Here is a 72,089-nt window from a genome sequence, read left to right as displayed (position 1 = left end):
TTATGCTCTCTCTTTCTATCTCATTGTTCTCATTTTCTGTGTTTCAAAATTCTTTTACCTCACTATCCCTTTCCATTCTTCCCTCCTTATCGATTTCTGTCTTCTGTCATCCTTTCTTACCCTGTTTCTCTCTTCTTTCTTTTTGTTTTTCTTTCTATCTCTTTGTTCTTTGTTTCTCTGTATATTTCTTATCATCTTTCAATCTCTTTCCTTCTTTCTTGCACCATACTTTTTCTGTTCCATTTCTTGTACTCGCTCCTTCTCTCTCTCTAATCTATCTCTTTCTTAGTTTCTTTAATCTCTTTCTTAACCTGTGCTCTTTCTCTCTGTACTTCATTTTCTCGCCATTTCTCTCTCTCTCTCTCTTCCTTTCTGTATCTATTTATTCTTGCTTTCTCTTTCTTTCCTACACTGTTCCCCTATCCACTTCTTCTCTCTCTTGCATTACCATTCTATTCTTTCTTTCTTCCTTTGATCAACTATGTCTTTCGTCTACCTTCGACCTCTCTATTTCTTTTTGTCTCTTTTTCTTATTTCTTTCTCTCTTCCTTATACTGTTTCTCTATCCATTTCATCTTCTTGCTCTTTCGTTCTTTCTAGCTTTCTTTTTATCTTTCTCTTTATTCTTCCTATCTTCTCTTTCGTCTGTTCTTTCATCCTCTTCCTTACTTTATCTTCCTCTTCTCACATTCTACTTCTCTCTCTCTCTCTCCTTTATCCTTTCTTTCTCTTTCTATTTATCCCCTGCGTCCATGATTCTAGTTCTGCTATTTTGAAAATTTATCATGGGTAAGGTATAGAGCAGTGGTTTCCAACTTCAAAAGGTCCGAGGGCCAAAATTCTATCCAGCAGTTGATTGGGGGCGCATTTTTTGGGGGGTTGGGATTAAAAATTACAAAAATTGTAAGTACTGAACTGAAAATGTAGTACTTTCGCATGATCTAAATTTCTAAAATGAGGCAATAAAAACAATTGAATCACAAATCAAAATTGTATAATTACAATTTATTTCACAAAACACCAATACTTATGGATGAATTGAAAGAAATGAAAAACACATCATACAAATTAGAATCCTTCATATAGTAAGTGTTCAATGTGAAAATTGAGGCCGATATGTTTCTTTTATTAAAGTTGTATTTGAAAGTCTCAGAAGGTGAAGCAGTGAAGAATCTGCCAGTCGGCTTCTGTAACGGTTCTTGATGAACTTCATCGAAGAAAGAACACTTTCACACGTTCACGGGCGAGTCCATTCCGCATAGCGAAGGAATTGAATGCATGGTGTGAAGAGAAAGTTACGTCACTTTAGATTCTTCTGTTGATCATTATTGACTGCAAAATAAATTCTACCTGTGATATTGTCTTTCTTCACAGAGCTTCCATTCCTTCAGTAAAAATACAACGTATTTTAATAAAAACACAAAATTAATGTATTTTGCAAACTGGCTTCGCGGGCCGCCAGTTGGAAACCCCTGGTCTAGAGGAATGCTACGATAATTTACGGCGAGCCTTCTCCCTGGTGGGAACGCCCCTTACTTTAGTAGCCTACATTATTTTCCATTTTTATAATAAATAGAATAGGGTTTCAGGTTTCAAGGAACCCAAGATGTTACAGGTAACAAGTACATCTCGTCCTACGGGCCATTGCGCCACTAGCCACTGCGCATACGTGGTGATCTAGAAAGGGGCTGCAGCCCTCGCCCCTCTCTAACATCGCCACTGCACCGCATATGCTCATTTCCCCATCTCTTTCATTTCTTAAGGCTTCATAGAGAACCAATTTGTCTTTATACCTCTTTTTAGGAGCTCTTGTCCCCCTCCCCCCCACGTACAATCAGTTATGTCGGGAGGGACAATGCAATGTTCGTCGTTAAATCTTTATTTGTTTGCATTGCGCGGCCGTTTTCCTCTCTTCAATTTGGAGTTTGCAGCCCGTTCCTACCTCTTTCATTACGGCCCCGTTGTGAAGACGCATTTGTTCGGGGTCTCGCTTATCGCACACGACTCTAGCAACCTTCGTGTTCTGTCAGCACGAGTGCCTTCATCGTTAGGTTAGGTTTTGTCCTTTTTAGCATAAATACAGTTCAAGATGTATTGTTTATGCTAAGAAAACTAAACGCAACAAGCCTAACCTAACACCGAAGGTATATAGCCTAACAAAGCATTCCGCGATGACGTCAGAAGACGTGGTTGCCAGAGGCTTGTGGGACAAGCGAGACCCATTTCTCCCTTTTCATTCGTTGGCTTTTACTAGCCGTTGATGCGTGTCTCTCTCTCGCTCGAACAATCCCAGGCGTTTGGTGATCTCTCTTCGTTAATAACAAGAGTTGCCTATCGTTACATCTCCCCCCCCCCCCTCCCCGAAGGTATCGCTACTCCATTACTTACACCTTAGCAACGCTCTTGCCGTTAAACAGTTCCGTCGCTCTGTCGATAGGTGCTGCCATCTTGTGAGGCGACGCTTCACTACTCCTGGTTCCCGCACATATTCTTTCATTCAAGGTTCAACACTTCTCTCTCATTGCATGTATCGTATCTTTAGCCTCGTATGTTAATGTATCAACACGTTTTACCACTAAGGGGTAATCTGTGAGGCTTCGATCACAGTGAGTGCTTGAGTAAACCCAGAGGGTTCCGGGTTCAATTCCTGGCGTGTCGAACTTCGTGGCGGAGAGGTTAGCACAAGCAGATAAAACGCCAAGGGTCCCTGGTTCGAATCTTTGTGAGGGTCCCTTCATTGATTTCATTATACACTCATCCTCATCTTCGCGATTAGACAAAAGTGGTAGAAATGCGAAGTAAAATAAGCTAAATGAATCAATCAACTCATCCTCGTCGTCGCGATTAACCCACGGAGGCAATAAAGCGACATAAAATAAGGAAAATACAAATGCAAGAATTTTCAGTGAACCTAAGATTCCGCTATCATGTTATGATCAAGAGGTTCGGAGTTCGAATTACTGAAGAGTCATATTTCACAATTTCGATTTCAATTTCGGTTGTTTTACGTCGCTTTTCTCGCTCATACGTTAATCGTGCCGATAAGGATGAATGGTAAATTTTATATTTTTACGTTACTTTTCTGCCACTTTTGGCTAATTGCGAAGATATGGATGAGTGATGATATGGAATAGGCAAACTGACAAAGGACATACAAGTTCAGGCCGGAATTGGAATCCCCTGGCGTCGTGCTAGCTACTCTGGCACTGAAGTTGGCTCTTCATCCTCGTGATTAACCTAAAGAGTTCGAAAATAGACGTGAACATGCATACAAATAGAAAAAAAAATACCATGTTTGGGTGAATAATATTTTTCCTTGTGGGCCGACAGTACAACACAGCTCTCGGTGAATACCACTTCTCGCCAGAGATGAGCTGACAATGTTATGGCGTTCCTTACAGGTTAATGCTCGACATTCCGAAGCGACGCATCTGTTTGTCAAGTGGTGTGAATAATTTATTAACATTAATGAAACGTTTGAGCAAATCTTGTAGTGTATTCAAAATCCACATAAGACGAACTTCAATCAGCTCTCCTGCAGAGTCAGTGCAGATGGACATACGACAAAATATGCAAAGTGAGCGCAGATGGACATATGACAAAATAACATTCAACATAAAAAAGAAAATTATCTTCAGAACATACCGAATGGTCTGATATTAAAATTACCCCAACGCTGAGAAATGGCTCGATTCTTTCATCGTTTCAGTCCTTTGGAGCTCGTGAAACAAGCGCAATTTACCAATAAATCGCCCTGTATATGAGACTTCAAATGGACCCATCTAACTCTTCCAGCCTGACCACTTATTACGGAAATATACAGCGGGAGCCTCAGAGAGAGTCTATCCTTGACGACAGAGCCATCTAGCGAGCATCCTGGCCACGCACTATATTGTGAGTTTATTGCGTCATTTATTTGTGTCGAGATGCCCAACGTTGCAAGACTGCTCGCGCCATTTTTATTCAGGTTTAGGGCCTTGTTCAGATCGTAAAAGCGACTAAGATCCGATGGAAGTTGGCGATGAAGCGTAGAGTGCGCTGTGCAGAAGTGGCGGAAGGATATTTACTGCACGATTAGGGGGGAGAAAACACTTAACGATCGTACTTGAAGAGAGGGGAAAGGAATACGCGTGTGCTACAAAGGCTCGGAATTATTGAAACACCTTTCAAATGTAGTCCTTGTAATGTTGGGAAGATAAACGAACTGGAGCTGAATTATTTCGTGGAACGGACCTGTAAAAAGACTGGTCAGCACTTGGCAGGCGAATCGACGAAGGGGGCGAGGTAACACTTTACTATAGGGGTGACGGATTTTTTACTTTTTACAGAAGAAAGTACTTACGAAAATCATTTTCTGTAGCGTTGTGGAAGTTCGTGAATGTAGTTTTGGTCCATTTTAATGCGAATGCATGTTGTTTTCTGTGAAAATCTCTGTCCGACACGCTGTTTCTGCTGCCGCCATTTGCTTTCTGCACGAGAGCACAATGTTCCGTGTGTTAGATGACGTAAACCCCGTAGTCAGTGTTTCAAACTCGCCGTGTTTTCACTATAACATGACGTGTCGAGTATTTTTTTTAACTATGCTTGTCTAACCTAACCTAACCTAACCTTACGGAAAATGGTTTGTGGGGCTAACGTCAATGGTTTGTGGAGCTAACGTGAATTTTTTGTGGGACGAACGTCAATGGTTTGAGAGGCTAACGTCAATGGTCTGCGAGGTATTAGAATAATTTCAAATCCGGGCACGAAAGTAGGTATTTTCCGGTGAACAAGGTTGCAACACTGCATAAATCGACAAAACACTCTCTCAACGCGCGATGAACCAGTACGCTATCGCCATAATGTGTGTTACAGAATCTAAATAACGAGTAACAGTAAGTACTCGTAAATGTAGGAAATATACTTTTTTTCGTTAGAAATTCATTATTTCACCTAAAGAAATGTTCCGGCAATGCAGAATAGTACGCTAGCAATGTAAGAAAGTGCGAAATAAATGATTTATAGGTGTCACTCCTATAGTAAAGTAGTACCGGGGGCGATTAGGCAACCGCCCCTCCCAACCACCAAGGTTGTGGATATATATTATTATGCCTGATAGTTTCTTGTAGATTCAAATGTTCTGTCTTTTATCACCGAGGTAACAAGATCGAGAATACTCTCTAAGGTATGATTGATTTGGTTTATTTTACTTCGCTTTTACACTTTGGGCTGATCGCGGAGATTAGAATGAGTGATAATATGATGCAATTACAGACATTCACAAGGAACACCCATGCTCAAGCCGGGATTCTAACCTCTGGCGTCGTAGCGTGGTGTGCTAACCACTCTCCACGGAGGCTGGCTTTAAAGTTTGATTTATGTCCACTCATAATACGCTAATTGATGTGGCACTGCAGTTTAAATTTGATTACGAACCATTGTGTATATATATATATATATATATATATATATGATAATTCCGTTTACTTTATAGCAAATGGGAGATATTATGATAATGATTTAGTAAATAAAACTTACCGTACGTAACGAAAGTCCATAGAAATTTTGTTCCAATGTGTCACGTGTAAGGTGGATTAAATGTTTACAATTTTATGTTTATTCGTAGTTCAAAATTGGAGGATTTGTATTGTGAAAAATCAAAATTTTACCACCATCTAAACAGAGTCATCTATTGGGGAAATAATGGAACTACACATTTTATTGTGAAATTTAGGCAGTTAATATTGCTGTTTTCTGAAAAAGAAAAAAGGAGACGTGATGGGTAAATTATTTAAGACGACAGTCATTTGCGAGACAGCCAAACCCACGTCGACCAGTGTTATCAGACATTTGTAACATATTTATGCAATTTTCAACCTTATAAAACATCTCGGGATGCTATCTCACAACCGTAACAACCCGTATAAGGTCCGTGGGCCGCGTGTTGAAGACCACCATCTCGGAGCATCCCTTTCTCCGTCTTCGGATAAGGTCCACTTTGCAGCATCATCTGGTTCTCCCCCTTGTTAGTTCCGGCTGATCGATGAAGATCGGACTCTGGACCTCAGGAAAGAGGCTGCTTAGGAAAGGGTTTAAGGAAGAGGAGGGGGAAGGGGAGATATACATAAACTGCAGCGCCTTCCCTCGGGCAGAGGAAGGTCTGACTGGAAATCCAGGTTTCCGCAATTGATGCTGGTAACCGCGGCAGGAATTCCACTCAAACTGCTGGAATTCCGCTTCGTGTATTCAAAGGGTGAAACTGGGCCTAGGATGAGAGCAGAGAGGAGATTAATGGCATTAGGATCATCAGCAGACGTCATGTCAAGGGCTCTTTGTGTTGCAACGGTAAAAAAGACATTTTTAGAGAAATTCTAGGTGTGATTTCATAGGTTGTCGATAGATGTCACCTTTTACGATCATATTAGCTAAACGTTGCTGAAGTTTAAAGTGATTTCCGAATCACAATTTTTCAATGACCATTAATCGAACCTTGTACCCTATAATTGCAAGCCTACACCTTTAGTCACTAGGTGCTTTTTTATAAATTGCCAGTCTTACATGAAGGGATTTGTCCAATACAAATAACGAACCTGGAACCTTACTTTTTGATCGACCCTCGTATATGTATAATTATTACAGGATTAACGATATTTATAATCATGAGATTCAGAGTTCCATACCTCGACTCAAATCCCTCTTTTTAGTCCTTTAGTATATTGAGTTTTATAGTTCTTACTTTGAGTTTGTGCACAGATAAGCTAACCGCTACTGGATCTACAATTTAAAGTGGAAACCGATTCACTATGTGCCTCGACCGGGTGCCGAACTCGGGACCCCTCGATTATAAAGCGACAACGTTTCACTACGCCATCGGGGAGGCCAGGCTTAGCGTATTAATTTGACTCAAATGTTCCCTAACTCAGTATTGTGGAATGTTTTCATTTAGAGTCCTGTCTGGCTAAGAACCTGCGCGGGGACCGCCTTTATGGCAGCGACCCACTGTTGCCGCGTTTATCTACGAAGAAACTTGCGGTCAAACATCCAATTAGGTCAACATCTGCTCCCTGTGTGGGCAACAAGCGGCAACCTTAGTATCCCTCCTCACAGCAGCAGCCAGAGGGGAAGTAGAATTTTGTCGAAATAGCAGTTCTGCACTGTGAATGGGGGCGGGAGATAGCTTAGCTAAGGCATACACTCTGGCCCGGCTTTCTCTGGAGCAAGCGAACGAAAACAAGTCTGTGCGGAAGTAGTCACGTGGGACGGCTCCACCAATAAACACACGGGAGGGAATGGGATTGCGTTGAAGCGGAAAGCGACTGCAGTTACCAGGCTTCCCAACAGCATGTACTGCTTCACTCTGCCCACTCGATTTCCTCCCCTTGTCTGCTGCTATGCACGGCCTTGCTCCAGAGATAACTGATATTGATTGATTTTTGTAATGTATATAGCGTCACTTTTCTTCTCCTTTTGGATAATAGCGACGATGAAAAGGAGTGATAATAAGATGAAATTGATGATAGGACACTCACAAAGAACACCGGGAATCGAACCCGGTACCCTTGGCGTCGTAGTACGCTGTGCTAACCACTACACCACGGAGGCCTGTTCCTTTAACCTGGCAAGAAAGCCTTCTTGCTGCAGTAGATTGCAAAGTGTACATGATGCATAGGAATTACCAAAACACTGCGTCCCTACCAAGTGCCAGCCTTTGTTGTTGCCGCGGGGAGAAAAATGGCCAAGCCGAAAGGGGGGGAAGGGGGTTCTTTATTCTCTGGGCGTTCCCCTGTCCATTGCATGAGCCAATAAAGAGGTGAGAGCTGGTTCCGGGCCGGCCCATTGTGACAGCTGGTCCCGCTGGTCTGAAACAGAGCGAGAAGAGAATTGAGAAATATGAGCCGGGGAGTAGGGGAGGGGGGGAGGGAGAAGGACCGGAAGTGGACCGAGATTAGGATGAGGAAAGGACAGGAAGAAAGTGGAGGAAGGACGGTACTGTAAAGGGGAATGCAGTGGAAAAAGCAATACAAATCTATGGATCAAATCTCTGATGCTTGCGCGACTTTTAGCAGCTCTGACGACACTTCCAATTTTTGAATTTGAATTGCTGAAGTCCATTTTATGCACAGAGAGGGTAATCGGGACTGGACCTACAGTTCTAAGTCGGATCCGGACCATGTATCTCCACCGGGTACGATGCTTCTAAAAACTTGGCCCCTCTGCGCCGCTTTTCAACCTGGTGGTGAAATTATGAACTACTTTTTATCATCAGCATTCCCTTACCTGTGGTCTTCATATCCTCTATAGCAAGTTTCAGCGCAATCCGTTGCTTCGAAAGGGCTTCAAAGGGCTCTGGGTAGGGCAAGTTTCATTGTGGCCACTCAGTACCTGCAGTAACACACAGAAGTTGCCATGAAGTTACAATGCTCCTTGCTAATTTACCTGGAAGCAACCGTTTTTTATTTAAATTTGAATGAGGTTGGTGAACCAAGTTTGGCCCTAGTTAAGCTTCTAGGGCAATTTACAAATCTCTAATGAGAGATGAATCTCTGAAATTAGGAAAAAATAACTCCTATAACTAATTAACAACGTGTATCAAATGAATATTTTGTAACATTGCTTGTACCTTTTTTTTTTAAAAAAAAAAAGTACAAAACCGTTAGATCTGTTCCCCAAGTTGGCCCACGGCTTATAGTTGGCTTAGAAAATGATGCTTGCGCTCAAAGAAACATATTTATTCATGATTATTAACGTTTGTACATATTATAGAGAAAATTGTTGGTGTCAAACTTTTGATTGTTGACATGCAGTAACGACGAATAGCCGACCTCCATGGAGGAGTGGTCTGCACAGTCCTTTTGACGCCGGGTGTTCCAAAAGAACTTAAATAAAATGGCTGCTGGCAACCCGATACAGTTCGTTTTCTGCACCGTGCACCTGAGGGGAACTGGGTATATTAATATAGTGCCATTTGTTAGCTGTGTTAAATACTAATTCGTAATGTTGGCCACTTTGGGAACAAGGGAGGGCTACCTTTGGCTCACCTATCTATTTTATCACACATAAAGACAGCTAATGATTATAAGCTCCAGTTGAGTGCATTGCATATTACCTTTTTACTTGTTCATGTAATAATAATAATAATAATAATAATAATAATAATGTTAATTTGCCCATTTAATCATATTATTATTAATAGACACATTAATAAAGTGATCAAAAAGTCACGCAACCCATGAAGGGACTATAAAATATGTTGGAAATGACCACCATTCAGTTCCTCACACATGTGCATCCTGGGCCTCCCCGATGGCGCAGTGGTAGCGTCGTCGCCTTGTAATCAAGGGGTCCCGGGTTCGATTCCCGGTGGAGGCACATAGTGGTTCGGATCCCACTTTAAACTGTAGGTCCAGTCCCGATTAGCCTTACTGTGCACAAAGTGGACTTAAAACACCAAACCAAATCAGTCACACATGTGCATCCTTTTGATCATGTTCCTGAAGACCCTCTGGAGTGTATCACATGAAATGTTGTCCACAGTACGTTGAATATTCGTCTTCAGTTCATCCAAAGTGTGTGGATGCGTTACGTTGGCCGCAGACTTCAGAAATCCCCAGAGGAAAAAGTCCGGAGTGAGATCGGGAGACCTGGGCGGCCATAGTGGCTTCGTAATGATGCGCCCAGGTAACACAGATTCAAGATAGTCATGCTCACACGAGAGGTATGGGCTGTTGCACTGTCCTGCTGAAACCATGTTCTCTCCTTTTCCTCGTCAGTCAGAGAGTCAAAGAATTGCGTGACTTATGGCAATTGCTGCACTGATATCCGTTACCTTGTCTTCTGTGAGAACTTTTGGTCTACCACTTCGGGGTGCATCAACCACACTCCCTGTATTGAACTTATCATACTGATCACATCACCCCCACTCACGACCGGATCAAGAAAGTGTGGGGCGTTACCCCCACACCCCCTATACGCCTTCATGGCGTGGTGCTAAGCACAGGGGAACACTTTACCTTTTTTTTTTTACCTTTATACAGACGTTTAATTGTTGATTTCTTCGGAGGTGTCTTCTCAGGATACGCGGTGGTTCCGTAACTCGAACTCCGTATGGACTGTTCCTGAATGAAGATCCGTTCCTCAAGTGAGTACTCCATCCTGCTGTGGACCTCTACACTGCTTCTTGCCTCAACTAGCACCATCAGTCACCTGCAACACAATAAAAACAAATGTTACATGGGTTGCGTGACTTTTTGATCACTCTATTATTAACCAATTAATTATTATTATTATTCTAACACGCTAGATACGTGACTTGGGGTTATCATCGCAAAGTTACAAACATTTTTTTACAGCGTACCCTCACCGGCAATAAAAATAGAACACCTACATCCTGAAATATTCGATTTCCTGCATGACGTTTTGTGGGTTGCCCAACTCTAAGGCGATGACGATTTAATAGCAGGTTCTACCACAGCGATAGAGGTAGGCAACACCCATAAAGCATCGCTTGGATCTAAGCGTCCCGTTGTTATTCCCGCTGACTGTACATTGATTAAGGTAACTGTACACACAGAAAACTAAATGCATCATATAGATGGATGCACCAGCATGCATGGATTGATGCACTAAAGTGTGTTTTATGGCTTCTTCAAAGAATCAGATTGACATTTGATGCATTTGGATGTATTTTTGCATGTCGTGAAAGAAACACCAAAGTGCATCATTTGATTCAGAGATGCACTTCAATGCATCAGTTGATGTTCCTCGATGCACCTTCCTGCATCTTTTTGGATGATGCACTTAAACGTTTGGTCTGAGCTACAGAGTTTATGTAGCTCAGACGAAACGTTTAAGTGCATCATCAAAAAAGATGCATTCTGGTGAATCAAAACGCATCAACTGATGCATTGAAGTGCATCTCGACTGAATTAAATCCTCACTTGAAACAAATGATGCATTTTGGTGTTTCTTTCACGACATACAGGAATGCACCCAAATGCATCAAATGTGAATCTGATTCTTTGAAGAAGCCATAAAACACACTTTAGTGCATCAATCGATGCATTCTGCTGCATCAATCGATATGATGCATTTAGTTCTCTGGCCGTTATTTAAAAAACTGTTTTATTCATTTTGTACGGTTACTTTTCCACACAACTTTTTACAGTGTTGAAGAAACAGTAAAGACAAAAGTAAACCACAGCAAGAGAAAAAAAATTCCAAGAAAAGAAACAAAGGAGAGCATAACGGTTGACCGAACACAGTCCTACAACTGTAAAATACATTTTCAAAATTCTGAATATAAATTTCCCTATAAATAGAAGCCGGGGAGGCGGTGTGCAAGGTTTATGCCTTTGGCGCGGTCCGCCCGTCGATGATAAAACGTTCGGAAGATTGGTTGAGCCGAACCGAGGGGGGATGGGGGGCGTCTTGGTTTGTAGCCACCAAGTCTTGGAATCCATAGCATTGCCCCCCGCGAACCCCCCCACATGTTGCACTTCCAGCGTTCAACTCGGCAGTTTCAATTTCGTCCGCTATTCCTCCCTTAGGAGAAGATCTCGTTATAAGCCTATTTCGACGCGGGGGGCGAATTCGTGACTTTCCTCGTATCGTTTTCTCTTTCTTTCCACCGGCACGAAAATTGCCAAAGAAATAATTTCTATGTTTTTCTCCTTTATTTCTCTCTGCGTTTCCTTGTTCGTCTTGATGTACGACTCGGAATAATTCAAAAGCACCGGTGAAGAGAAGGAGTTAGTTCCCCCCCCTCTCCCCCAGTACGCCCTGATCCCCTGTCTTGTAGGCTCTCGTATGGAAAAGGAAACAAGTGATAGTCGCTAGTGCCTTAGGACAGCGTAGCTGATTAGGTCTGACGAGAGAAAGATTGTTGTTTTTTCGTGAGCAGTTTCTGTTTTCCGAGTGGAAATATTTTGCCTATACTCTTTCCTCGTTATTTCACCTTGCAAACTAACAAGCTGTTCCAACCCACCCACACTACATCTTTCTTCTCAATTCTCATTTTCCCTTTTCAAGTTAAAGATTAAGTATATTTAATTTGAATTATATTGAAATATATTAGCCGCGGTTGCTCAGTCATGTAGACATCCGTGGCGGAGTACCACGCAACAAATAGTAATTACACTGTTAAAAGATAAAAATTCAATATGCTGACCAAGGCAGTAATTTATTTTTTTTATAAAACATAAACTAAACGTAACGTTTCAACCTTCTAGCAAGGTCTTCTTCAGACTCTGCACCAAGTACAAATGTAACAAGGTACAAAAACAGGACGATATATATACACGAAAATACTCCCCTCCAGACTATTAGAAAGTTGTTCTGGAACAATCTAGCAGGTGGCTTTCCCTTGTCAACTGTACTATCACCTGAAAGTGAATGTGGTTGGACTCTTTATCTCACGCTCTATTTCCTTCATTCTTCTTCCTTCTTCTCTCCTCTTTCTCTCTTGTCCTTTCCACACTTTCTAACACCTTCTTCCATTCTTTGTTTAACTTCAGTCCCCCATTCCAGTTCATTGTGTCTTCTTCACCTTTCTTCTCTATTTCCTTGGCCTCCTTCCATTTTCTCACTAGCATTCTCTTCTTCCTTCATATCTGCTTAGCCTCATCCCACTCTATGTCATGTCCTGTTTCTCTCGTGTGTTTAAATATCGCATGTTCCTCTCTTTTAAGTCGTACATCATCCCTATGTTGCTTAAACCTATCTTTCAGCCTCTTTTTTCGTTTCTCCTATGTACACACTCTGACATTCTTTACATTTCTCTTCGTAGATAATCCCTTCCTCTTCCTCTTCTCTGTTTTCCTTTTTCTTGTTTGCATTCTTCGCTATTCTTAAGATGCTTCTCCCTCCCTTCCTGTAAGTTTTAATGTCCACTTTCCTAAGCACTTCGCATATCTTTTCTGTGGTCTTCCTCATACTCCTTATTCCAAACCTCCTCTCTTTTAATTTCTCTTCCTCTTTTTCTTTCTCTTCCAATTCTCCCCTGCCGCTTTTCTTCCTTCTTCTGTTTATGCCTTGGTCAGCATATTGATTTTTTTATATAATGGAAACAAGGCTAAATGGTGCTATAATGTTAAAAGATGTACCATTAACAGCACCAATGGATATAAAAATTATTCCCAGAGAATTAATGTTTTATATGGAGATCGCTATTCATACATTCTATAGAACTGTGCAACATACTTATGACAGTCCTTCTGTCAGACAGATTTACAGAGAGCAACTTTACGCAAATATAATAACCGTTCGAATTGAAAGAGAAAATCCAAAATGTAATTGGAAACAAATATGAAACAATGTAACGGCGAAACATTTAACGAACAAGGCATTATCTATATGGTACAAAGTGATTCAACAAGTAATTGTAACGGCAGATAGATGTCATAAATTCGGTTTTAGTAATTCTCCAAATTGTTATAATTGTCATGTTCCAGATTCGATTACCCATAACATAATAGAATGTAAGAAAGCAACCACAGCTTGGTTAAAATTAAGAACAATGCTCAGTAGAATTTGTCGCACTTCACCAAACCAAGTATCAGCCAAAGACATTATCTTACCAGAGTTTCATTTGTTCCCAAGTACAAAGCAAAAATCAGTTCAGTGGTTAAAGGCACAATAAGTAATGTTTTTATTTCCTGTGGGAATAAATTATAATTACTTGGATTCTGGACTAACTCTAATACAAGAATATGAACAAATGTCTTTAGATTATAGAACATTAGATTATGCCAACTTTTTAAATGTAATACTTGAATAACATATCTGTAAGATTGTAAAGATTTACTGTAATTGTTTGATTTATGATGGAAATTAACAAAGAAAAAAAAGAAAAGAATGGTTAAGACAGTGAGCTGCGACGCTAGGGGTTCCGGGTTCGAATCCCGGTTAAGACATTTGGATGCATTTTTGTATGTCGTGAAAGAAACACCAAAGTGCATCATTTGATTCAAATGCAATTCAATGCATCAGTTTATGAGTTTTGATGCATTTTGATGCACCATAATGCATCATCCAAAAAGATGCAGGAAGGTGCTTCAAGGAACATCAACTGATGCATTGAAGTGCATCTCGACTGTAATAAATCCTCACTTGAATCAAATGATGCATTTTGTTGTATCTTTCATGACACAGAATGCACCCAAGTGCATCAAATGTGAATCTGATTCTCTGGAGAAGCCATAAAACATACTTTGGTGCATCAATCGATGCATTCTGGTGCATCAATCGATATGATGCATTTAGTTCTCTGAGTGTAGAATGGCCCAAATATATTTATGAGTAAAATTGTTGCAAAAAAAGGGGGGCAGCGGTCTCGCGAAGGTTGAAAACTACTGATATCGGAGGATCCTTATTCGAAACTCTATCTCATGGCTCCATAATTTAGTATACTTTTCAGCAGCTGAAGGATATGAATAGTATCCAATTTCTGTCCCTTTCTTAACTGAATTTAGGACCTGCATGAAGAGAAGTCCACAGCGCGCGTCTCAGGTGGACATTTCACGACGTCTTCCTTGCTTTCCGGAAGGCCCGGTCTTTCCACAAACTTGATTTAATTATTTCCAAGGCGATTTCAGTTGGAGGAACACGGCCGGGCGAGGGTTGGGTTGTCTGTTTTGCCTTAATTATAAATAAACCAGGCGGGAAGGGTCCGAGGTCCGCCAGTGGATCCCCCCGTCCAATCACGATCCATTTGGACTGCAACAGGGTTGGCTGTCTCTTCGGGATCAGACGCGGGTCCTCCGGGAATACGTGTTCGGGAGGGCAAGGGAGCTTTATGGATCTAAGGTCTCACCTGTTTTCCTGTAAATGTCACCGTGATTGTCACGACATGCGGTGCACTTCTCGCAACAAGTGCGTACACGTCCTGCGCATTTATGTGGAGGGGGTACGCAGACGTGGGGTGACGTTTTCGTCGACTTAAGAAGTTGAAGGGTGCGGCTAGGGTGACGTCCATTGCGGTATAAGGCCCTTGAAATGCATGGCCCAGGCAATGGAAAATCACACTGCCAGTCAGCATCGTAACTAATTTCCCTTTTCCCCCTATTATTTTTTTCTTATTTTAAATCGCTTTTACGTATCTTCCGCGTAGCACAGCTTGATTGGTTGATTTCGTTTATTTTACTTCGCCGCTTTTGGCTAATGGATGAGTGATGAGAAATTGATGGAGGAACACTCACAAAGAACATCCATGCCCGGGCAGGGATTCGAACCAGGGACTCATGGCGTCGTAGCACGCTGTGCTAACACCGCCACGGAAGTCAGCTGCGTAGCGCTTGCAGGCTAACGCTCTCAGCATTTATTGCATAGTTGCGGAGTTTGTGGTAAATCCACCCCCCTGTACGTACATTTCGTTCCTCACATTCTCGGTCATGTGTGGATCTGATATGATCAACACCACGCCCCGGTTGCCTTTACCCCACAGTGCTGCCCGCAGGTATACATTTGTTGGAGCCAGACCCCAGAGCCGTCCACGCAGATATTTTCTCCTGAATTCACCAATCCTGGGAATCGTACCCAGGACTCCGGCGTGGCAGTTAGACGCCTTACAGGGTGAATCACCGATGCTTCCTCTCTGTTTCTCTCTCTCTCAGTGACGATATAACTGTGTTACAGCCTATTTGAACCCGGAAGAACCAACAGCAAAATCATAGGTTTACTATTTAAACAACCACGATGATTCACACTACAATTTAAATTAATAACCTCACAAAACTATTATACCATAAGAACAGGAAGACATTAGTGTCTCGCAGAACGTGAATGATATTCAACAACAGTAGGAACATAGATATTAACAAGAACCTGAACTCAGCAACTTTGGCTAGAAACTGCAAACGCGGTGTGAGCCATAAAATAAAGAAGAAGAAGAAGAAGAAGCAAGATCATAAGTTTAACCTCGTTAACCATAATAATTGATAAACAATACATAATATGATAATCTTAGTACCGCAAGAACATGAGTTAATTTACATTTGGTTTGTACTGTACAATAGCACTAATTAACTTTTTAAGCAACGGCAAACAACAGGTAAACAAAATGTCGACATTTTGGGTGAATACATTCAGGTTAGTCGCTATCCATCAGAAATGCAAATGCAAACCAATTACTTGCCGAAATAAATGCCTAAATATTCTTTCATTTATTTTTTGGGTCTTTTTATGTGAGGCTTCGACGTTTCTCTCGGCAGCGAAAGCACTTTCGTCATCATTCCCCGTTCCAAGACCACGTAAAAGGCTCATATCTTACCTTGGGAGGAATATAAGGAAGGGATCGATGTTATTTCCGCAAACCCACGTGCGCATCAGGGTTCGACCACTGGCCCATCAATGGGGGTCCTTGGTAAGAAGATCTCCTGTGAGGGTTTCGGTAGTGATCAATGAGATGTAAGGCTCTTACCATCTTTTGACTCGCAGCCGCCCCACCCAAGCATCAATAGTCAAAGGCGTAAGACGATTCTGGTCCAATCCTTCAGCCTGCTTTGGTATAGGCCTATCTTCCCTGTAAGCCCCTTCCACGTAGGGCTTAGGGAAAAGGAGAAGATAGACAAGCTCTTTTTGTACTTTTTTCTCTACCTTGTCACCATCCGAAGGCTCAAAGGTCTTCAGATCTTTTTCTGTGTCCTCGTCTCTCTCTTTGAGCCAAAAGAACTCTCTTTTTTTCTTGTCCTCTTTCGGTCTCATCCGGGGACGAAGATCTCGTATTGGAAATGCATAACCAAATTGGGTATATGGTGCGCGCCACTGGGGAATCCCCTTCTCTCCTTATCCCGGTATTTCGTTGGTCACTGGTCGGCCACTCGGGACTCCCCCGCTCCCGTCCCCGCCTCGCCTCTCGGAAGACCTTGGTCAAAGAAAACTCGTAAACAGAAAAGGATATCTCTCGGCGTCCCCCAGGACGGGCTTTGAGGGTTGCCTACTTGGCAGGGGAAGCAGAGGAGGATGTGCGGGGGATTCACTTCGGCGGAGACGGGAGGGATTTATGGGTAAGGGAAAAAAAACGCAAGAATTTTATTTTCCTCAAAATGTATAATATATGGAATAGAGAGCTACGGATGTCTAAGTATGATGTATTCCAAGAATTTCACTCGCGGTCTCTCCACGTCCAAATGGATAACAACAAGCTCTTGTACAGTCACCAGCAATAGAAATGAGACACCCAGATGCTGAAATACTCGCTTCCCTGCTAGGCGATACGTGAGTGTACAGTGGTGATGTGCTGCCCTCTGTGGCGGAGTGATTATCTCAGCACACTACGACACAAGGGGTCCCGGGTTCGAATCCCAGCCTGGGCCTGCTTTGTGAGTGTCTCCTCATCAATTTCATCATGCCATCACTCATCCTCATCTTCGCGACTAACCAAAGGTGGCAGAAAAGCGAAGTAAAATAAACCAAATCGATAAATCAATCTATTTGATATGGTCCATATTTTTATGTGACGTCATTACTTGAAAAGATGTCACTGGTGTGCCCTCTTGTGTGAGAGAGCGTATTTTTTGTGTAAAGCCCGCTTTAGACGAAAGCATTATTTATCATTTTTCTTAACATTTATGCCATGACCAAAAAGTTACCGTGTAAAGTGAGAAATCTTATAGCATTTCAGATGCCATGGCATATTTCATGGCATTTCTCAAGGATAGGCTCGGTCCGAATCATTTTTCGTAGCGTAACCAATCAGAAGCGACCTCTAGGTCACGAGTGCAGTTGTAATGGCGGCCGCGTGAGATGTAAACAATGTATCACTTCACATGTTTATGAGCCTATAACTATTAAACCGAGAGGAATAACGTTTCATGTAAAAAGATATTAGTTACAAATCAATGGCACTGCTCAAAAACATACTTTATAACTTATACAGCACACGCATGGAAGAATATTTTAGTTGTTTCATTTGTAAACACCGTGCACTCACAATAGATGATGTAACTCGACGTGTCGTTCGTGCTGTATATGTTACACATTGTAATCGCAAAAGCTTACCGAAATTTTACTTGAAATGCTTTCGTGTACAGCTGCTGTAAGATTTTTGGAAGCATTTACGTAGCATTTATGCTAGCCAAAATGTTAAAGGAAATGCTTTCGTCTATTGTGTACAAATTGTATCTTCTTTGTCATGTATATCTCTGCTTTAATATTTATTGTATTGTATATTTTATTTTTCTTTGATTGTGTGTGTATATTTCTCTATTGGGTAATGGTTAAAATAATGTTTTACGTAATCTCTGATAGAAACCTATGTAGATGTCATATTTGTTTGTAACATGTTTTTGTAATTCGAGAGTGATTCATCTGTGAATTGTATTGTAATATTTTGTCTTTTACTTTCAGACGGGATGTTCTGCTGCCAGACAACTTGATACGTAATCGTCGAAGAGCAGTCCGACAACACTTTGTAGCAGAACTTGTAAGTGTGTACACTACAATTCATATTGATTTATTGATTAACGATAAACTATATGAGAGCATAAAGTACGATTGTACGCGGGAAGGGCAGGAACCGAAGCTACGGGTGGCTACTTGAAATAAAAACACATGGCCTGCCATCGCTAGAAACAACGCTGGCGGGAGAAAACTGCTATTTCTTTTCTGCTTCTGTGCCGCGCTTGGCTGAGGCAGTGTTGCTACGTTAAGGGAAATTTCCTTTGGTGGAGGGAAATCCAGGTTCAATTTTCAGGGAAAGGGGATTTTTTAATGAAAAATACAGAATTTAAAAGACATTTTGAAGTTGTCCGACTGTTATTTTTGTGTTATTTGCATGTCTGCATTGGTGCTCTACGATAATTAAGAATTGTTGCAGTAAACCACCCCAAATTTTCTGAACAAAATAAGCATTTGCAGTAATATACGGGCTCTGGCTATAGTCAAAACGGAAAGCTGACGTCATCACCTTTCTGCTATGGTCACAAGGAACGAACTTAGTTTCCGCATTTAGCCGGGAGAATAATAATGACCAAAGCCTTCCCTTTTGTTCACCCCCTGTTTCCAAACTGCAGAAAGGGGTTGCAGGAGTCCTTCGGAATCGATACACACTGGACGGCAAGTCTCCCAACTGGTCAAACTAAAGTTGGGGATCACCTCTCTCCCCATCCACTGCCCTTTCCGAAACTAGCCCCCCTCCCCTCCTCCGCCCCTGGTTGCCAAGGAATTAAACCCAGTTATTACCTCCCTCCCTCCACCCTCTGTGCCCGCACGGCCGGAAGAGGTTCTTTAAATATAAACAAGGGTAGGAGGCGCCTGCACGAACCGAAATCTCCATTGGTTTTTGCCGTGGACTTCCCTCTGCCAGTTTCCCAAACAACCAGGATGCTTTTCTTGCGAACAACTTTGGGCAAGAAGCCGTGTAGTGTTTTTTGTTTACTCGCATCTAGCATAAACAAACTTGGCTCGTACAATCACGAGTAAAAGCGTGTTGCACGCTAAGGAGAAAGTTGCCCTTGTTACGGGAAACATTAAAAAAAGTTGTAAATATTTGATTGATTGATTTGATTTATTTTACTTCGCTTTTGGCTAATTGTGAAGATGAGGATGAGTGATGATATGGCGAAATTGATGAAGGGACACTCACAAAGAAAATCCGTTCCCACACTTAGAAAACTAAATGCATCATATCGATTGATGCACTAAAGTGTGTTTTATGGCTTCTTCAAAGAATCTGATTCACATTTGATGCATTTGGGTGCATTTTTGTATGTCGTGAAAGAAACACCAAAGTGCATCATTTGATTCAAGTGAGGACTTATTACAGTCGAGATGCACTTCAATACATCAGTTGATGAGTTCTGATGCACCTTGTTGCATTTCGCTGCACCAGAATGCATCTTTTTCGATGATACACTTAAACGTTTCGTTTGAGCTACATAAAGTCTGTAGCTCAGAGCAAACGTGCAGGCAGGTGCATGAAGGAACATGAACTGATGCATTGAAGTGGATCTCGACTGAAATAAATCCTCACTTGAATCAAACGATGCACTTTGGTGTTTCTTTCACGACATACAAAAATGCACCCAAATGCATCAAATGTGAATCTGATTCTTTGAAGAAGCCATAAAACACACTTTAGTGCATCAATCGATATGATGCATTTCGTTTTCTGTGTGTAGGGCGTCTGCGAGCCGTTTGGTAGAGATAGTTTCATTTCTCCAGATGGTTTCCGACTGTCCTCTTCCGTACCTCTACTAAGGTCAGGATCGAGATTGTGTTGACCCTACCTTTGTTCGTCTTCAGGGCCGGGCGCAACAAACAGTGTTAATATTATATTTTTATATACGTACATGTTGGTAATCCGCGGTGGGGGGAGATTGTGAAGAAAGCAAAAGGCTGTGATGAAAAGAGTGTAGAGAAGTTGAAACCACCAACGGATTAGCCACGAACTTCTTCAGAGACCTCTATCGTTCATCTTTTCAACTAGAAAGGAATACATACGAGTGGCTTAGGAACAGTCTTAGCACCTTGGGAGATATATATGCTAACAGCACCAAACCTAACTTGCCTAACCTATCCACGTATGCATATAATAGCTTAAATAAACACAATTTGTATTGCCTCACCTATTTACATAGTTATTTTTGCAATTACATGCATACCTGGATAGGTTACGCAGGGCAAGTTTGGTGCTCTTACCAGCAGATTGTCCGTTTCTTTCCTGATCCCATCTATAAAAATGATTTTTGAAATACGTACCTGCATACCTGGATCTTGACGGATTTGTAGATTCTCGAAGTTCCAGTCTGTAGAAGACTCTGCCTTCGTATGTGTCACAGTAATTCGTAAATTTGTTAGTCATTTGTCATGGCGGGATAGTCAAGAGTCAGGCGGTTTGTCACTCAGGACTGTCGAAAGTGAAGGGTTAACGTACCATCAGAACAACAATTTGAAAAGTATCATTCTTACAATTCCGGTTACAAGTTATGTTTTGTTTCACTGACTCCTTCAGATCAAGTGTTCAGATGTTTTATCACATTGATTTTGTTTCATCTGAAGAAATTACGTGACATTATTTAGTACTTGCATCTGTTCAGTTCATTGCTTACCATTATGCACGTGTGGCTATTCTCTGCTCTAAGTTTTTACTGCCATCTGGTGGTTAAACGGTAACCTGACACGGACTGGCGTAAACATCTAATAGAATAGGTTAGGTAGGTTAAGTTCTGTTAATTTCTGCTATTACATGCAGTGGGAGATTTTTTAAATTTGGGCTCCTAGGCTATCCTTTGTTCTTGGTCCTGCCGATATTATTATTATTGTTATAATAACAATTATTATTAACATTATTAACAGTTTTGTCACCATGGTACTTCACTTCATGATTTGAACAGCCACTCACTTGACTTTCAATCCATGACATTCCAAATATTCATATTCGTTTCTTTTCAGTCTGCCATACAGACATACACTCCGGTTTAAAAAAACACTAAAAATAGTGTTTTAATGTAAAAATAAATGATAGAAACTCCTCCTCTCTACATTCTTGTATGAAATTAGCAAATTTGAGAACTTGACATGTTGTTTCATTTTGTTATTATCATTGTCACTTCAGTCCTTACAGTGTCTTATGTTTGTGGCGCCCCTGCACTAGCCTATTGGGAAATCCCTCCCTAAGTAGTCATCGATAGTATGTTAGGCAGGTCAGGTTTTGTGCTATTAGCATAACTGTAATAGCAGGTGTAGCTGATCACTACCGGAAACTATTTTTTCACTGAAATATTTAGGCCTGAAAAAGGTTAAGAAAACAGCGTAAGCCACTGTTGAAAAAAAAGTGCTAATTTAAAAAAGCAAGGCAACAATGAGTAATGTGCTTTTTCGAATTGCACAGGGGAGCAAATGCCCCACTTGCCCCTCTTCTGGCTACGCGCCACCTATCAAAGATGGCGGCTGGAATTGAATCCTTTTAGTCCAAGGGAAAAGGAATCGTCGAGGGGAGGGGGGGAAGGTCCGGAATGAATGTGGACGAAGAGTAGGGGAGACTCGAGGGGGTGAGGAAGGTAGGGAGAGAGGGAGAAAGAGAGGGGAGGGGGAGAAAGCGGGGAAGAAAGTCGAGGGCCGGAGAGACCTTTCCACCAACTTTAATTGGCCACTCGTTTTATTGATTTTCTCTGGGCGATTCATTTGCATAATGCGGCCCAAAAAAATGGACAGGTTCTCTGTGACATTTCCAACATGGCTGACCGGGAGGGAGAGAGGAGGGGGAGCGTCCAGCACCACTTTTTTCACCCTTCTCCTCCCCCCACGCCGCCCTCGGAAAGGTTGGGCAAGCGGCGGTGGGGAGAAGTGGCTGGTGTTTCTTAGCCACAGAGGAAGGGGGGGGATATAACGTAAGGAAAATAAAAGGTTGGCAATCAAGACCTATGATTTATGGCGCTTTTCTAATCTTCCTTCTTAGATAAATTGAATGGGAGCTGCGGGGGTGCTGGCCCCGTTATGCGTGCAGAAGATAGCCAGATAGTTCTGAGAGGGAAAGATGTAGGCGAATAGGAAAGGGAAAAAAAAGAGAAGAATGGGCAATTTTAAAAGACGCCCTCAGACAACCACAACACTGTCGAAGTCTAAGGAGAGAAGAGGGTGATTTTGATTAGGTTTTCTGTTGCCCTTTTTTCCTGAGTAAGAAGCCCTTGAAATCGAGCTGCATTATATTCTTTCCAACACAAAGCGGTGAGGGTTGTTGGAGGTGGGAGCGCGTGCAGGTGTATAACTTCCGAAACTGAAGAAAATTTGAAGATCGCCAGGTACTGGCTATTATTCTGTTAGTCTCCTCGCCTTATTTCCTGAATCGCCGAAAACGGTTTTTTGTACCGCGACGGGGATGCTATAGTTCGTGAGGTGTAACTTTCTTCTCGTCTAATTCTGACGGCATCGCACGTGATCGAATCTTGCTTACGAGGAGCTACCTGATTGGTTCCTCGACTGGCGCGCTAGCAAGGTTTTGCGCGGGAGATGGAAACGGTTACATCTCACGAACTATAGTTAATAGTGTCGGCTGGAACTTCATCTGTTTGGATGATTGATTTAGTGCACTTTACTTCGCTTTCTGCCACTTTTAGCTAATCGTGAAGATGATGATGAATGATGATTAGACATGAAGATTGAAGGGACAAACCTGGGTATAGCTCCAGACGCCAGAGACTCGTTAGTCTGCAAAATACAGTACAGGGTGCACTATACGCGCAAGAGAGATTGGCATTGGGTGTCCATAGAGACTGTCACTCCTTAAACCCTTCAATTGTTTAGAATTCATTCTAAAAATAGATGATCCAGGGGAAACTTCGCGAGAATTAAATTTATATTAGTTTCTTATACAGGCGTCGAAACTGGGGTGGGGGGATAACAAATCGGAAATTACAATTTTAATAAATCAATAGATATATCTTTTTGGTATTTGGGGAACCATACACACTACAAAGATAAAATTTTGTAAATGAATTCGAATTCACATGCTAATAAGCAGAGAACGGATTTGTATGTAAATACATATTTATGTATGAAGCTGAAATGAGTTATATTTTGTATTATCTTTCCGTATCATGGCATATAGACACGCAAAATTCAGTTTTTATTTTCCATATTTGTACATACGTATATTAGGTTTTTGGCTCGTATTTCACATATTTTAGTTATTTTTACATATTATTCCCATACATCAGAACATTTCTCAACACATTACTCCATATTCGCTCAATAACTACATTTCTACGTGTGACCGAAAGAATTGGGTGAATTTCTTGCGAATAAGTGACAAAGTCCGAAGCCACATTAAACCAATGAAAGTTTACGATCTTTTTTTATACCCTCCAATTGCATTAATTGATAAGTTTTCTGTCATCCGAACAATAGTGTTTCAATTTTACACTTCACAACTGTTTGCTTTTGCTATTGTAAAACACTTGAAATTCCTGTTTATTTACAATTGTTGTCAACAATACAGATTGAGGGCTCAAGCATCAGCTCCTGGTTGTTACAAAAGTTATTTTGGCATCGTTGGAAGAGAATCTCAAGTCGAGCAGCCCATTGTTATCCCCAATCTCGCTATATTGGTTGCGCGTCCGACAGGAGCGCCAGAAGCAACGATTTTGTAGCACACGTACGGGACAGCAGCGCCAGAAGCAACGATTTTGTGGCACACGTACGGGATTCGCTTCTGGTTTCTCTTCAAGACAGTCACGGCAATAGTTACAATGCTGAAACTGTATTTTATGTATCTCGTGTAGTGTCTTATATTATGAAAAGGGTAAATTTTTACAATTTTAAGTCCATATTTAACTCCATAGTTTGGTTATATGCATTTACATATTTAGCATATTTTTACTACATATAAATCCGTTCCCTGCTAATCAGGTATGATATAAATTAACCTCGTTTGCAATTCGTTAAAACTCTATAACCAGTAAACCGGGGGATGAACTGTTTAGTATCCATGGTTACAGCGTAAACAACTTGTATGTTTATTATTTCATTCAAACATACTTTCAGAAAATGGGACTCAACACCCATACTTCCTACATGTGTCCTCATGACGAAATACAATGCACAGGGATTAGCTAGGTTTCTGAACTTTTTCTTTAAGCACTGATAACAACTAAGATTACCGTAATAGGCTCGTCACAGAACTGCTAGAATTTCAAATTTAAACAGCAGATTGGGGGCGGAGGGAGTATCATCGTTTTGGGGGGAAAATGCATGTACGTACAGCTATAGTAAAAGATTAGGTCTATACCTACTCGGTCGCATTTATCAAGAAGCACCTCGTACGCACCCAAACTTTCTGCCGTCGAGGAGAAGTGTGACATGACCTTCCTCTTAGAATTTCAGGAAATTTTCCTTCCCACTTACGGAGTAGGTATTTTCTACCAATATCATACATTTTTAGAGCACGGAAACATGTAGTTATAGAGCTACGAGCTAGTCGAAACTATACTTTCTCGTCGTCGCCTTCTATAATTAGGGGATCTCGGATTCGATACCCGGTGGAGGCACATAGTGGTTCAGATCCCACTTTAAACTGTAGGTCCAGTCCCGATTAGTCTCTGGACTTAAGACATCAATTCAATCAATCAGTCGCACGATAATGCTGTAGAATTCAATTTCTTATTGTAATTTCCACGACAATTTGATACGCACCCACTTATTGTATCATTTTAAGTGTTTAATATGTTAAATGTCTATGATGACGTAATTTGTTTTGTTCAATTGGATAGTCTGTTATGGTTATAGACTAACCTTAAAACATTTGATTGTGGGTTGTTAGGAGAGAGATATTATGAATGTTGCTGGATAATGGAAGTGATTTTGGAAATGCGAATGTGTTACATTTGAGTAGTCAAGAACAATTATGATCTTAATACAATTTTGTTTGTAATAAGGAGTTTAATTGCGAGTGCAAGTGTAATATATGAACATTAACTGACATCTAAATATATTTTTTGTGTGCGAGAGTTAGTTAGGTTTACGTAAACATACCCGTATCTGTTTTCCCTCAACCTGAGGGCTTCATAGAAGGCTGATAAGTCTCATGCTCGCCGTCGAGGAATAAAAGTAACTAGATCCATTGAGAATAAACCGGGGAACGTAACAAATTCATCGTTATGCCATAGTAACTGAAATGTCCATGGAACCGTGTGTAAAGGATCTGTATTACCTTATTTTACGTCGCTTTTCTGCAACTTTTTTGCTAGTAGCGACGATGAAGACGAGTGATGATTAGATTAAAGAATATCGATCGGGTAGTTTAATCTATTAACGAACTTTTTGTCTTGCTGACGCTAGATTGTGAGCGGCATTGCAATCAAATAGTTCTGTGCTGATATTGCACCTTTTTTCCCCACCGATTTATAATCTACTTGTATGAATTTCTTCTTGCTAGCTTTTCAGTCATTATGTATAACTTTAACAAACCAGGTAACCAATGTTGTTTGATGATGATAGAATCATGCGCAGAATAAATAAAACCCCGTACACAGCCAGCTTGTGCCGCGTACAAGGCCTGCCGAGACGAATTCGCTTATCGACTGGCGATTTGGAGTGTGCTGCCATCTATACGCAACTCGCTGAACTAGCCGCTGCATGCACGGGCCACATTAAAATTAGTTTCCTCCGGCTCTACGTTAGTGTCATTGCGCGTGTGCCCAAGAGAGGGCAGAATATCGTTCACACATGTCTGTGTCATGTTTTAATATTTGAAAATAAACGTATAATTAAGTAAGAACATTATATTAATTGTTATAATCCCAATCCTTTATGAAACTTATTTACAGGAAAGGTCGACAGTATATCTTCTCCAATGTTTGATATTGCACGTAATAATCCTCTCCTGTTTTCGCCTAAAACAATTGGAAAAAATATCTGGCTACAGATAGTCGGTGATCTAAAAGAGCTTAACTTTTCACTTCTATGTTGTGTATATTGTTTATTACTAAAATACGGCAAGTGAGGTAGTGTGCAACACTGACATAGCCCCTCCCCCACAAGATAGATTAACCAACTGGTGACTGACTCTCTTCGAGACCTGCAATTTCATACAGGCTGTGCTTTAGAATTGGAGAAAATTGTGGTAAATCATGAATTGGGTTCATGTCATTGCCTTCACATAAATGACTTCATTTTTTACTTTACCCTATTAGATTCCATATGATCCAGATTAAAGTGTACGAGAATACGTAATTGAACATAAATTCCACAATGACGTGGCAAAGCAAGATTCGCATGATATGATTAATTAGTGTATATATTCACCGGCAATGAAAATGGGACACACAGATCCTGAAATACTATAGCCTGTCCCAATTATCTCTGGAGCAAACCAACTAAAACAAGCTCTGCGGAAATAGTGACGCGAGACGGCTCCTCCAATGAACACGTGAGAGGAAACGGAATTGCGTGGAGGGGAAAACAACTTCAATTATCAGCCTTCGCAGCTGTGTGTACTGCTTCGCTCTGTCTACTCGATTCCCTTCCCTTCTCTGGCGCTATGCGCGGTGTTACTCCAGAGATAGATGGGACAGGGTATACCTTCCCTAACTCTACGGCGAAAAAGAACTTTAACAGCAAATTTTCACTGGCAACATCTAACACCTCCGTAGGCGTATTTACAAACCAGAGTGCTGCAGAACCAGAGGTACATAACGCTGTCTTATTGGCTGTGCGCACCGTAAGAGTTTATGTTCCTTGTCCGTCGTTCCTTGTTTGTGTTTACAGGATAAGTATGGAAAGATCAGACTCGTGATAATTTAGAAATAAAATTTGTAATCAAATTGTCGAAATTTATTAAGAAATATATATTTGTATGAAAAAAATGTTAAAAATGTTTTTGAATCGTTTCCAGGTGATAAAAATCAATATGAAGCCATCGTGAATAATAATGTTGATATCTCTGAAAGCGCTTGTAGCTTATACGAAGTGATTACTTAAGTAAAGGAGAAATGTCATCTCTTGGAATCTTGAATCTTGAAATATACTAAATAAATCCATTTCTGTATAAACCAACCATGGACGTGACATGGGAAATATATACATAGTAGTTACAATGTTTGTTTGCAATGATGTGACTTTAAATAAGAAAACCATTAACTTCTAGAAGAGTTCTGATTTTCTGTCTTTCAAAACCTTAATTTATAAAAAAATGTGCTCTAAATTAATCTCAGTTTGAAGGGCTTTCTTATCTTGTTGAGATCTATCTCTTAAATCAATATTGTTAATTTCAACCCTGCCATCTAGCGTTATCTTGAGAGAACACTGGATTAACTTCCGGAATGAGAGTCAATCAGAAGCCACATATCGTTGGAGGTTCTGCAGCACTATAGGGTTTGTAAATACGCCCTCCGTAGAGTTATGCAACACACACAACGCCTAGCAGAAAAGCTAATATTTCAGGATATCGATGTCCCATTTTTATAACCGATGACTGGTCATAATAACCTATGCATGGATAAGAATTAATCTGAATCAGTTTCTAAATTCAAACACTCAGGAATAATATTAGCAAATGAAAATGATGCCAAAGAGTAAATTAGAAGCAAACTTAGTTAGTGCATGTTACTTTTCTATTCATAAACTTATATCCTCTCGTCTAATAGGAAAGGATATGAAGGTTAACTTATTCAAGACAGCAATGATATCTTTGGTAAGTGACTTCTACAAGCGAAAAGAAACGCACTTTCCAAAGCTGACAATGCTTCCCCTCCCCCCTGCCTAAATAGACTAACCAAATGATGATTGGCTCTCCTAGGAACTTGCTATAATTTTCATACAGGTTGTGCTTTAGAATTGGAGAAAAATGTTATTCGAAATCTTTAATTGGATTCATGAAACATAGTTCCTCACATTTATTAGGAATTTTTGAAAATAAGATCGTGAGAAATATATTGGGTCTAAAGAGATAATACTGACCTAAATAATCTATAAATTAAATCCAAGAGACTTTGGTAAGAAACCTGTAGGGGCTACAAGTGTGGGCAAATGCCCTTTATATCTCACAGAATATATGAAAGTGCGTTTAATAAAGGGATAAGGATAGAACAATAAAAATAATAGATACAAAACAAAATAATTGACAAGTAATATTTATTTACATTAAACTTTACTTCACCACTTATCTAGTGATTGAATATTATTATTGTATACACCATGAACACTGATATTTTATCATTTTGGCTGCAATAAAGAATCATTTATTGATTGATTGGTTTGGTTTATTTTGCCTTGCTTTGATGCCACTTTTGGCTACTTGTGAAGGTGAGGATGAGTGATGATACACACAGAAAAGTTTCTTCTTACTCCACGGTTTCCTCACACAGAAAACTAAATGCATCATATCGATTGATGCACCAGAATGCATGGATTCATGCACTAAAGTGTGTTTTATTGCTTCCTCAGAGAATCAGATTCACATTTGATGCATTTGGGTGCATTTTTGTATGTCGTGAAATAAACATCAAAGTGCATCATTTGATTCAAGTGAGGATATCTTTCAGTCGAGATGCATTTCAGTGCATCAGTTGATGCATTTTGATGCACCAGAATGCATATAGTCTGTAGCTCAGAAGAAACGTTCAAGTGCATCATCCAAAAAGATGCTGGAAGGTGCATGAATCAAGTGATACAGTTTGGTGTTTCTTTCACGACATACAAAAATGCACCCAAATGCATCAAATGTGAATCTGATTCTTTGAAGAAGCCATAAAACACACTTTAGTGCATCAATCGATATGATGCATTTAGTTTTCTGTGTGCGAGCTTCAATTTTCTATTTTAATGCCTTGGAAGATACATCCGTTTATATATATATATAGATTTATATTACATTACAAATATAAAATATGGAAAATAAAATTAGAATACAAAAAAGTTTTACATTAAATATGTTCAAAATTTACATTAATAATACACAAACAATTTGCGGCGTGTCCTGAGGGCCACCATCCATTTCCTTGTGTCTCGTGGAAAGAAGAAGCAAATCCCGTGTGCATCTAAGTAAGGCCGCGGGAGGGCGTGAAGAATGTCGGCAGTTTGTTACAAGTGTCTCCCCCAGTAGCGGCTCTCTTAACTACCTCTCCGCGTCCTCAACTTCTTTTCCTTCCTGGGAAGAGGCGGTTGGGTGAAGACATCTTCATCTGCTTTGTAGAAAGGGTGGAGGAAAAATCATGCAGCATCCATGACCCGAGAAAGATATATTTAATTTTCTCAGCATAGGTTCTGTACCAGAGTACTGCATGGGGACCACTTTCGTTCCCTCGTAATCGTCTCCCAGCGTTTACAATGGAATATCTTTTTAATGTGACAATAATCGTCGATACATACGTAAAATTTCCGTCCTGGCACCGGGAATTCCTCGAATTCCGGGAATTCATCGAATTTCGGGAATTCATTGAATTCCGGGAATTCATCTAATTCCGAAAATTCATCGAATTCCGGGAATTCATTGAATTCCGGGAATTCATCGAATTCCGAAAATTCCTCGAATTGCGGGAATTATGCGTGCACTATTGGTTCTGGGAATTTTGCATGAATTCTACGTGAATTTTTCTCCGTAACGCGAAAAATTCAAACTGTTATTAATCCTAATCCCATTGAATTTTAATGACCTGAGGCACGTTTGTCACAGTTTTGCTTTTATTTTTATCGAGGAAGAAGAAGAAAGCTGAGTGGTAAATAAAACAGAATTCTCTCAATCGTTTTACTTTGTTAGTACCCTTTGCAGAACAATTAGTGTTGCCCACGAGACGAGACTTTGGCCTGTCTCGTCTCGTGGAAATGCTGTCTCGTCTCGAAAATATTCGTTTGTCTCATGACTAGAGCCCGGAAGTTTGGCAAAATGCCTCTTTTTATCTACTGCATATATTGATAAAATTTTTCCGGATATACGTTTCTTATGCTGTTTCGAATGTTTTAGAAGCCTTTTCATTTTGCCTATTTTGCCTATTTGGGACCCCACTGCCTATTTTTAATTATAATGCCTTTTTGCCTTTTTCAATGAAATTTGACCATTTTTTAAAAAATAAATGTGTATATAAATTATTTTTCTCCCAAAAAACGTTATTGCCATTTATTTTTCTTCCGTTTATTATGTGAATAATTTTCGCCTTATTTAGGTAAAAATTGAACTCATGCATGTTTCAACATTGCTGAAGGAGAAAAGTGTGAGAAAACTGTATTTCATGCTCAGTTAGGATATTGCCTTTCGGTTAACATTTCCTTCTGCATGATTGACTTCTGAAGTGGACAGGTTGATTTCGAACACAAAGAAGATATTTCTGAAATCTCCCTCTCGAATCCGAAAATTTCAGGAAGTTGCATCTGAGCTTAGTTTACCTCCGCAACCAGTCTTGACCAGATGGGGAACCTGGATATCATCAGCTATATATTATGCTAACAACATGGTCAATCTCGTCTCGTCTCGAATTTTTAAAAGCCTGTCCCGTCTCTTCCCGTGGGCAACACTAAGAACAATCTATCTTACAGACGAAAGATTCATTGCAAAATATATTGAATCGATTAGGTACATTTGAGTTGGAAATTCTTCGACAATGAACAATTTTTCGTAGGTTAGTATATCCCGTAACATTTGTGACTTGTGTATGTAGATGAATTTCGAGTCTGATTATGTGAAATGGCAAATGTAAATTTCGCACCTTAAATTTAATATTTTACATGTGTATATACTATATATATACAGAGTGTCCGAAAAGTCACGCAACCCGGTGTTTACGACCGTATAACGGAATAGTGAAACGGAATGAGAAGAAACGCTTTCTGCCAAGAGAATGCCCTGTATATTGGGAAAATTTAGAGAGACAAACATATGTAAGAACATGCATGTTTTAATAACAAATAAGCAAAGTGTTGCCAAAGGCGGAAAAAAAATATTTGCAAATCGTGTGTATTGATGCACAGAACCCATTGAGGTAAATTATCGCAACATTTCACAATACCAACGAACAATTTGGATGGCCATCTAATGAATTTGACAGAAAAAGAACTTTGACGAAGTTTCAAAAACATTGCAGACGGGAATAAATGGGCTGTTCCAAAAATCGATGTTTTCACAATATTACGCAGGACACTGGCAACACTGTTGGTGTCACGTGTCACCAACAGATGTGTTTCACCTCAGGCTATCACACTAAGGCACTTTTAACGACAAAGGAGAAAGTTGGTTATTCTCGAACATATGTTTGTCTCTCTAAATTTTCCCAATATACAGGGCATTCTCTTGGCAGAAAGCGTTTCTTCTCATTCCGTTTCCCTATTCCGTTATACGGTCGAAAACACCGGGTTGCGTGACTTTTCGGACACTCCGTATTACTATAATTAAATTGAATTAGAATTTTTGGATAAATTGAAATCGCACAGATCCTTTATATTGTTATATTTATGCATGTATGAGAGGTGGTAATATGTAAAGTTGAAATAGAGAAATCATCTCTTGAATTTTTGGAAAGTTCGCCTTGAAAACCGGGAATTGTACTTGAATTTTACCAAGGTCCTAGAGTGGCCACCCTGTTATGTCTCCATAAGTTTTAATTTTGCTGCGTCTTTCATCTCACGATTCATATTTGAAGGCCCGCTATCACAGACTAATTACGGTTATACGTGTACTAATGGGCTTGGAGCGTACAGTCCAGTCAGGGAAGACAAATCTACCTGGAAAGGTCTATTCCAAACGCGAGAGGGGAAGCAGGTAAAAGCACACGCCAAACTACCCCACTATTATACCAGTGGCGTGTACTGACTCCAAGATCTGGGCTATCTCACTGTGTCACGTGGTCCTAGGCTATGAATAGAAATAAATTTACCAACTCCTAATAATTTGGGTTGCCAACTCATAAGAAATCAGGTTGCCAACTCATAGGAAATCAAGTTGCCAACTCATAGGAAATCAGGTTGCCAACTCATAGGAAATCAGGTTGCCAACTCATAGGAAATCAGGTTGCCAACTCATAGGAAATCAGGTTGCCAACTCATAGGAAATCAGGTTGCCAACTCATAGGAAATCAGGTTGCCAACTCATGAGAAATCAGGTTGCCAACTCCAGAATCACCATCATCATTTCACTGATATGAATAATTTTATTTACAATTTCTGATCGATCTTCCTCCTGAATTTTATTCTATAGACTTCAGGCTTCGCAGCTACCCTAGCTAGCGTAGAATATACACTCCTGCCCACTACTACTATATGGATGGCCTCTTTCAAAATTCTGAACACTTCTGTAATTCGTAAACATAGCTCTACTTACTTTGCCCGCGATGCTACTACATTTGAAACTTCATTGTTATTTGCACAGCAAAAGATATCCACGGGACTCCTTCCTTCCCAAAATGTCATTGCTGCCACAGATCTCCAGGCACCAGACCGGAAACGTGAGTCTTTTAACATGGGTCAACTTGAAGCCAAAAATTTCGAAGCCAGGAGATACTATCATGGCGGCGAGCATACCTTCAAATTTTTACTTGTAACAACTATTTTTTGCAGATTGTGAGACATTGCAATTTTTAAGTTTCTTAAGCAGTATATAACTTTATATATTACACTCTACAAGTCAGTATAAATGTCTTCATAAAAATTAAATCTTAACAAGCTGTAATCTGCATCTCCGCCATATTTCTACCCTCAGGACTATGTGCGAGCGAAGATGTGTGGATTCAAACAAAAGTGCATCATTTCCAGGCTTTTTAATTAGAGGTCTGTGATTGCTGCCGTCAACCCTATTTTGACACTGAACAAGTCCAATTGGCGCATGCGCACTTCTGTCCATGGTTTCGGCTAAGGAAGCCGGACTGTATACCGCTCGTTTTGCCTGTTCGAACGTTATTCGCTCGAGCGAATCAGTATTCCGTACGCCATCTAGCGTCGTCCGTGAGAACTATTTGGCACTCGTGCGAAATGCTCTTCCTCCAGCACTCTATTAAACTACCTTTCTATGATTATTGTGACGCTGAGTATTGATTTTTTAAAAAAGAAATAGTTGAAATCAGGAAGAAAGGACGTGAAGCATCCACGTATTATTCAAGATTCGAAACCCAGCGCCCATGGTTTCATGATACATTAGAAATGGCCATAAAATTCGGATTATTATCCGATATCCGTATCGAATGCAACGGATAATCCAGAAATCCAAAAAATCCAGAGCTACCAAGCTAGTCACATACCCAGTTGCGTTATCACTGAGATTCAGTTTCGTGTCTAGAATTTTCGAAAGGAGAGGGGTAGGTTTAATTTTTTTTTAGTGCTCACCCCTCATTTTTCCTTTCCTTTGACGTTCTTTTTTTAGGAATACTGGGCGAAAAGGGGAGTTATAACACCCTTTAGGCATGCCACTGCTGACAGAGATATTTCCATACAAGTAAACCAGGGGCGTATATTCTAGGCTAGCTACGCTATCTGCGAAGCCTGAAGTCTGGAGAATAAAATACAGGAGAAAAATCGATCAGAAATTGTAAATAAAATTATTCATATTAGTGAGATGATGAGGGGTGATTGTGGAGTTGGCAACCTTATTTCTTGCGAGTTGGCAACCTGATTTCTTGCGAGTTGGCAACCTGATTTCTTGCGAGTTGGCAACCTGATTTCTTGCGAGTTGGCAACCTGATTTCTTGCGAGGTGGCAACCTGATTTCTTGCGAGTTGGCAACCTGATTTCTTGGGAGTTGGCAACCTGATTTCTTGCGAGGTGGCAACCTGATTTCTTGCGAGTTGGCAACCTGATTTCTTGCGAGTTGGCAACCTGATTTCTTGCGAGGTGGCAACCTGATTTCTTGCGAGTTGGCAACCTGATTTCTTGTGAGTTGGCAACCTGGTTTCTTAGGAGTTGGTAAACTTATTTCTATTCATAGCCTAGGACCACGTGACATAATCAGATAGCCCATACCTTAGACTCAGTGTACGCCACTGAAGTAAACCAAATGAAGCTAAAAATTGTGTGAAACCAAGCTGTACGTGGCAAATCTCCTGCTTGTACCAAATCATAAGTTAGAACATTTTTTGTGGTTTGCTCTTATCCTTTGAACATTTGTTTAATTCCATAACGACTTCATTAATTCACGTGATTAGACAATCGATTCATTGTTGATAGAAACTGTCCAGGACAAGCCACTATTCTCCCATGGACCAACGTGGGTTACGGCCAGTGATGTGCCGTAGACTATAAGTTTACGTCTACATGCGTTGTCTACACGTAATATAATCGTAGATTACATTGGGTTGTAGTTTACATAAACTACGTAGACAATCTAAAGTGCATTTTCAAGGGTTTCATGAAAGGAAAGTGACATTTTCAACTATATTGGTTCCTAACGAAATGAAAAGAATCCTATTTACAAAAACATTTCTCTTCTCTTCCATCAACTATGGAAGAAGATAAATAGTATGCAAAAAACAACAACAGATGGCAGTCGTGAGGCAAGATTGGTCTTTTTTCCATATAACACTAGAATATTTCCTATAAGAGGTCTCTTTCTAGGTGAGAAATTGTTCGAATTTGGAAGAAAGAATATGAAAAGTTCTCCTCACACATCAGCAACTGATACGTAGTATAATTTTCTTTTAATTCCACGGCGCCCTTTGCTAAGTTATCACCTTTCGCCATGTTGTTTACATAGATTACGTAATCTACGTGTATAAAATAGTCTACGTGTAGAATGTAGACTATCGTTGTTTACGCGTAGACGCACATCACTGGTTACGGCCTTAGACGACAAATTCACCGCCTTCCTCTTTTCATAGTCATATTTATTTTCGTTCTCTGTATAAGTAATTGAAATAATATAGTTTATAATGTTGTCATTATAGCATGTCATTTTTTTTAAAAAAATAATCAAGCTTTCGCCGGCCTCCGTGGCAGAGTGGTTAGCACAGCCAGCTACGACGCCAGTAGTCCTCAGTGTGGGTGTTCTTTGTGAGTGTTCCCTCACCACTTTCATTATATCTTCACCATCGCGATTAGCCAAAAGTGGCAGAAAAGCGAAATAAAATAAACGAAAACCAATTATTTCATCTTGTTTTATACCTCATACTCATGACTAGGGCTGGCACTAAAAAGTGTAAAATATGTAATATATTTATAAATGCTGTACATTACAAAGTATGAAAGATTACATGCCAGGCAATGAATATGCATTATTCTGAATGCTCATTCGCTTCACAGATTTTTTTCCAATTAATACGGTTCTACGTTAAATGAAACACAATACACTACAGATCAAGATCATGATTGCATTTCATAACAAATTTTCGAACTTGAAACTACTCCCGTTTTCAGCTAGAATAGTCTTATATTCAGAAACAGACGTTCCACTTCGCAAGATACAAGTGGACTGTATTTTAGGGCAACAAAGTCGGACACATCAAGTTCCAGAACATCCACACATTGTCCATTTGCGATAAGAAACTTACACGCGGCGTTGCCAGCTTAGTCTATTGTTGAGGTGAGAATGACGTACTTGCCACTTTTCATACAATCCAGGAGGAAGGACAGAAGAAATACAGAAAAGGTAAAGAGAATAGAAGCGAGGAGATGAAAAATAAATACAGTATATGCTCGGTGTTGGTTGTGGGTACAAAAATATGCACAACTTATTTTCATACAAATATGCACCTGCATATGAAATATGCATTTTTAGTTAAAAATCCTTAAATATGAATTTGCATATGCAAACAATAATAATAATAATACTAACCAAGGGCGCCCGCAGGATTTTTGTCTCGGCGTTCAGTCACAGAAACTTTTATTATTATTATTACTATAATAATAATAATTGCTATTCTTACGCTATTATTATTGTTTTTATTTTTGTTGTAGTAGTAGTAGCAGTAGTTGCTGTTATTATTAATATTACATTTTTATTACTACTACTTATGTTTTTTTTAAAATTACATACATTTGTCATTTCCATATTCTGTGTATTTATATAGAATTTGCATAACTGGATATTTAACATATTAATTCATGCAGGACAAAACGCTGTTTTTTATAATTAGATAATAAGTGTAAAATAGACTGTAAGCTTAAATGTAACCCTACTTCAAAAAAGGAAAAAAATAATAATAATACGGCCTGTAAGTCACGGGAAACAAAATTTTTTGTTATAAAATATCTCTAAAATTTCACCATTCGAATTATATTAAGTCTTTCCAGAAATCTCAGGGGGGGGGGCACACCCATGATACTAATGAAAATGACGAATTTAAATCACTAAGCTCAAGCCTTTTGTTTTCCAGGCAGCAGATGGCACTCCTGTCAAATTTTTAGAACAAGGTTGAGTTTTCAGAATTAACTTTCTTTAATATTTAAACAGTCACTACTTAAATATTCCGTTTTTGTGTGCTGTATAACTTTATAAAATTTGCTACAGTATTGTTGCTCCTTTGAAAGGATGTATCGAAATACGAGTAGGCCTTGTATTACCATGATCTAAAACTTGATAAATATATAAGCATTTACGTTAAAAATTGGAAAAATATGACGTCATTAACTTCTGCTGCCATGATCAAACTACCGTAAAATGACTAATGACCGTTAAATAGTTAAACTCAGTGCTGTGGTTCCCAGATTATCAGAGTCTACACACCAAAATTCGTGAAACGTTAAGGTAAAATCACGTTCCCATTAACTTGGGATTATATTTTCATTAAATATGTGCATAAAATCATTTAACTTCTGAAAAACATCCATTGACGTAGACTTTTGTTGATGATATACCCATAATTGTAAATGAGGCACAAAAGCATGTTAATGTATTTTCTATTCTTGATATTGCTTTTGTGAATTGTCAGATTGTATACTGTTAATAACTTTAACAATACTGTCAATAACATTAAATAATAATAAGTACATTTTAGTGTTTCGTGGATCGAGATGTTTTTATTCAGTAATATAATAATTATGAATGCACATGCCTAGATATAATCATGGAATGTGATACACTATTGCTATTATATAAAGGAAAAAAAATACGAATGACGAAAGCGAGAACTTGGCCACACTGTAAGGCATCTGCCAACCTTCGCCGTCACTTCCTCGCGTGGCTTGCAGTGGAAGCAGCACTTGGGAAGCAGCGCTAACTGGCGGAGAAACACCGAAGCTAGTCGACCTGGGACGCAAGCGCCGTCTTGAATCCTCAGCGTTGAGTAGTGAGAACATTCAAAAACAGATTACAATGTATTAGGCGTGGCGTTCCAGTTCATAGAATAAATTCTCTTTGTTTTCTCTCTGCTGGGAGGGAATTGCGTATTATATCGCTATACGGAACTTAACTCGCACTTGTTTTTACGTGGCGGAGTGGTTAGCACAGCGCGCTACAACGCCAGGGGTAGCGGGTTCGAATCACGGATTGGGCGTGGATATTTGTGAGTGTCCATTCATCAATTTGACACGTCCTTTCCCATTGCACTAATATTTATTGTTATTAATTATCTTTTCTCTTGTACAAATGTTTATTGTTCTTTAATCTTAATTTCTGTAATTTACCTATCACTGATAATGTCAGGATAGTGACTAACCTGTATATACTTATCTTGTAAGGGCTGTTACCATGGCAATTACGATTGTGTTTTGTCTTGACTTTGAAGTTCGGGCTCGGTTTTTGAATAGAGTGATCAAGTTGAATTATGAGAAGTTTAATTTCTTTGAGTGACATGGATTATATGTTAGGCATATAAATATTTAGTTTGCAAAGAAGTAAAATAGACTTCCTTTTTCTTAGTGCAAACCTAACTTTGATTTTTATTTGACGAACTAACAGAGAGATATTACCCTATACCCTGAGAGCCATCACGCGAATGCTTTCCAGTCTTTCATTTGAACTGATTATTTGCTCTTTTAGTTAAATCATGTTCTTTTGACTAAAGAACGTGTTAAATTTCATCATATAATCACTCATCCTCATCTTCGCGATTAGCCAAAAGTGGCTGAAATGCGAACTGGTTTTATGTTATGCTTTATTCACAGAGGATAATCGTGGCCTTGGAAACTTACACAAGGGCTCGAACTCAGGATCTTGCTGGTCAACAAGATATATCCCGGAGCTGCGATGGTCCAGTTCCGCTGGTCAAGTGCGTTAAGTGGTCGAATTTCGAAGTTTCAAGGTTCGAGTCCTGGCACAGGTGTTCTTTAGAAGGTCTCAGGTTCGAATCCTGGATAAGATATGGATGTTTATGTTTGTCTGTCCTGGATGGAAAAGTATAGAATGAAGCCAAATTGATATGACAAGATGAGGAAAAGAATTGCAGTGGAAACTGTTGCTCAGTGGGTTCCCGGTGGGCGTCTGACTGCCAGGGGGGAGACCTGGGTTCGATCCCCGTGGTAGGAGTTCTGTACTCTTTCCAGGGAATCTGTGGAGCAAGTAGAGATGGCTCGACCAATGAACACATGAGAAGGATCGGGATTGCGGATTCAGCTACGTATCAGTGTGTACAGCTTGGCATCCTCCCAACTCGCTCTGTACCTTTATGCGCAGCCTTGCTCCAGAGACTACTGGGATAAACTACAAGATGAGAAATTTACCGACCGAAATGGGCGTGTCTGACCACTTATACCGAAGGTTTATGCTAGCCTATAGTCTTCTCTCTTCCTCCATTGCCTAGGACCACGTGTCATATTGAGCTAGTCCGGATATTGGATTCAGCATACGCCACTGCTTGGGACAACTCTGTGTGCAAAGGCTTCCGGAGCGACGCCACCACAAAAAGATCGAGTTCATGGGAATGTGAAGCTCTTCCACTTTAAACTGTATGTTCGGTCCCGATTAGCCTATCAGTGCACGAAGTGGACTTAGGGGAAGGTGGGGGAATGGCGCTCTGCGGGCAATGGCGCTCACCCCTCTGTAGTCGTTACGGAGGGTGTTATTGAAGAGTAACCTGTGCTGACATCTAGAACCCAGTACTACGAGGCACCAAACAAAAGTCGGTACATTTGGAGTTGATTTTTAAGAAGCAGAGTCTAAGCTAGAGTCTTGAAAATTTTACAGATATAATAATAGTATATCCTGTGTATTTCTTAATTATTATAAATTAAAAATTTGAGGTTCTTCATGAGACGAGAAACAAATAACATAATATGGCGCCTATCGGGTAATGACGCTCACGCTGTTTGTGATGGGAACATGAAGGGTGCAAACACGTTTCTCATAATAAGCGTCCGATGTGTGCATTTTTGTGCAAAATTGTGCTCAATTTAATTTGTATCTGCATATTAATAAATATAAGTACTTAAAGATATAGTTTCTGTATAGTACAAAAATGGTATTGATTTACTGTTAGGATGATTACTGAGTGCCATTACCCTACCAATAGGGCAATTGCGCTCACACGCACATTGTTACTTTTTGACGTTTACAGATATAACTATTAACGACAGGGAGCAAAGTGATACGCAGAGATGTACTACAAACATTGCTTTTTCAGGCCCACATTTTCTTTTTGTTTCACTGCGTACAGTTTTTGAGATTTTTAAAATCTCCCTTAGGTGGTCGCAATTCCCCCACTTTCCCCTAAAAGAAATATTTGATTGATTTTGTTTATTTTACTTCTCCTTTCTGCCATTTTTTGACTAATCGCGAAGATGAGAATGAGTGATGAAATTGATGAAGGGCATCCATGTCCAGCCCGGGATTCGTACCCTGGACTCCTCGCATCGTAGCGCTGTTTGCTAAGGAGCGTATATTCTAGGCTAGTTAGGATCTGCGAAGTCTGAAGTCTAGAGAATAAAATACAGGAGAAAAATGGATCAGAAATTGTAAATAATATTATTCATATCAGTGAGATGATGATGATGCTGATTCTGGAGTTGGCAACGTGATTTCTTATGAGTTGGCAACCTGATTATCTATGAGTTGGCAACCTGATTTCCTATGAGTTGGCAACCTGGTTTCTTAGGAGTTGGTAAATGTATTCTATTCATAGCCTAGGACCACGTGACGTAGTCAGATATTCCAGATCTTTGACTCAGTGTACGCCAGTGGTGCTAACCACTCTGCCACGGAGGTTGGCTTATAAGAATAATTTATTGTCACGATTAGAGAAAAACACAGAAAAGCTACATAAACTAACAATATACAAATCTTCTATCAAACTTGATTATCTTTGTTCCTCGTGCATCTCCAGGCGGTCATAATCTCCCTTGGATGTCTTCTCCACTCATCCGGCGCCAGGTGCGTAATCCGTCATCACTCCTCCATCCGAGGTGAAGAATCTTCAATAAAGAGAGCTCCTGGACAATCCTCTCTTCTTTTCGCGCGCTTTCTTCCCTTTGTCTTCTCCGTCCCTCACCTTCGATTACACTCCCTCCCCCTTTCCCATACGTATTAATCAAGATTGATGATGACTGCCTCCGACAAAGCTGGGAAATTTAATCTTCCGGAAAGTGCTGGATAATTAATTTACCCTTATATTCGCGCGGTCCTTCCTCGACCATCTTCCAAGGTCCTTTTCGCGCCTTCAGCGAATAAGGCGGGAAAAAATCCCGCGTCAACAGCCTCTCGTACACCTGACTACAGCCGTTTAATGCGGCCAGGTACGCTCTCTCCTTGCATAACAAGGTTTTCCAGGAGGACACCCGCACTCCATTATGCAGGTGGAAATATGACAGGGCGTACATGATGGATCTCTGACGTCACATCACGTGATTGATGGTTGCGCGGCATGCATCATGGATGTTGGTCAGGCGTCTGCCTTGGAAGTGTCGTTGTTGTGGCTTTCAGCTTCGTCTACATCGTTTCTTCAATTGATTCTTTAGCAGTAAAAGGTACTTTACCGTTTATTATAATTTTTGTATTCAACAGTATAATGTGCTGCTACGTAAGGTGCCCTATATTCCAGCACTTGTCTATACTCTGTCCTAGGAATCTGTGGAGCAGTGGCGTACTGAGTCCAAGATCTGGGCTATCTCACTATGTCACGTGGTCCTAGACTATGAATAGAACTCCTAAGAAATCAGTTTGCCAACTCATAAGAAATCAGGTTGCCAACTCATAAGAAATCAGTTTGCCAACTCATAAGAAATCAGTTTGAAAACTCATAAGAAATCAGTTTGCCAACTCATAAGAAATCAGTTTGCCAACTCATAAGAAATCAGGTTGCCAACTCATAAGAAATCAGGTTGCCAACTCATAAGAAATCAGGTTGCCAACTCATAAGAAATCAGGTTGCCAACATATAAGAAATCACGTTGCCAACTCATAAGAAATCAGGTGACCAACTTCTTCGGAATCAGCATCATCATCTCACTGATATGAATAATATTAATTACAATTTCTGATCGATTTTTCTCATGTACGTATTTTATTCTCTAGACTTCAGGCTTCGCAGAAAGCCTAGCTAGCCTAGAATATACGCTCCTGCTGTGGAGCAAGACCGAGCATAATGGTAGCGAAGGGGAGAAAGCGAGTGGGCGGAGCAATGCAGTGCGCTCTTCTGCAAACGGCTGGTAGCTGCACCCACTTCCCCTCTCATGAGTTCCTTGGTCAACAGGGTGGCTACTCACCGGGAATTCCTTGAATTCCGTGAATTATTGGCTCCGGCAATTCTGCGTGAATTTTTCTCTTTAGATGTGAAAAATTGCAACTTTTATTAATCCAAATAAAATTGAATATATACATATTTATAAACGCCCTGAGGCACCTTTTTCACAGATTAGTTTTATTTTTTTTCGACGAAGGAAAAAAACCGGCCTGGTAAATAAAATAGAATTCTCTCAATCTGTTTGCTTTGTTAGTGTCCTTTGCAGAACAATCTGTCTGACAGACGGAAGATTATTGCAAGATAACTAACATATCTTGAAGTTGATTAGGCCAGTTTGAGTGTGAAATTATTGTACAATTGACATTTTCTCGTACATTAGTGTATCTCGTAACATTTGTGACTTATATTTGTAAATGTATTTAGAGTCTGAGTATGTGGAATGGCAAATGCAAACTACGCACCTTAAACTAAATATTTTAAATATACAGGGTGTCTCAAAAGTAATAGCGTAAACTGACACAGGTGAAAGTACACGATAATAGAAGCAAAAAAGTCTCAGTAAACGTGGTTCTGCAAACGAGTGGTTTTCGAGATAATCGCGAATGTGAGGTTACAAGTCGCCATTGACTTCATTGTTTCTAAACGTCGTCCTAGTTGGTAAAATGGTAATAATGTGTGCGAATGTTCTGTTTGATTGCAACGCCACCTCTCGGAAATGTTCTGTTTTGTAAACAAATAGCAAACCTCAGACCGCGCAAGGAGTAAAGCACTCGGTGTTTACAAAATGCAATCAATGAGGGCTTGTAACCAAACATTTGCGATTATCTCGAAAACGGCTCGTTTTCAGACCCATGTTCACTGAGATTTTTTGCTTCTATTATCGTGTACTTTCACCTGTGTCAGTTTGCGCTATTACTTATGAGACACCCTGTATATAACGTTTAATTAAATTTAATTAGAATTTTGGAATATATTGGAATCACACAGACGGATATATTGTTAGTATATTTTTTGCGTGTCTGTGTGTGGGTAGTGTACTCTTGAATTTTCTGAAAGTTCGTCTTGAAAACTGGGAATTATACCTTGGTCAAGTCCTATCGACTCACCACTTTCGCAGACTTGTTTTCGTTGGGTCACTCTACAGATTTCTGGGACAGAGTATAGGCATTAGTGTTCGTTAAGATGATTCGTCTCTTGGGACATCCCCGATAGCGTAGTGCTAACATCGTCGCCTTGTAATCGAGGGGTCACGGGTTCGATACCCCGTGGAGGCACATTGCACAGTGTTCGGATCCCACTTTAAACTGTAGGTCCAGTCCCGATTAGCCTATCTAGAAATAAAGTGCACTTAACAATTCAACCTCTTTTCGTGTCATCTCTTTAAAATACAGGGTGTCCACAAATGTCTGTGATTATATGCAGTCCTGACTTTACTGTCGGTTATATGAAGTTGGTGTCTCCTAAACATTTTCCTTGCGCCACGCGACGGACATGAGTTCACACCAAACACACTAAAGCATGTCCAGCAGGATGAACTCATTGACAACAGAGATGTTGCAAATCCTAGTGCCTGAGAACATGCAACAGTTGCTGTAATAGAGTCCCTCCTGTTGGACATGTTTTAGTGTGTTTAGAGTGAGTTGGTTAGCACATCGCGCTACGACGCCAGGGGTCCCGGGTTCGAATCCCGTCCATTCATCAATTTCATCATATCATCACTCATCCCCATCTTTGCAAATTAGCCAAAAGTAGACACAAGAAGCGAAGTAAAATAAAGCAAATCGATCAATCATTTAGAGTGAGTTGGGCGAACTCCGTCATGTCATGTCTGCCGTGTAACACAGTCAAAATGTTCGAGTCACTTTTCCAGGAGGCATAAATTATATTTAAATACTACTTTTGACCGCAGCCGTTTTAGCCCTATTTTTTAATGGAACCAAGCTTGAATCGAAAAAAGTAAAATTCGCCGAAAAAAGTGCCGGGACAATGCTAAGACAGGGCTGCCATCGTCGTACTGGATGTAAGCCTGAATCTGGCCTTCCTTTCAATAGAAGTACAGTTTGGTTATGTTTTGTGGGTAAATTCCAGGAACTTTATGATTATACCTCGTATGTTATGATGGCTTGTCAAGATATATTTTAGGACCCATTCAATATTTTCAGTACCCAGTGGAGGAGCACAGTGGTTCGGATCCCACTTTAAACTGTAGGTCCAGTCCCGACTAGTTTATTTGTGCATACAAGTCGACTCATAACAACATTTCAATATTTTCAGTAAAATCCTTCTCTGCTACCAACTATGCTGAGAACAGATTAATTTCAAACTTTTCAAAACCCCAACATTTTCAAGGTCAATTGGCAGTACATGGGTTGAGAAACAATTCGCAAAGCATTAACGATGTATTAGTTGAAAGTTGGTATTTAATATTTTTATTCATATATCACCAAAATATACAATTGTCGGTACCCAAAATATTAAATGTATTAATCTCAAAGGCTATAAAATGAAATTACATAAAGAACTTGCGATTATGCGCACAAAAATTGTTTGTTGAAACAAAAATAATGGTTCACAGCACAAGTTATGTCTAGAAATGCCAAATAATTTGTCAAATTTAATTCCTACACAACCTGGGTTCGATTCCCAGATGGGGATTTTCCCCACAATGTTCCTAGGGTTCACCCTGCCTCGATGGGGACAACCATGTGGGTTAGAGCCGGCAGAATCGTGGTGCTGATCACATCACTTACAGAATGGCACACGCTATATGTCCCTTTATGGTACGGTGCACTGCATAGGTCAGATCTTTACCTTGAATCAAATTTTATAAAGGCTACAAACTGTTGTTGGTTAGTTCCGAGAAATAATTTTGCACTTAAACCAACGTTACGAGACAACAGCTGAGTGGAGATTGTATAACATTGATCTCCATACTCTGTATTTTGGCCAAATAGCACCCACGTGAGAGATTAGAAAAGTTTAAAGGGTCGTTGTTGGGCAACCTGGTGGTAAGGAGCCTTTAGGGTAATAAAGATGGAGTAAATAGTGAAAAATAGACCTGAAGGAAATTGTTAAGAAACAGAACGAGTGAACTGACCTTTCCCCGGATACGAACATATGGAAGACGTATGGTTTAGGTATGTCAGAGGGTTAGCTAACAGTACAACCCACAGCTATACATATGGCTTAATGGATGTAGAGTAACAAGTAAAATAAAAAATCAGAATTTTAGCTCCAACCATTTTTGTTTGTGACTGTAGAGTAAGTGCGGGTATTGCGGAATAGCTTGGGTAATGTGGCTTTGGTAATGGGTGACATCTAGAAGAAAAGTTATAAACTACTGTACCAAGATCAATGGAAGTTGTGATGGAGGTGTCAACTGGCAACAAGAGATCTTGTCCTTTTCGCATCGGAAAAACTGATTTGACAAGGAACACACGTTTTAGAAGGCACGTATATGGCAGTGGCTGTCGATGAATGCAGTCCTGCAGCCCCCAAACAAATTATATTTTGTTGCGATTAGTGCAAAAATTAAATATTTATACTTCTGCTATCTTACTGCGTCCCGTTGCGCTGTGTGGAGCTTTCAAATTCACTTGGCGCGCGACAAGAGGCAAACTGGTATATGAATCCGCTTCCCCCTCGGGGACTGCCAGTACATCTCCATGTTAACTCTAACGTAAGCACTACTTCCACTTCCTTCCCTGCTAGGCCCTTGTAATGCTAAAAAGCGGGCTGCATTTAACGCAGTCCAATGTACTGTGGCGCTGCCAAGTGGTAGAAATCGAAACCTCTCGTACTATGACGGCGGACACCGCGCATAAACATGCGATTACCGAGACAAACAGTGGCCTGCCATGTAACGCGTTCGTTTCGCTTGTCGGTAAGTGCGTAAGTTTTCGAATCGATTCAAAGAGTTATTTGTTTCTGGCAGTAAGTTATAATCTGGTGTTCTGAATGGTAGATCGTACAAGTAAAAATGAATAATTCAATGAAAGACCACAGCATGGAGTTCATCTTCAGATAGTGATATATATATATATGGATGCAACCCTAACAATAAGTATATGAGTGTCCGTAAATAAGGAAAGTTGTGAAAACTAAACGATACGTTCACCGTACAGTTTCGTACAGCCAGTTCAGAAATATGTTCTCAAATAGCAAAATGGTGGGCGATGGGTAACGTGGAATACGTGCAGATAGGGCAAAGTATTCAACTTTATCAGCTTGAATGATAAATGGTCAGCAATTTTTCTGTAAGCTGTTTTGAAATGAAGAATTACTGGGTTTGCGGGATTACAAGTAGTTTGGTATATTGCAACAGACAAAGTTTAATGATTATATCGTACATGGCTGTGGAAGTTTGCTACCCTGAGCGCTTATCATTTGTTTCCCATCAGTTACAGCGGCGTGGGTGTATTTCAAGATGGCGACTCCCGTGCAGAAGTCCTTTTGTGTCACTGAATTTGCAAGGTGTGGCTCTGCTGTTTCAGTTCAGCGAGTTTTTCGACGGCGATTTGCAAGTGATCCTCCGCCCGATGACAACATTCGTCGATGGTTTAATAAGTTTCAAACAAATGGATGTGTCTGCAAAGTGAACAGTTCTGGAAGTCCAAGGGTGCGTTTCGAAAGTCTTAACGAAACGAACGCATTCGACGAAAATAACTGGGCTCGTGAATCTGGTGAAACCAGTTATTTTACAGACATATGGGACACACCATGCGAAAGCGCAGGCACAGCGTTTGTTTTAGAGAAAGTTTCCACATGGCGTCCAGCGGAAGAAATGTCCTTATAACAAAAATAAACTCTACTGTGGACACTGTTACTCATTTTAATCACATTGTAACAACAGTTGAGGCACACTCATCTTATGCATGTTGCTTCATATCGCTCTCTGTTAAAATTATAATACAATTGCCGAACTAGTGCAGTTTGAATCCATCAAGAACGCGCGTTGTCTGCAGGCAGCAAACGATTCTCACCGAACAAACCAGCCTCCTGGCCCGTGCGTTTGGTGAATCTCGTTCTTACACGAAACGCACGGAATGCGACTTTTGGGACAGCATAATGAGCCTCACGAAACGCACGGAAGCACTTATGGGACAGCCAGTTACCATAACTCGTTTAACGCGTTGAACTCGTGCGACTTTCGGAACGGGCCTCAAGTGTGTCAAACGAAAGCGTCGAGAAGCATTGGATGTGTGCCGTGTCACGAAAGGTCGTCACATTGAACATTTATAAGCTACACTATATAAACTTCTTGAGTTATTGTTTACTCCAATATAAGCGTTGTCCTTGTAACCCACATATAAGGGAAATTAAACGACTATGAAACCCCGATAATCATTTTGGGACATACTGTATGTATAGACTTACCATACGTCCGGGATTAGCCCGGACAGTCCTGGTTTTTTAGTGCTGTCCGGGATTGCAAAATGTCAGGGGTTTTGAGAATCTGAACATGAAAATACGTAGCTACCGGTATTGAATATTCACGACCAATTTGTGAGGTGTTTCAAAAGACTGATATTTCATGTACCAACGTTTCTAAAATGATTGAGTTCACTATGTCTTTGCCTGGAACATCTGCTCTAGTTGAGAGAGTATTTTCAATTATGGGGAATATTTGGTCTGCAGAAAGAGGTAGACTTCTAGTATCCACTGTTAAACATCTACTGAATGTTAAAATTAATTCAGAACTTTCATGTTGTGAATTTTATGATGTTATTAAAACAAACCAGCCATTTCTGAAAAAAGCCATGTCTAAGGAAAAGTTCAATTGAGTCAACTAACAGAACAGAGAACAGAGAGGCTTCCCAAACATCAGACAATGTATTATTCAATTCAACATTTGAAAATTAATTGATTGATTTTAGAAAATAATGTAAATATTTTTTCTTGTACAATTTATAGTTTAATGTTCCAATAGAATGTTAAGGCTTTTAAGTAATTTCAATTTATTTTTGTAAAGAAAACTCAAATTCAGCTGTAACGAGTTGATCCCGAATATGTCCTGGGTTGGACTCCATAAAATATGGTAAGCCTATGTATGTACACACTTACCTGTATATATAGGCTAAGTCTATAATCATGCAATCAAGCCCTGTTAAAGGATCTACTATTTCAGAAATATTTTATAATGTGTATGGTTATATGTGATAGATAGAGGCTAATATGGAATACTGATCCATATTACCCTCCCAACTTGGAAGTTCTAAAATAATGGAGACTTTTTGAAACTACTAGTATTACTCGCAAAATATATCCTGTGGGACTTATATATTTTCGTCTAAAGAAAATACTTCACACTTTATTTGAGAGGGAAAGAGTATTACTGTACTTGCGTGAAGTTCGTTTCAGAAATTCAAAATGTAAATGGTATTCCACAATACCCTTACTCTACAGTCCCAAACAAAAGACAGGCTCAAAATTCTCTTGTTCTGCTCGTTACTGTATATCCATTAGGCATATAAATAGCTGTGGGTGGAATTTTGAACTAACTGACCATCCTCTGCATTGGAAAGACTTGTTTATCATTCTGCTATGGGTTGACCATAAACACTAGTCGAAAGCAAAGCGATTCATATCTCGATCCATCGCCATTTCTATAATCGACCAGGGCTACAGATATATCGATACAAGCTGAGGTCATTGGTGTGTCAACAATTGTTTGATGGGGGCGGACGGAGAAGGGTGTGTGTGGGGTGTGAATGAGGAGGGTGTGTGTAAAAGCGAAAGACCAATGAGAAAGTTCGGAATAGTCGATGCCAGACAAAAGAGATCTTGTAGTTTCCCACCCTCCCTCAACAGTTGACGGCCTCTTTGACAGCCCTTGCGCATGCGTGGACAACAGACTGACAGCTTCGTGCGGACGGGTCAGCCATTGAAGTCTGTGGAGGATGCTGGTCCCTTTCCCTCTGGAGACACCGTGGGATGGTTCATTGTCGCCCCTCACGTCCACCCCAACAGGGAGGGGTTGTTGGGGGAGGCAGACTGTCTGGAGGGGTGGCAATGGAGCTATGACGCATCTCAACCCCTGCTGACAGTTGAAAATCAACCTTTTCTGAGTTATGGCACTCAGTTGGGGCTTTGAAATCCTCAAGATCTCTGAAACCACTGGTGGAAGCTTCACTGGCCCTGTCTTCCCAAGAAAGGTTTCGAAGAACAAAGCCTTTATTTCAAATTCTGATAACGTAAAGCTCTTGTAATTCCTGCTATGGCATTCGGAGGAATCATTGATCAAATTCCTTTCACTACTGTCAAAATATTGGCAATAGTTACTTGCCGCCGGAAACATATTAATTTATTGAGATAATTCCAGGTAGCACAAATGGCCATTTTACGTTGTCAACAATGAGAGAAAAAAATAAAAATAGCACGTAATATTAACAAAAATAAGTCAAGATGACACTATTATACATTATATTATTTACAAACATTTTTTCCTGCTGGAAGACAGAAGGGCGTACTCTGTATTGAATATGTCAACACTTGATGGGAAGTTATTTTATTGCATGGGGAGTGTGTAGAATTTCCAGTTTAGATTTTTCTGTGTAAAGTAGGTTTGTGGTACGTGTTATGTGCATAGGTACTCTAAAGTGGAATTCTTGAAAGAGTGTGTTGCAGTGGATTTTGCCATTAACAATTTTGTACAGATAATTGAAGTCATGCAGCAAATGCATTTCCCATTACAAGCATATCGACTACGAATGCGACCATGAAGAAAAGTTTTCCTGGAATTTCTAAAAGGAATTCTAAACAAATTGACTTTTGCTTCAGGAATTAAATGAAGGGTCCGGGTGTAAAACATGGTAAGTAAACATTTTCATCATTTTTTGAGTTACGTAGTAAAATGTTTCATCCTTCAATTTTCGAGTGAAATTACCATATCATACAATTTGCATTGGACTCAGTGAAGCCAGGCCCGTAGCCAGACAGGGGCCAGGGGGGGTTCAGCCCCTCCTGGAACTGCCATCAGCCCCCCCTGACACTGCCGTCAGCCCCTTGACATTAGGTAAAACTATTTTCTTGTAGTGAAGAGTGAAAATGTAAACAGCAGATATTATTTTGCTCACAACTTTGGCGAAGTATAAATTCACAAAACATGAACAGCAGCTATTACATTATTTATCTGCACCTTCGTTGCTCCTGTTGCGACCTTCCTTTTAGACAAAAAACTGTGACTTTGATGGCATCATGTAAATTCCCTCCGCATCTGCGTCAAAGGTCAACAGATTTTGGGGACGAAGTGGAGTTTCATTGCTTCGGCCAGGGGTGGAATGTACAGTAGGCACTATGATTGAATATTGTAAATTTTTTGTGTGTGATTATAAATATCCGTATCATCAAAAGTAGTATGGATTGTGTAGTAAGGGATGCTTTCAATGGCAGTCAATTAACACTTCAAGTGATGTTTTTGTATATTTCTAAATTTTATATAACTTATTGACTCCCCTTCCACACACACTCACATAATTTACCTTCATTTTACACTGTTAAACTTTTGAAAAATGGACTTTGTTTACAAAGCTCCCGCTGGTGATCAATTCTAGCTACGGGCCTGAGTGAAGCCTTCTGAAATTGGTAAACACAACACGAAAACAATTTATCTACATGATAACCTTTTTTCTTAATGAACTTAGAAATGACAAAAATGTAATTTACCATGTGTTACACCCGAGGCCTTCAAATGATGAATCGTTTCCACACAACAGTAATATTTCTAACTCATCCCTAAGATACGTTCAAAGTTTAGAACCACGAAGTTGAGTTCTTCAGTGCACCATTTCGACTGTCAAACCACACCAAGCATGGGGACCTTTAACACTGTATTAGGTGTTGTGTTATACCAATCAAGATGCTACACCACTCTTGGTGGGAACTCAGTTGCACTTTGTTTTAGAGTGAGGTAGACACAACCGATTTTCCCACTTACTGTTTCAAACTTCGACACCCACGTAAAAAACCTTAGTTTCTTCCAATCTACTTGAAGGCGGCGTGGTAACGTCGTTGCCTTGTAAACAAGTGGTCCCGGGTCGATATCCGGTGGAGGCACGACGTGGTTCGGATTCCACTTCAAACTGTAGGACCAATCCACTGTGCATAAAGTGGACTTAAAACTTCAACACAAAACTTGTGCCAGCAGTGGTTAAATAGCTGGTACAGTGGAATGCACAAGTATTGCTCGGCAAATTGTCCATGACTATTTTTATTAATTTTTTCATCTTTCATCATACGTTTTTATAAAGAACGGGGTTTGGGTCTTCCTTATCGCACAACACTTGAGAAACCTTTCGTTCTGACGTAAGACGAGGAATGCCAACATTGTTAGATTAAAGTCAGTTTAATTATGCTAAGAAAACTAAATCTAGCTAGCCTAATCTAACAACTTAGGCATTTAGCCTAAAATTACAAGTTTTCTCCCGTGACGTCGATGTGCAAGGTTGCTCAAGTGTTGTGCGATAAGGGAGACCCATGGGTTTTTACCTGTGCTGGTGCAGAGGTTGTCAGGAACTTGTTTGGCGCTTTGTTTCAGTACTTGAAAAATAAACACGACGATGGACAACTTAATTGGTAATACTTATGTATCCCACCGTACTTGACCACACAAGAAATCTTGTTTCTAAATTTTATCCTTGTGGGATTTTTTGCAATACGTTTTCTTTTTTGAAACAATTTTAATTTTCTTTTGAAGTTAGTTCCGAATTAAAAGAACAATATGTAGAGGGAAACGGGGGCTAGTTGCAACAGGGGTAGGCTGCAACACTGTTAATATCTCCTCAACGTGAAGAGTTACGAGAACGAACTTGCCCTTCGCGAATGCGCATTTTGTGGAGGAAGAAATGTTCTATATTGTTGGTGCACGCGACCTGATAACAGTTACAGGAAAGAAGAATTGCTGTTTTCAGACCAGGCGAGTAAAATTTGAAGAATTTATTTTGAAGTCTCTGGCGACTAGGACAAGTAACTGTCGTTGACTATGTTGCTATTAATGATACACAAGTACTTTCACCTGTAAAAGAATAACACCCATGATTACAATGAGATTCATGTTGAAGACATGCAGTTGCAACAGGCATATGAAGATGATGGAAGGGAGTGTGTACAGTGTATAGAGTGTGACAGGTGGGCACATTTCAAGAAATGTGCGAAACAAGATGCGTTTTATGCCTGTCATCATTGTTTCTCAGATTAAAGAAAGTGTTTCTTTTGTTTGGATACTCCTTTATCTAGCGTACATTTATAAACCACAAATATGATAAATTTAGGTCTAGGCCTACTTGAAGTTTAAAATATTGTTACAATGTCAGCATATGTTGAACGGTTTCTAACATAATATTCATATCGTTTTTTGTATCATTTGTTAAATAAATTAAGATTTACGTACTTACTTTCATTTATGTTTCCATGTGTTGCAATATGCCCCATCCACTGGTGTTTGGAAATTTTAAATTTCCAATAAAAGTACATGAGTGTCGAGGTTCTCAAATTTTCTGTGCAAGTGGAATATATCCCGTCTTTCAACTACAAAGTTTCGTGGACGTATGCTGAAAAGCAAAAATTATACAATTTTTTGAAGTTGAAAATTTTAAAAGTGTTGCAACTAGACCCCGCCTCCCCTAGGTGAAATTGAAAACAACGCTTCCAAAGGTTTTGTATTTGTCATTTATTAAACAACTGGCGATTTTGTAGAACATATTTTTAGGTTTGTAGCACATATTTTTAGCTTTGTAGCACATATTTTTATCTTTGTAGCACATATTTTTTAGCTTTGTAGCACATATTTTTAGCTCTTTTTACACATTTAATATACTGGGTTACACCGTATATATTATTTACGTTGCAATAACTTGAAACACATGATACATTTTTGCTTAGAACGGTCGAAATTCGGTGTACACTCACCGGCAATAAAATGGGACACCTAGATCCTGAAATACTCAAGGTGTTATGTGTGTTGACTAACTCTTAGGAGGTAGTGTTGCCCACGAGACGAGACTTTGGCCTGTCTCGTCTAGTGGAAATGCTGTGAAATGCTGTCTTGTCTCGAAAATATTCGTTTGTCTCGGGACACATGATCAATCTCGTCTCGTCTCGAATTTTTAAAAGCCTGTCCCGTCTCGTCCCGTGGGTAACACTATTAGGAGGTGTTAGAACTTGCCTATGAAGATATGCTGTTACAATTCACTTATCACCGTATAGAAAAATCTCAGGTATTCATCATCTTGCAGCTTTCATAATTATCATGTGGATTTATTAAACTTTTGCCTGGATTTGTGTATGAAAAATAGATTTTTTCCTTGCAGCAGACCAAGAAGAAATACACAGTCACCATCTCTGTACTTAAAGGTCTGGGTTCAAGTCCAGGACGAGACATTGGAGTCCCTTTTCGTTTATTTAGTCTCTTTCATATATGTTGATAAGTCTGCATTTGTCATCATCATCGTCACGGTGGTCCTAAAGAAGTAGAATATTGACGTAAATAAAATACACGAGACGTTAAACTATTACAGGTATCTGGAGTAGAAAGCAAGGCTACTTAATTTCTGAATACTTGTAAAGTTTCGCAATTCAGAACATTCTTGTTATTCTTGCAACAGATACGTTGCTGTAATGTTTTGTTTGCCCCATGTTCAAGTCTGCAGCGCACACAACCAAAAACGTGTAAATTGACACGTATATGTTGACTCCAATGACACATTAACATGCATAAACTACAAGTGGTGCACGTTTTGGTGCGTAAAAATACACACAAATGCATAAAAGGGCACTGGTGTTCTGTGTGATGCACTAAAAATGCATTGGGAAGATCACAAAAGATCATTTCAAAGATATCGAAATTTCACATTTAGGTGTTAGGCCAGTCAATAAGGGGGTCCAATAAGGGGAAGAAATCAGGGAAAGCTGGAACAAATTTTATTATCTTCAAAAAAGGGTTCTTAACAACATACTGATGTTTCATCCATCTACCACTACGGATTTGGCCGCCATCTTAAAAAAATGGCGCCCGAAATTAGTTTTTTGAAAATATCTCGCTTGGGAAGCATTTTATAGCAAAAGAGGTTATGACATAGAATAATGTACATAAAATTCTCTACAAAACATGTTCTGTGCAATTTTCTTCTACGATGCACCGTTTGGATTAGTGTTGCCCACGAGACGAGACTTTGGCCTATCTCGTCTCGTGGAAATGCTGTGAAATGCTGTCTCGTCTCGAAAATATTCGTTTGTCAAAGGGACACATGATCAATCTCGTCTCGTCTCGAATTTTTAAAAGCCTGTCTCGTCTCGTCCCGTGGGCAACACTAGTTTGGATGCTAGCGGAGCGAGAAATGTTTTTGTTTTTTTCCCGCCCAGTTTTGCAAGTGCGGAACTCACGTAAACATCTCTTCCATGATTCCTTGTTGACTGGCCTATGTGTCATTTGATGAATTAAAAGTCAAAATATACGTGCCAATTGACATGTTTTGGGTTCTGTGTGTGGACATGTTATTGTCGCCACACATTCTGGAAGCATTGTACTCTCTCCCACGGATGTGTGGGACAAGAGAACGAAAACGAGTCCTCTGCGCTCCGCCCACTCGCTTTCTCCTCTTCTCTACCGTTATGTGCGACCTCACTCTACAGACTCCTGAAACGTAGTAGAGATATTCTCTCACAACACTAGGAAATATTGGTTTAGCATAGCCTGGGAAGCGATCAATCCAGCATGATAAGAAACTTAGCAGCTAGTAGAACAAGGTTCAAGTGGTACGTCGTCCTGCCACGCCGTGTCTCTCGGCGCCACTGCTGTTGTCTGGTTGGTCTGCTGCGTAATCCCCGCTTCCCCACTTCCCTTGCCAGCATGTAGAGCGCTCGCCGTAAGAGTAGAAATGACCTAGAATGACGAGTAGACGAAGATAAGCATATTCGGCATAAAAATGTACTGTATTTGTGGACCATTTAACCAATGAAACTACCAAAATGGATTCACCAGACACCTAGATTGTGATGTTCAACATGGTCAAGAATAACACACTCCGAAAAATTGTTGCATGTATAGTCTCAATAGTCGACCATGTTAAGTGCTCTTCTGAAGATCTCTCCTTCGAATGTTCAGAGTTCAAGTACTGGTATAGATACTAGCGTTCGTTTCTACTTTCCCCTTAATAATTTTCACATAAGAAAATTAATTATATTCCATTATTACGATTAGCCAAATGGAAAAAAATAATTAAAATGAGGAAAATTTAAATTCCATAAACTTAGCTGCACTAGCCCCATCTCTGTACCTTCGCTTGGTTCTGTAATAACTTACACAGAAAAGTAAATACATCGGTTGGAACAAAGAAGTGAGAAGTCTGTGACTCAGACTAAATGGTTAAGCGCATCATTGAGGAAGATGCAGGAAGATGCATAAATACGCATCAATTGAGGCATTTAAAGTGCACTTGCACTTTGGCATTACCTTTACAACAAAAATGAATCAATCTGTAAACCTGATTCTTGACAAAGGTCAAGAGACATATTTTAATGCATCAATCGACGCGTTTCTGTTGCGTCAAGTAGATTTCATGCATTTAGTTTTCTATGTGTAGGAAATGAACTAGTAGAGTGCACGTCAAATCTCCTGCATATGGCGATAGCCAATAGCAGCGCACTGCAGCGGTGCATGTCGAAATCTCACACGGAAAAGAGACAGCGTGGTTGAGCGAAACGGCTCGTCACGGAACTAGGCAACGCCGCACGTCTGTGATTCGCTGGTGCTATTCAGCCTTTCAAGGCCACATGCAGGACGCGCACACTAAAAGTAGAGGTGGTGTTCGAATTTGAACGACAGTTTACTTCACAGGATGGCAAAAAGAAGGGATGGAAAGATGCATTCTGTGTCATGTTAGGACATGTTCCATACGCAGCAGACAACAGTGGTGGCGCCGAGAGTTACGACATCGAGGGGAGGAAGTTCTGCCCACACCTCGTTCTACAGGCTGCTGTGTTTCTTATCGAGCTGGATTGGTCGCTTTCCCGCTCCCCTCTTCCCTTGCCAGCATATAGAGCGCCCGCCGTAAGACTGGAAAAGAGCGATCTCGCACCTTTGCATCGGTCAGTCATGTTAATAATGGTCTCTCTTTACCAGTGATGTGCCGTAGACTATAAGTTTACGTCTACATGCGTTGTCTACACGTAATCTACGCGTAGATTACATTGGGTTGTATTGTACATAGACTACGTAGACAATCTAAAGTGCATTAAAATTAATTTTCAAGGCTTTCATGAAAGGAAAGTGACATTTTCAACTATATTGGTTCCTAACAAAATGAAAAGAATCCTATTTACAACAAAATTTCTCTTCTCTTCTATCATCAACTATGGAAGATAAATAGTATGCAAAAAACAACAACAGATGGCAGTCGTGAGGCAACAGTGGTCTTTTTTTTTTCTTTCTTTCATAAAACACTAGAACACTAGAAAACAGAGCGGTAGAGTGCAATTACTTTCAGAACATCTCAAGTAGACTGAGCGAGTCTGTCTAGCGAGCCTAGTGGGTGTGCAGAGCCTGAGCAAAGGGTTTAGCGATAGGTTATGGGTTGAGATGACGTCAGCGGCTCGCATGGTTGATTGGCTGATTCGAGAGTTGTTACTCGTTCCTAAGCTTCAAATGCATAACAGCCAAAGATGTTGCGGAAATAATCTTCCTCTACCCGACTAGAACCAATGATAAACTGGATCATGTCCAAACATGCAAGAGCTGGTGTCTTTCGATCCATAATTTCCTGCATTCCAGAAAACTCCAATCCTGTTTATATTTTTACCCCTGTTGAAGTTTACATAGCACAATTCAATAAACACTCAGTGTATAATAAACAATTTATTTAAAAAAAAACATATGCATTTTTGAATTCGAAGCGCTTCAAATGAATTACTTTTCCATTAATAAGTCACTAAAAATCTTCAGTATTATTCCTTGGGTATTTCTTTGATTGATTTTAATAGAATTCATATTTCCATGTTATATACAGCGTGAGCACAAAAACACTCCCTGGTTTCAAGATGTCATAAAATTAATAGTTACTTGAATATTTTGATAAAATTGATATCAAAAGCTCCGTTAAATCAAAATATTTTAATATCTTTCTTTTCAGAATCGCTAGTTGTGAATTCGGTAGCTAGAGGGCAGTAACATCGAAAATGGCGTTCACTCCGCAGCAAAGAAGCTGGTGCGTGTTAGAATTTGCCAAAACAAGCAGTGTTGCGAGAGTGCAGAGTGCATTTAAACGGAAGTTTAATGTTGATCCACCTACACACAAATCCATTCTGCAGTGGCATAAAACATTTGTTGAGAGAGGATGCATTTGTGATCAAAGAAAAGAACATTCTGGCCGACCGTTCATCTCTGAGGAAATTGTGGAGCGTGTGCGAGAAGCCTTTGTACGCAGTCCCAGAAAATCAACACGTCAAGCCAGCAGGCAGTTGCAGGTGCCACAAACTACCGTAAGAAAGATTTTACGGAAGCGTTTGCGTTTTCACCCGTACCGGCTGCAATTGGTTCAAAAGTTATATCCACAAGACAAGGTAAAGCGACGTGAGTTTTGCGAGACTATCCACACTTTAATGGAGGACGATGAAAATTTTCTGACAAAGATCATTTTTAGTGATGAGGCGACCTTCCACTTGAGTGAAAAAGTGAACAGGCATAATGTTACGATATGGGGAAGCGAGCATCCGCATACCACTCTTGATGTGGAACGTGACTCACCCAAGGTGAATGTTTTTGTGCAGTGTCAGAGCGTCGACTGTACGGTCCGTTCTTCTTTGAGGGGCCAACAATCACAGGTGAAAGCTATTTAACAATGCTACGTGACTGGTTAATTCCTCAACTTGCTGCAGAGAGAGGTGACTACATTCTACAACAAGATGGAGCGCCCCCACACTGGCATCAATCTGTACGCAGCTTTCTGAATGACAACCTCCCACACCGTTGGATAGGACGAGCTGGACCCAATGATCAAAATCTATGCAAGTGGCCCCCACGATCACCGGACATGAGAGTTTGTGACTTTTTCCTTTGGGGGTTTGTGAAGGACCAGGTATATGTACCTCCACTACCCACAACCTTGAATCATCTTCAGGAACGCATCAGTACAGCTGTCAACGTCATCACACCGGATACGCTTGAGAAGGTGTGGTTGGAGCTGGATTATCGTCTCGATGTTTCCCGCGTAACAGGTGGCGCGCACATTGAGCATTTGTAATTCCAATGAACACCACGAAAACTTTATGAGTTTTTACAACTATTGTGAACATTTCTGTAGAATACTACTTTTGGTATTAAAGTTATACCCTTTCAAAACCAGGGAGTGTTTTTGTGCTCACGCTGTATAAGCATTTATTGAAACTGAAAGGAAAGACTTTTGGAAATGATTTTTTTTCTAGGAAGATTTAAAGCTAAGCTCTGAAGTTGTAATGTTTATTTTAAGAAACTATATCTGGTTTTTAAAAGTAATATTATTAACTTTCGCAAACATAATGGACATTAGGTTGAAAACAAACAGAGGGCAGTGTTTCTGAAAATAAATACAAAATATGCAGAATGCAGTTTTTAAAAAGAAATATCAATGTTCTTTTTTAATTTATAAAACATAATTAGATACGTTGTAATAGTTTTGGTGTGAGTAACGTATTTTTGCGAGAGTGCACTGGAACAAAAGTATGATTCGGAAAGTTTTAACATTAACATTTTCAAACCTTAATAAGTTCAGGACGTAACTGGTGAAGTATTCGAACTTGAATTGTAAATAAAACGACAAAGTTTGTACTTTTCATTCCATATAGTTTATTTTATTGTATTCTGTATGTTTTACAAACAACAAGTTTAACAAAACCATCTTTCAAATTTTCACTTAAGCGTGTCTATTACATCTATAGGAGGCGATTTTAGACATGTTGCACATAGATAACATATATTGACATGAGCTATCAAAATCGGCAATACGTTTTTTGCTAGCTTTAGCAGACTTCGAGTTTTGTCTCACACTGTAAAAGTAGAGATATGCCGGTCCAAGACCATTAATTTCTACTCCCATCCAACTGTATACTGTAAAAATATTACCGTGATAGTTTTTAAGGTATTAATGTAATTGTAATGATTTAATTTCTTTAAAAAAATGTATTGATGGTAAATGAAACTGTAATTTATAATTATTGTCTATCTTTATGCATGATAACACATTGGAATTTAAATAAAAACGGTTATTGTGACAATAATCGTTGACACATTTATATAAATTTTCCGCCATGGTAGTTTCAGCCCACAATCATCTATATAATGTTCATATATTACTGTGTATTGGTAAGATAAATTACATTTTAACATGGAAATGACGACTGCGTGTTACTTCACGATCCATATTTAAGAGCCCAACGCCACAGATATAATAACCGTTATACGTGTACTGCTTGCCTCCGAGCGCATACCACTCGTTCTGTATGTTCGAGCGTTATTCGATCGAGCGAATAAGCTCTCGATTCCGGACGCTATCTAGCGTCGTACGTGCGAACTATTTCGCACTAGAGCGAAATCCTCTCCCTGTAGCCCTCTAGTAACTACTGGCTGCAATATTTGGTAAGGAACTGTACGGGTGCCAATTGCGTCATTCTGTGTGACGTTTCATAAAATTTTCATTGCTACTCAAAATTTATCCAATTTATTCGCCGAATAAATAATGGCGGAATTTGCAAATTCCAAACTCCCACGCGGAATTTTCAACAAAAAATGGTCCATACTGGTAAACTATGCACAGCGTAGATTAGTTTTGATAAAATTTTCATCATCTCTCCAAATGTATCGAATTTATTAACGAAATAAATTTGTGGGCGGAATGTGAAGTTTTAAATTTCAAACCGAAAACTAAGCTAAAGACGGCGGGAGAACGGTGGTGATCGCACAACCTCCAAAAATGGGCGAGATTGAGAATGTGTCGAGCACTACCTCAACATCTCCCCACTATGTATGCCTACATGGCCGATGCTATGTGCACCGGAAACTTTACCTCCTTCCATCTTGCAGTTTTTCTGTTCGCAGCTTCTTGTACTCTATATCTCATCCCATTGCCAGTATTGTAAATACATAAAAAGAAAACAAATCTTAAGTTTTGGCTATGTCTTGGACCAGCAACTTCTTGTAAACATTATTTTGATAACATCGACTACATCAGTGTTTCTCAACCGCCGGCCCGCCATGAGTTTGCTACTTGCAGCCCAAGGTGGCAACCACATGGAAAGATGACCGACCTGTCGTTCGGGGTTCACCAGCGATAAGAGGAAATCCTTTCACCCCAGTGCTGGTGAGAAAGCAAAGGTGCTGAGAGGGGACTCTGCCCCCTCTGTAGCCGCTTCGCCAGAACAACCGCGAAAGGAATTAAGCGCGAAAGTGACATTTTCGCGGTTAATCCGTTTCGCGCTTAATCTTTTCTCTCTTGGTCCGTTTCGCTCTTATTCCTTTCGAGCTTAATCCGTTTCGCGGTTGTTCCTTTCGTGCTTAATCCGTTTCGCGGTTGTTCCTTTCGCGCTTAATCTGTTTCGGGGTTGTTCCTCTCGAGCTTAATCCGTTTCGCGGTTGTTCCTTTCGTGCTTAATCCGTTTTGCGGTTGTTCCTTTAGTGCTTAATCCGTTTCGCGGTTGTTCCTTTCGCGCTTAATCTGTTTCGGGGTTGTTCCTCTCGAGCTTAATCCGTTTCGCGGTTGTTCCTTTCGTGCTTAATCCGTTTTGCGGTTGTTCCTTTCGTGCTTAATCCGTTTCGCGGTTGTTCATTTCGAGCTTAATTCGTTTCGCGGTTGTTCCTTTCGCGCTTAATCCGTTTCGGGGTTGTTCCTTTCGAGTTTAATCCGTTTCGGGGTTGTTCCTTTCGTGCTTAATCCGTTTCGCGGTTGTTCCTTTTGCGGTTAAACAGTTTCGCGGTTGTTCCTTTCGCGCTTAATCCGTTTCGCGGTTGTTCCTTTCGCGCTTAATCCGTTTTGAGGTTGTTCCTTTCGCGCTTAATCCGTTTCGGGGTTGTTCCTTTCGAGCTTAATCCGTTTCAGGGTTGTTCCTTTCGCGCTTAATTCGTTTCGCAGTTATTCCTTTCGCGCTTAATCCGTTTCGGAGTTGTTCCTTTCGTGCTTAATCCGTTTCGCGGTTGTTCCTTTCGTGCTTAATCCGTTTTGCGGTTGTTCCTTTCGCGCTTAATCCGTTTCGAGGTTGTTCCTTTCGCGCTTAATCCGTTTCGGGGTTGTTCCTTTCGCGCTTAATCCGTTTCGGGGTTGTTCCTTTCGTACTTAATCCGTTTCGCGGTTGTTGCTTTCGCGCTTAATCCGTTTTGCGGTTGTTCCTTTCGCGCTTAATCCGTTTCGGGGTAGTTCCTTTCGCGCTTAAATCCGTTTCGCGGTTGTTCCTTTCGCGCTTAATCCGTTTCGCGGTTGTTCCTTTTGAGCTTGTTCCGGTGTTCAATTTTTGTTTCGCGGTTAATAATCCCTTTCGCGGTTGTTTCTTTCGCGCTTATTCCGGTGTTAAATTTTCGTTTCGCGATTAATCCCTGTCGCGGCTGTTCCTTTCGCGGTTATTTCAGTTTTTAATTTTGGTTTCGGCTTAATCCGTTTCGCGGTTGTTCCTTTCGCTCTTATTCCATTTTGTGGTTAAACCTTTCGCGCTTATTCCTTCGCGTTTATTCCGTTTCGCTGTTAAACTTTTTACGCTTGTTCCTTCGCTTTATTCCGTTCGCGTTTAATCCTGTGTTACGTTTCGCGGTTGTGCTCTTTCGCGCTTAGTCCGTTTCGAGGTTCTTTCTTTCGCGCTTAATCCGTTAGGCGGTTATTCCTTTCGCGGTTATTCCGGTCTTTAATTTTGGTTTCGCGCTTATTCCATTTCGTGTTTAAACCTTTCGCGTTTATTCCGTTCGCGGTTATTCCACCGCCCCGTGTAGCCTCCAGATTTGAATGTTAACGGTTGGATTTTTGCCGAGGTCGGAAAGGTGAAGCGACTTGCAACCAGAGCTGGCAAGCACTTAGAAAGATGACCTTTCTTTCGAATTTGAGTTCGACTGCGATAACAGGAAATCCTTTAGCAGCAGTGGCTGTGAGCGATCAAACCATCGATTCGGGGGGGGGGGGGGGGTTGCTTCCCGCCTGGGCACCACCGTCAATGAAGTTTGCGAAACAATTTCCTAATAATAAATACATTGAAGTGCAAATATTCTGATTAATTGGAATATTTCGGTGTCGAGAATGGAGCATGCCAATCAAAATCAGCATTCACCAAATTAATTTAATGATTTTGGCCAGACAAAACTAAAAGCTTCCATTAGATCTAGTGGTTGTCAAATAATTTAAATCAAATTTTATATTTGTCAATAAGCCTCGACATAATCGAAGCACATTATGATTATGCCATAATTTATTTAGTAATATTAAATTTCGAGACTACATATTAATTACTGTATAAGGTTTAAAGTATAGAAAGATATTACGAGTGAAATTGTTGGAATCGGGGCATCGACTTTTAAAAATACACATTTCATGGGCCACGGGCTCACGACACTACATAATTTGCTCTGTTCTATGTATTGAAAAAACTGCCACTTACAGTGCTGTTAGTGAAGTATCTTCAAAACACATTCTTCAAAAAGTTTTTTTCACAAAACTTTGAAATACATTCCGGACTGGAATGCAAATGTAAAAGTTGTATTCCTGTCCTGATATTATTAGAATAATGAACTGAATATGACTTAGACAGGCAGGCCAAAGGCATGAATGAGAGAGGAAAGAAGAGTTTCCAGGATTCTTGTTGGAGAACCTGTTGGTAAGAGACCTGTAGGACGCCAAGACGAAGATGGAGGGATAACGTTGAGATGGACCTAAAGGAAATCGGTAAGGATGGAAAAGATTGGATTGATCTTGGCCAGGATGGAAGGGATTGTGTTGCTGCAGCCATAGACCTTCGGGTTTAAGAAGGTTTTTTGTTCAAAAGAGTCCAGCAGAGCCTTGAAGCCCTTTGTGAAATTCCAACACTTCGGTACAATGTTCTATGTACTAGAAGGTGTGCAGAACTGCGTTAATAATTAGGATGTTCTTGTTCTGTGAGTGGCGAGAAACCGTAGCGCAAACAAACACAGTGGACAGGCGCATGTCTCATCAAAAGAAGCGACTCTTAATTTAGCAAAGTAGCATCGCCACATGTGTTTAGGAAGAGAGGGGAGGGGACGGTGGCATCCTCTTTAAATGCATTGCAAGCCGAGGGAGATGACAGTCGCGGAGAAATTACGCAGCCATCTCGCAGTCGCCTGAAAATAAAATGTTTGCTTCTGGTTCCTCTGGCAAGCGCAGGAGGGACTCGGAAATCTTGACTGGCTCTCGTAAATTAGAGGAGTGTTTGTCGGGCGACCAGCGTTATAAACGCCTCCCCCTCGACTCCCTGGCCACTATTTAGTCTAAAAGTTAAGGAAGTTGGCGGGAGACTCTCCCATTGTCTCAGAGTTGACTTTCTTGACAAACTTTCCAAGAGAGAGCAAAGTGTTTGCTGTCTTCGTCTTGAGAGACCGGATGGAGTTCTCCGTGGGTGGCTGGTGGAAGGAGGAGGGATGTTTTAAATATTCGCCCGCTGGTATTTCAGCCCATCTCCTTGGGGACACTCCCCATTGTCTCGAGACGTTGGTCCCGTGGTGGCCTCACAAACTTGGACATGTTCTGTGTCTCCCAAGAAAGACCAGCCGTGCAGCGGAAAGGATGACCAACTTTCCGCATTCAGCAATTCCAACTTTATCCCAGATGCGGAAGAGCCTCCTGGCCTTTTTTATCTCACCGAGAGAGAAGTTCCACCGAGCGCGACGTTTCTCAGGTGATAAGGGTCTTTCATTATAAGATGTTGGAGCATCTCTTACTTGAGGATGGAAAAGGGAATGTAGTTTGCTCATCGTCCTGAAGGATGCATATGAAGAATGTGACGTATGCACCGTGCCAAGTACCACACATCCTCAGCTGAATGAGCATTAAAAAAGATCGGAATATTTTTATTATACGTGGGTTGTTCAATAAAAAATGATCATTTTTTAAAATTGTATGTTATATTGTTAGCATTACTGTACACGCGGTACTAGTTTCATTGTTTTGACTTTACTGTGACAGTCGTGCAGGTTGAGACATGTTTAGTTCTGCCTACGGTAATCATATAGGTAACGCGCTGGACGAACAATACTCTGCCTTGAAATGTGGCCTTCGTCTGAACAAATCGTCATCTGAGGCTGCTACAGGAGGTCTATATAGAGAATGTTCTCCCCTATAGCACAGCTAAAGGGTGGTTAAAAATGTTTAAAGAGGGGTGACATTCAATTTCAAGGGAAGGTGGAACCGGAAGAAAACATCAAACCGCTGCTGTCATTGTGAGAGAAGATTGTCGAAAGACGTTAAGGGTACCATCAGAAATAATGAAAATGTCATTGGGTGCCACCCAAACGTTGGTAACAGATAAATTATACATGAGACATGTGTGTGTATATGTGGTGTAGCTCATACCCGAACAGCAAGGGGTTCGCTTGCAAGTTTGCTCGCAGTTGAAGATGTTGTTTTTATTTATATTTGTATATTTGAAATTCTATGTGCGAGCCGTTGGCTGTACGCACTACATGTTGATTCACATTCGTTATTCTTTTGACACATGTTTCAAAATATGAAACAAAAACAAACAGACATATATATATTGCACAATGCTGGTTCCACAGTTCACGTATTATAAGCTAAGGTTACTTTGTGCGGTGTCTTCGCTCTTATCGGTATCCGCTATCGCCTTTCCTCGTCGTTCTCTCACTTCCCACAAATATCTCCCCACTCGTTGCACTATCTCACTTAAGATTCCTCTTCTATCTTCTACCACTTCCATTATTTCCCTCCCTGTTACGTTCTTAACCCACTTGTCTCGCAAATCATGCGTAGAGGGACAGGCAGATAGCAGATGCTCGTCCGTCTCTCCCTCCCCGCACAAAGAGCATACCGTTTCCCCTGCTTCATTCTTACTTGTTTCCGACCCCCCAGTCTGAACCATGCCAACCCTCCCCTTTCTATTTTGCCTACTAAATTTATGTATCTTGCTTTGCCACATTCCCTTGATTTCAGTTGGTTCCTTAGTGAAGTCTTCGTCTGGCAGTCGGCTAGTATTTCTTGTGTGTCTCTGTCCAGCAGTCTCTCTCTGATTTGGTTTTCTACTGATGTATCTACCCTACCTCCCGTTTCCCACATCCACCCCATCCCAATAGAGTACAACATGTTTTTACATCCCTCGCCCAGTTCTGTGTATTTTCTTCTCTTACTTGCATTATCAGAAAATAACTCTTCACTGTCGTGTTACCCTCCCTTGCCAGCTGAAGCCAATGCTTTAAAGCTCTCATCCGAGCTTGTGCTGTATCTCTGTTTAAACCTAGTTCTTTAAGTACTCCCCAATTGGCAGTGCTTCTGCTTACACACATCACTTTTTTATAGAATTCTGTTTGGATGCGTGTGACTATGCTCCCCTCTCTAGCCCCCCACAATTCAACCCCATAGTTCATGGTTCCTGTTACTATTGACTTGTACAAACTCTGAATCTCCGAGAACGGCATTTGAGGAACTTTACTTATGGTACGTATTACTTGGTCTATTGCGAGCTTTGCTTTGCTTTTTCTTGTCTGTATATGTTGCGTCCAACTTCCAGTCATAGAGAATGTTACTCTAAAGTATGTGAAACGGGATCACGAGATGTTTCCTAAAGGTAATCACTGCAGATGAAACTTGGCTACATCATTTTGATCAGGAGAGCAAACAGCAAAGTCTTCGCGGGAAATATTTTCTGTCGTCAGAAGCAGTAGTGAAGGCTGCAGAGGCGATTGTGAAGGACCTATCAAAAAAACAACAACTACTAACATGTCTTTGAAGACTGGCAAAAACACTGGGACTACTTTGAGAAGGACCATCAAAATTGTTTGGATTAGTAAAGGAATGTTGTAAAACAAAATTAATGATAATTCCTTAATGAGCGACCCTCGAACAGTAAAACCACGATGCAAAGTCTTGCATAAGATGCACATTTATTTATATTCTATGGAAATGCTCTGGAATATTCAAACAGGCCCCTGAATATGTGTTTTCATCTTTCCGAGGCAACTCACGATGTCGATTATGAAGTTAGATAAAGACTATTGGAAATAACAAGTGTGTTTTGACTCCAAGAATTTATGTTCTTTGTTTTTAAGTCTACTTTAAGAACATGTAGGCTAATCGAGACTGGACCTACGCCGATCTCCGTGGCGAGGTTATGACGACAGAATGTTTTCTCGGCGGGAAGTAAGATTCCATATCTCCCCCTTCAGTCATAAAAGCTTACATTTTACATTTCGTTGTTATTTTACAATTAGTAAAATTACAATTCTTTTGGGGAGTAATATTCCGACTTTTCGGGATCCCGTACGATCTTAAAATTCCAACAGAGCGAATTTCATTTTTTTTTTGTATTTTCTGCACTATTAGTCTGAAACTTCTTGAAATTGACAGTTTTTATTCCAGAAGTGTAGAAACGATCACTCGAGAGGGAAATATTGGGTAAAATTCGTGTATTCACCACGTCGGGTAATTTCGAAAATTTCCCGATCGGGTCTTTCGTAAAATTACAATACTTTTGGGGAGTAATATTCTGACTTTTCTGGATCCCGAACGATCGAAAAATTCCAACAGAGCGATTTTTTTTTTTTTTTGTATTTTCTGCACTATTAGTCTGAAACTTCTTGAAATTGACAGTTTTTATTCCAGAAGTGTAGAAACCATCACTCGAGACGGAAATATTGTGTAAAATTCGAGATTTTCACCATATCGGTCCAGTCTCGAACTTGAGAATAAAAAAAATCGCGTTTCCCAATCCCATCCCGACAAAAAAAGAATCAGTCCTATATTTACGGCAGTCAATATGATTCTAATGTGTCTTATGAAATGTTTTCACTTTGTTTTGTTGTAGATACCTGTACCCAGTGGCGGCGATTGGGTTCCGAAACTGGAGGGGGGGGGTCAATGTGCCAAAACGGGGGGCAAAGTGCTTGGGCAAAAGTGGCGAAAAGTGTGTGTGTGTGGTGCTCCCCTTAATTGCAGGTAGGGATCCCGGGTTCGAATCCCGGCTTGGGCATCTATGCTGGTGAGTGTCCATTCACCACTTTCATCATGTCATTACTCATCCACATCTTCGTAAATCAGTCAAAAATGGCACAAGAAGAGAAGTAAAATAAGGCAAATCAATCAATGAACTTTTTCCAGGTATCTCAGGAGGGGGTGCAAGTGCTTGCATGCAAGGTCTTGGAGCGAAACCATCTCAAGAAAGATTCCTTAAAGAATGTGCCTGACCTACCTCAACCTAAACGCAGAAGAGTCTTTCCGACGCTCTCAAGTTGGGCGATGAATTTTTTGTTAACGTGATTACTTCTCTCGGAAAACTCTCTTTACGGTGTCAATTAGTATAAAAAGGGAGAAAACGAAGAACCGCCGAGGAGCACTTGGCAGAGTGTGTAATTTTGCGTCGTTAAACGTAGTTTATTTAATCTCGGAAAAAGTTGTCTGCTGCAGGCGCAAGAGAACAAAGGGAGGCGGTAATTTACAAAAATTAAATCGACTTCTCCCTCCCTCCGTCTCTCTCTTCTTCCACGAAGGAAAAAAGAACCTGCTGTGATGAATGAGACGGAAAAATGTCTGGTTGCAACAAGTGTTTTCACAATCGAAACCGCCTTTCTGAACTACAGGGTGGGTGAGAAGTAACTATTCTCCGGCCGTCATACAAACTGGTGTCCATTGACAGCGCAGAACGGTTGACAAAATTCTGTAGGTCTAATTGGTTGTTTGATGGCGAGTTCGTTCGTAAGTAAACGCAGCAACAGAGGGTCACTCTCCGCGGCGGATGCTAGGCCGTCTCGGCTATTGGCATTGAAAATTCGCTGTTGTTTTTGTAATACTTAAGCAATTTCAATGACCCTTTTCTGTACATATACATAATGGAATTGGATTACATACAGGGGATGGACAAAAATATGGAAACACCACAACATCGACGATATCGACGCAATTTTTCCACTTGAATTCGGACGCGGTGCGACATTCTTTTGTTTTGCGCCGGGAGATAGGACCCTGTCAGACTGTTAGGAGTCGACAGTTGCACTGTAGATAGCGTGGAGTGCAGTTGATACTGAATCATGTCCGAGCTGACAGTGTTTCAAAGAGGGCAAATTGTTGGTGCCCGCCTTGCAGGGGCCTCTGTTACCAAAGTAGCCATGTTATTTGGCACATCGAGAGGGGGACTATCCAAGATCATGATGACATAATAGTGTGTCCGGAAAGACATCATCAGATAAAAACCTGCGTAGACGAAAATGTACACTGAGTGACAGAGACAGAAGGACACTGAGGAGGACTGTGACCATGTTTTGCATGAAGAATGGTGCAGGATCCCATCCAGGACTTGTATTTGTCCATTCCTCTGAGACTGCAGGCCGTTTTGGAAGCTAAAGGCACCTTATTAGCTATAGCATTCCGGCTTTTCTTCGCAGGTGTTTCCATATATTTGTCCACCCCCTGTATAGGTCCATATTTTCTGCATGACACCATGTACGGTGAACGCTACCTGACAATGTTGCAAGGGTATGTTTGGTCCATCGTATCTCGCTGGGGAAACATTGGTAAGCTTGTTTTCACGCAAGACGGCGCGCCGACACACTTTCCACTTACCGTACGGACCTGGTTAGACCACAATTTTCCGAGACCTTACGAATGGCCTGCCAGAAGTCCAGACCTCACGCCCTCTGACTTTCTCCTGTGATGCTGGCAAGGCAGGAAGTATCCAAGACTGTGGAACAGGTGGAGGCACGGATTCGGGATGTTATCACAAACGTTATATCATGATTCTATTTTCTGTACACATACATTATGGAGTAGGGTTACATATGTGCAAGCTTTGAACTCAATGTAGGGACCGGTGGCATCCACCAGCGATACATCACTATGATATCTAATGTTACTGTCAATTTTTGAGCATGGTCATACAGATATGTCAATCAATTGCACAGAACTTGATGCCTTATTCAGTTTACAAAATTTCATATTTGTGGTTGTAGTATTTTACGATCTTAAACAAGATCATTTCAGAGAGAACAAAATTACACATTTGGCTCTGTCAAATTGATGGATTAATAGTGAAATTTTGTTATCTTTGAAGTGATCTTGTCGGATCTTCACAATTGATGCATTTTACTGCATCACACGGAACACCAGCTGTGCGTATTTCGACACACCAAAAAGTACATAATTTCAGTTCATGAACGTTAATGTGTTATTGGGGTCAACACATATGTGTCAATTGACACGCTTTGGGTTCTGTGTATGCAGTGGGATCCGGACCACTGTGCTATGTGCTTCCATTTGGAATCGAACCCGGGACCGCTTGATTACACGGCGATGACGTCACTGAAGTGGTTGAATACGAATTGTTCGCAAATTTATTAAGGGTTGCAATAGCTTTTCCCGCCTCTAGGCATTCATCATGGCGTCTCTGAACTATAAATATTTCCAGAGCTTCTGTTCTCTTGCATAAAAGCAGCCTCAGCGTCCAAGGGGAAGATTCCGACACGTCAATCTCCAGGAGACAGGTCCCTCCCTGCGAGACAAGCATCCTCAATGCATTCGGTAAGTATCTCGGTGTCCGATTAAGATTAGAAAGCCATTCTGCAAACAGCAGGCGGCAAGTTGTTGCCAGAAGTATTCGAAACTCTCGCTGTGTTTGGCGAAAGATGCCATCCAGCATCTTCCCGTGTCCAAATCTTACCCCCACCCTCCTTTTCCCCATCTCTCCCAGTTCCTTAACTATTTGCCCCCCTCTCCCTCTCGCCACTTCCAGAAGCAATGCTCATCAAAGTGTCAGCGGCGGACGGGCCGTCATAGAGGCGGACGCGCGAGGCAACAACTGGAGACGCGCTTCTCTTGTTTGAAGATTACCCAGTCCAGCGTCTCAGGAAGCGACAACCCGTTTGTTGTGTGGAAACTTCGGATGGTAAGACGACGGAGAAGCACTCTCCTCTCAAAGGAGCCATTCAGTAATCGTTTCCAATTGTCTCGATCGGATCTGATACTCCGGCATTCGGTACACACTGCTGTGCACGTTGTTCTGTGGACTTAACAATGGTCTCGAGACGGAAGCCTATCTTCGAACCGGTTGCATCGATGCTAGAAAGGAAAATATATCCTACATGTTCTTCCAGTGTAGGAGTCTTTTGAAAGTAACTCTTTATTTTTACTGTTTGGTCTCTCTCACCCTGTCTCCTTTATCTGTTTCTTCCTCTCTCTACACTCTACTCCCTCCCCCCGTCTCCCTCTACGCAGAGGAAGAAAGAAAGAAGCTCTTCCTCTCCCTCTCTTTCTCTTATTTCTCTTGTCACTCGTCCCCTCTCTGTGAAGCAGGGGCGTATATTCTAGGCTAGCTAGGCTATCTGCAAAGCCTGAAGTCTAGAGAATAAAATACACGAGAAAAATAGATCAGAAATTGTAAATAAAATTATTCATATCAGTGAGATGAAGCTGATTCTGGAGTTGGCAACCTGATTTCTTATGAGTTGGCAACCTGATTTCTTATGAGTTGGCAACCTGATTTCTTATGAGTTGGCAACCTGATTTCTTATGAGTTGGCAACCCGATTTCCTATGAGTTGGCAACCTAATTTCTTATGAGTTGGCAACCTGATTCCCTATGAGTTGGCAACCTGAGTTCCTATGAGTTGGCAACCTGATTTCTTATGAGTTGGCAACCTGATTTCTTATGAGTTGGCAACCTGATTTCTTAGGAGTTGGTATGAATAGAAATAATTCATAGCCTAGGACCACATGACATTGTGAGATAGCACAGATCTTGGACTCAGTGCCACTGCTGTGAAGGAAGAGAAGCGAGAGAACACATTCAAAGAGAGAGAGAGAGAGAGAGAGAGAGAGAGAGAAAGATTGATTGATTTGCTTTATTTTACTTCGCTTTTTGTGTCACCTTTAGCTAATTTGCGAAGATAGGGATAAGTGATGATTTGATGAAGTTGTTGAATGGACACTCAAACGCCCAGGCCAGGATTCAAACCCGAGATCCCTGGCGTCGTGACGCCCGCCACCCAGTCACGGCGACAAACAGAAGGAGAGGGGATCATAGAGAGCTATGAAGAGACTCCAACTTATCTTCTGGCAGAGAGAGAGAGAGAGAGAGAGAGAGAGAGAGAGAGAGAGAGAGAGAGAGAGAAGGCGATTGAGTATAATATATAGAAAACACGAAAGGACGCAGTAATACCAGGCTGCAAAATCTTGTGGGAAGGGACAGGACAGGCATTTCCCCTCACGAAAAATCTTCACTTAAAATCCTCCGAACGAAAAGTTCCCGGGGGGAATTTCTTTTACAACAAATATGTATATATAATATACCGGGTGGTCCATTTATAATGATAGTATGGAATATCGCATGCAGAATGCATCCAATCGAAAAATTGCACAGAAAAAAAAAGTTTGATACTATTGAGGGGGTAAGTCAATGCCGCAAAAATTTCGTCGCCGCCACCCACCCCTTAGGGGGGTGGGGGGTAAATATGAAATTTCAAATGGAGCACCCCCATTCCTATTACATATTTGGATTCCGTGTTGAAAAAGAAGAATTTTTTGTTCGAAAAATTTTGTAAAAAATTGCGAACTTCGAACATTTATAAACATTTGGTAGTTTCAGTTTCATTTTGTTCCCTTTGTGTAATAATAATTTTGGTTTCCGTTGAGAACATTGCATAAACGAATTTTATTATTATATTAATATTAATATTAATTTGTTTACCTCAAATGATAACTAATTGTAGTAACATACTTAATTTTGTTGTTCATATGAAATTGTTCCTTGGAACCAAAGAGTTGGAACAAATTATTATTATTTATTGTTACACAAAAACATAAATTGCAAACAATTTTCTTTTGTCGAATTCCTTGCACACATTTTATGAATAAAATTCGTTTATGCAATGTTCTCAACGGAAACCAAAACTGTTATTACATAAAGGGAACAAAATGAAACTGAAACTACCAAATGTTTATAAATGTTCGAAGTTTGCAATATTTTTACAAAATTTTTCGAACAAAAAATT

The sequence above is a fragment of the Lepisma saccharinum genome, chromosome 28, assembly GCF_977018435.1.
Source record: "Lepisma saccharinum chromosome 28, izLepSacc3.1, whole genome shotgun sequence".
In the NCBI taxonomy this organism is placed as follows: domain Eukaryota; kingdom Metazoa; phylum Arthropoda; class Insecta; order Zygentoma; family Lepismatidae; genus Lepisma; species Lepisma saccharinum.
This window is presented reverse-complemented; position numbering follows the sequence as displayed.